Source organism: Pelecanus crispus, chromosome 2 (genome assembly GCF_030463565.1).
Source record: "Pelecanus crispus isolate bPelCri1 chromosome 2, bPelCri1.pri, whole genome shotgun sequence".
Lineage (NCBI taxonomy): Eukaryota > Metazoa > Chordata > Aves > Pelecaniformes > Pelecanidae > Pelecanus > Pelecanus crispus.
This window is the reverse complement of record NC_134644.1, coordinates 107,629,634-107,690,581: the sequence shown is the minus strand read 5'-3', so window position 1 is coordinate 107,690,581 and position 60,948 is coordinate 107,629,634. Positions and strand designations below refer to the sequence as shown.

General features: G+C 43.0%; 2 protein-coding genes across 2 annotated transcripts in view; one reads left to right on the top strand and one right to left on the bottom strand.

Annotated features, from left to right (window-relative positions):
- Positions 1-2,096: 2,096 nt before the first annotated feature.
- Positions 2,097-31,104, top strand: GLIPR2 (GLI pathogenesis related 2). Its single transcript, XM_075705537.1, has 5 exons — positions 2,097-2,139; positions 15,315-15,423; positions 18,893-18,996; positions 27,338-27,415; positions 29,572-31,104. Exons 1-5 carry the CDS (start codon positions 2,127-2,129, stop codon positions 29,730-29,732), a joined length of 465 nt encoding a protein of 154 aa, XP_075561652.1. The 5' UTR covers positions 2,097-2,126; the 3' UTR covers positions 29,733-31,104.
- A 26,667-nt stretch (positions 31,105-57,771) lies between these two features.
- Positions 57,772-60,948, bottom strand: part of LOC104023802 (uncharacterized) — a 5,133-nt gene continuing 1,956 nt past the window's right edge. The window contains exons 2-3 of the mRNA XM_075705406.1: positions 59,735-59,881; positions 57,772-57,943 (exon numbers count right to left, since the gene is read on the bottom strand). Coding sequence (XP_075561521.1) covers positions 57,915-57,943; positions 59,735-59,881 — 176 coding nt within the window. The 3' untranslated portion in view covers positions 57,772-57,914. The remainder of the gene's footprint in view (positions 57,944-59,734; positions 59,882-60,948) is intronic.

Sequence of the window (60,948 nt, the reverse complement as noted above, 5' to 3'; positions counted from 1 at the left end):
TTAGTATGGAGATTTCAGCAGGTAACGTTAAAATGCTAAAAAAGCCCAGCTTCCCCCTTCCTCTTTGTTTTTGTGTATCTCATCTTACATTGCTTTCCAGTCTCTGATGACTCATTGCATTTATTTTGTACTGATACTTTTCACATTTCATGCCTGAGCAGTGATTTTTATTTCCTTGTTTTCTGATCAGAAAAAGCACCAATTTTTTCCTGTAGGTAAGACTGGATTTTTCCCAGATCAGAGAAACCCTCTTTTCAAGTTATGATTGCACAGGATGTTGTGAAAATGGCACGCAGGTGTGGCTTGTCACTTTTGAAGATCGTGGTGCTGTTTTCTTAGTAGCAGTCCGGGTCCCAAGGGGATGTTGCTTTATAATGCAGCTGAATATTACAAAGATCTAAAACATGAGCAGTATAAAATAGAACAATCAACTATGAGGATACAAATGAACATTTCAAATACCAGAGACTCCCAGCTATGAAAATTTCAATTCCCTTCTACTTACCACAGCCGTAGGGTGGCACGGGGTATTGCTGAGCACTGATGTATGTCCTAGGAGTAGCACAACCCAGTATTTCAAGTTTAGCAGAGCATTTTTAGAGGCTAGGGTTCATAGATTAGCCCATGGTTTGTTCACTCCTGCAATCAAATAAAACAGCGGCTTTCGCCTCCAGATAAAGGGCTCTGATTGTACCAGCTCCAGCTCTCCACCCTGCTCCTCAGCCAACTACTGCCACTCACGGCAGAGGGAGCGGGAAGAGATTTTCTTCCGCACGGTCTCTGACCTCTTCCTCCTGCTCTGCTGCCTGCCGTGCTACCAGCAAAGGGAAGTGTCAGGCAGCTGTGAAGATGAGTGTGATCTCACGCCCCGCAGTTTCCTTCTCTGGGTGGTGATCGGTTGCGCCGATACCTCTTCTTAGTGATCCCATCAGCTATCAGATAGTGACACCCCTTCGGCCTCTGTTTCAGCCTTGCCAGTGAAGCAACCTCAGGAGGAGTAGTGTGTTGGTGAAGGGATGTTGTCTTTCCCCACCTGCTGCTGTTACTTCTTTAAAAAGGAAAAAAAAAAAAAACCAACCCTACATCCTTTTATTTCTGAGTTTTCTTTTCTCATCATGGAGCTCAGCCTCCAGAGGTAGGTAAAGGATAATTAAAACCTGCTGAGCCAGCAGGCTTGGCACAAAACCAAGTAGAACCTCGAAATTTTGAAAGGCGTGGCCAAAAATTGGGAAACATTAACCTCAGATGATTTTTCGTGATGATGAAAAGATGAAAGTTGGAAACACGTAACTGAATTATTGCTTGGAGACATGCAGCACTTCTGAAGTTAAATCAAAGTATCGTGTTCGCCCTAGTTGAAGTAGTTAATATTTGCCAGATCAGCTTGAGGTATTTTGATGTCGTGTCAAGATAACAGTGGCACAGTGTGCTTGCACAGATAAAATGAGGCATATGCACATCCAGCTCTTTTTACAGAAATACACGATCAGCACGGTTCCTGTTTAACCTGCAAAATCTTATGCTGCATTTTACTAATACCTTCTACAGATTATGTTGTAACAGCGCAAAAAGTGATTTTAGACATAAAACGTAGTTATACTTTGACCTGTCTTACCAATTGCCTGCTTCAACTTTACGCACAGTAACTGATAACAAGTATTTAGATGTATGAATTAACCTCATGGATTATACCCGCTGTGGCAGCAGAATTATTTGTCAGCAGAATTTCTTTTCACAGCCCCCTCTTAGCAGAAGACAGCCGCGATTACTAAGCTAACTCGGTATGTGAAACCATATGGTGTTTTGGAGCTGCTTGGTTACTGTGGAGGATAAATAACTCCTGACCCTAAACAGGATTTTTTTTTTGAAAAAAAAAAAAAAAAAAAAAAAAAAAAAGCGGTGTCCCTATGCCTTATAAGGCGTGGGCAGGCTTACTCCAGTGCTGAAGAAGGGGCGGTAACGGGTTCACGCTGCTGAATGCTCTTGGGCAGCGGTCGCAGGCGACTGAAGAAGTTGCACCGAAATTGCAAACGCTTCGTCGCCGGTACTTAGCAGCGGAACTCAGTGAAGAAAGGAGGCAGCAGGTGAAATTTAAAAAAAAAAAAAACCAAACCCACCACTTGATCATGGGAAAATCAGGTGAGCGAATGCCTTCGTGCAGTTGGCTGTGTGTTCTTACAATGTCCGTGCCTGGTTTTGTGCTCGGAAAGCATTGCTGAAGCGTTAGTGGTTTTCCTCGGAGAGAGCTGCTTTCATTTGTGCATGGTACAGCCTGGGAGGAGCTTTCTCTCTGACACAGGGTTAGATTAAAAAAAAGCAAGAAAAACGACACCCCCCCCCAACCTGAACAATGTAGGGGTAGTTGTATTATATACGGTTTACATTTTGTAACTGATAATAATTTTGCTGTATGAAATAATTATAAGCCCTATAGCTTTAGAATTATCTTGTGTAATTATAAGCCCTATAGCTTTAGAATTATCTTGTGTCTAGCTGACAAAACTTAACCTGCGTTGCAGATAGGCAGCAGGATGCTTTTTGTCAGCCTTCCTGTCGGGAAGGTTTAGATTTAAGATTTGTTTACCTTTTAATCAAGGATAGCCTTGCTCAGCTCCTAAGTCTCTCCCCAGCTGTGCAGGTATTTGTGCAGCCTCTCCCTGCTGTTGGCTGCCTTGTTGGTCCTTTCCCCACTGCCGCCGGCTCTCTGCGTGCCCTGCCCTGACAGTCTCGGCTGGGGGAGCCTCCTCCGAAGCTGCCAAGGAGCTGGAGACCTTAAGGAGAGAGAGCTCATGTCCAGGGCTATCTCCATCTTGGTCCTGTTAAGAGTCAGGAGTGAAAATCTGTGCCATTCTTCTGAAACGGCTGCGAAACTGGATGGTTTATTGCTGTTCTTGTGGTTAGGATGTTACTTCTCTGACAAATCAGAGCCTGGTGGCGTATCGTCTGTCTGTCCTGTATGTAAACAGCACGTATGGGACATGCACAGCAAAACCTAGTACTTGATTCACTCAGAACTGTAGGCTTCTTCCAGAGAAACTTGAGGAAAATCTTTGTGCGGGTAACACTTTAATGGGCCTCAGCATGGGTGTGTTGAGTTTTTTTCCTTTTTCGTTTTTTAAAGGTCAGCATCCTCGATGAGATCAGAGCCGTCTGCAGATGTGACTGTAAAGGGCTTACTGGTGTGACACCCATTCCAGGCGAAGCACCATATAGCTGCCAGTGGGTGGTTTTGGCCCCATGTCCTGGAAGCTGCATGGGTTTTCAAGTGGATTGGGATTTAGTAAATAACCTTACAACAATTTAAATAACTGTAGTCACCCAGAACTATCCAGTTCAGCACTTTCTTGCTAATAGCATAAAAAAGTACAAATACCAGAAAAATCTAGCGGCTGCACGTTACATTAGCAAAGTTAATTGGGCAAAAGCAGTAGAGATATTCCAGTGTGCACCTCCCAGTCCCAAAATGATGATGATCTCCTCTTGTTTTAATATATGCAAATTGCTAGTACGGTCATAAGGCAATTACTGTCTTTGTTATTTCCTGCACATTTATTACTCCACATTCGTTGGTTGTTCCAAGCCTAGGAGCAACAACAGACCAGAAACTGCTTTTGCCAAGGCTTGGGTATTGTTTGCATCCCTAAGTAGTTATACAAGTAGAGCTTGAGGTCAAAGTACCTGTTAAAAATGTTTTCACTTGTGTCATGCTTTTCAAATCAGTGGTGAACTGGGTCCAGGTTACTGTCTTTGAGCTGCGTGCTGTATTTTTAGATGAATCATAAAACTGAGATCCTGTCCTGACAATGGGTTTATTGACTAAATCCCATCTGCCCTTTCCAATGCACTGAAATCTTTAAATTCCTGTCTGAGATCATTCAGTGTGGTTTGCCTTTGAATGGGTCACAGCAGCTATTTTTTTTTGAGTACCACTTCCTCCGTGTTTTGTGTAAAATATCTCTGTTCCTGCTGTAGTACTCGTGAGGACACAATGCGGGCAGGTTTCTCTATACTAGGATGTATGGAAATGTAACAGCTTGGGATCTGTCTGACCTCCAAACCGAGTGCTTGCGCCTCGCCTGGGTCAGAAAGATGAAGGTGGAGATTACCTGGAGGTATAAATTTAAGGGTGCATGTAAAGTGGGGCCACTATTTTAGAATAAATGTCTTCAGTTTCTTTAACTTTTTATCTTCGGTAAATCCCCGGGCAAAGAAACCCTGCTGTTGAAAAATCTCAGTTCTTTAATAAAAGCTCCCTAATAATGTGTTGTTACTAGCTGTTGTATTATATTTGAAACAATGTTCACGGCAAGTGTCAGAGCCAGAGACTTGGCATTGGTTTTGTTTCACTGAATAGAGCTGAGTGTTAGAAGACATCGGTGCCTCTGACTCAGCTTTCTTCCTTGGAAGCTGCAGGCTGCTAAAACCGAATTCATACTGAAACTCCCTCATCAGATTTAGAAAAAAGCCTCCCATGGCCACAACACCTGCAAATACTTAAGCCAAGCACGGGGACCCCCTCTGCCCTCCGCAAAACACGGGGACCCCCTCTGCCCTCCACCAAACAGAGTGACCCCTTCTGCCCTCCCCCTGGTCTTCTCTTTTTGGACAGCATTTGGATTAGAGGGTGGTGCAGGCTCCCCTCCCCACAGATCCCACAGAGCCCAAACCCAAAAGACTGGGAGTAAGTATTTTCGGCAGGAAATGAGGGGACGGTGAGGTGGCTGCTCTTTGTTGCCCCGTTGCCGACTGCTGTGTCGGCAGGGCTGTGACCCCGCTGCAGCTGTGCGGGGTCAGAGGCTGGGGTCCCCTGGGCAGCCCTCGCCCCAAAGGGGAGATCCGTGTGAGCAGCTGCGGGCGATGCTCGGGGAAGCAGCTGGCTGCCAGCTCCACTCCTCCGCTCTGCAGCGTGGGGATTTCTCCTGCGCGGTGGGAGTCTCCAAAAAGGCTGGGATGGTGGCAGAAAAAGGCTGCTAAAAGTCTCATTTCTTCCACTTCCCCTCCAGCCCTGCCTGGTGGGGGAAGGGAGCTCGCCCTGCTCAGTCCCTAAAAAACAGGCAGAGGTGACAGCGGGGGAATCTCCCTGTGTTTTCTGGCTAATGGGTGCAGACGCTATCAGATGAAGACAAGGACAGGCTCAGTAAATATTGGTTATCTTTTACAGTGTTTGGTTTTCTTTTTGGTTTATTTCCTTGGTTTCTTCTTTTCTTCCCCCCCCCCCCCCCCCCCCCCTTCTGCAAACGTGGGTGGGACTCCAGAGAAAAGGCTGGGAGTTACCCACTGTGCTGCTTGTTGAGTCAGTACGAAAATAAGGGCTGAGAAGGGGGTTTTACAAAAAGAAAAAAGATGGGAACCAAACTCGGTGTAGTTTTCTGTGCTGTTTTTAATCTTCCTTAGAAGCATGTGCCGGTTTTAACTCTTAAGATGCACCTTTGGAGCACAGTAAAAAGGACTGTCCTGTTTTCCATAGAGCAAGCTACATCTTCAGCTGATCTAAGTGCAAACTTGTACTCTAGCATCTCGGTAGGAAACAGCTGTAGCAGGTTGTAACAAAAGTACAAGTATACTAGAGAAGCGACCTGTTTGCTTTCTGAGAAATGCGATACTCGCAAGCTGCCAAAATGACAACGTGTTTTGTGCTGGCTGGTTTTACAGGATCCGTGGCGAGAGAGGAAATTAATTCATCTAAACTGCTAGCAACCGAGCATTGGTGTTTGCTAACAGCGGGGCATTTGCAAAACTCATCGTTAATAGAAGTTACTGGCTGTTTCTCTTTACACCGGAACTGAACTGGAGGTGTGGTAGGAAAAGGGATTTTCAAAAATCAAGTTAATTCATTAAAAACCCCACACTTCTCCAGTTTTTGTGGGTACAAGACACTGATTACTTGGTTCAAGTTCAATAAATGGCAAATAGAGAAAAATCTGCCAGGAAGGCATCAGGCTTTGGCAAACAGTATTCTGGGCCCAATTTTTACCTGTCTGTTGAACCATCAGGATTTCGGTGGGGGAGAAGAGAATGCAGCAGCCATCCCGTGCAACAGTGGTTACTCCTGTTGACTGTTAGATTAGTAGCCTTAGCTCCTCATGCTCAAGGCAGATAAATACAAAAACAAGGATGAAGGGCTCACAAAGAATAAGATGGAATGTGATGGTCTGTAGTAACCGAGATACCTACCAAGGTTTCCCATGCCATAGAGTTGCACATCAAAAAACGTCAGCTCTCCCTTCTGAATCCTTCAAGAAATCTTTCTCAAAAAAAAAAAAAAAATTAGTAGGAAGAAAGCTTTTATTACTGGAATTCAGTGAAAACATTCAAACACTTAGTTTTCTGTCTGTGTAGTCGATAGTATCTATCTTGTCTAGATTTGAATTTTCCTTAGCTGCTGCTCTATGTGCAAGAACAAAAAGTATGAGAAAATGAGTCTCTTGCTTGTAACTGCTTTGTTGTTTATTACATATCTCAACAGACCGGAAGGCTATTTCAGATCGCTATTTTGGTAGAGGCCGTGCTGTTCTCCAAAAGATTAGCTGGAGCATATCTATGTTAGGTTTTTACAGGCAGACATAAGCAAGTTCTGCCCAGTCTTTGAAGGTCTGAACAGCAGCTCTGCTGGGGCTGGGCTGGGTGGCCCTGCAGAGGAGGGCGAGGTGAGGCCAGGCGTGTGGCCAACCACTCTTTGCAAGCAGGTATGAGGAGATGGTAGCAGTCTGGGGTGTTGCAGAGGAAGACAAGATGGGCCTGTTTAAGGCCACCACAAACGTTACGTAATATCATTAAATGTTGACCGAACCAAGTTACCAGGGTGAATCTCGGCTTTGAACAGAAATCGCATGGGCTTTGCTTGGTCCTAGCTTTAAGCGTGATAGCTGCAGAGCTGCATGAAATGCTAAGTTAACTGCCCTTCTGAAGCTTTGCCATGCCACCATTGTAGCGGTGGGGTTTGGGAGCCATCTTCTAATTTAGATTGTGAGGGCTGCCCCTGGATATACAGCTGTGCATCACAAAGCTGAAATGGGGTTGCACATGTTGCTGAAGTCTCCACGCCCTGTTGTAAATGCAAATACGGGGAGCAGGGGGGCTCTTTGCCATGCAGCAGATCTAATGATAGTTTGTGATAGGCGGGTGTTAAGAAGTTAATTGCATATGTGCTTAATTAGACCCTATGTGTGTGTCAGTCACACCTGTAAATTCTGTGGGCCACTGGCATGTGTTGGGCGCTTAATAAGTGATACTCAAAAAGTGATTTGGGGTGAACTGTGGTAGGGTATAACCTGTTCTTGAATTTGCCCTTATGGAAGCCCATTACTAAAACAGACTTCTCAGCTTAGAATCACAGAACAGTTGAGGTGGGAAGGGACCTCTGGAAGTCATCTGGTCCAACTCGCCCTGCTCAAGCAGGGCCACCTAGAGCCGGTTGCCCAGGACCACGTCCAGAGGGCTTCTGAATATCTCCAAGGATGGAGACGCCACAACCTCTCTGGGCAACCTGCGCCAGTGCTCTGTCACCTGAACAATGAGAAAGTGTTTCCTGATGTTCAGACTTTGATAGTTCTTCTATAGCTTCTACAGCTGTACTGTATGAGGACTTATGACTGTGAGGAGTATATTCCCCTGAAGTGCTCCTATGGCAGGTCACAGGAGGGGATGCCCATGACACAATGTTGTAGGTGTGGCGCTGGCTTTTTGGAGAGATGCAAAGGGCTTCCCTTTGGAACTGCAGTCCCTGGGTGCAGGCATGTGTGTACATTCCTTGCATATACCACAGGCTCTTTTTTTTTTCCTTGGCTCCCAAATGCTGGACCAGTGCATAAGCCAAAGCAGCTGCAGAAGGAAGATTGAAATCAAGAGGTTTAAAGATTCAGGTATTTAGATGGAATATTACCTTCCAGGGGGCGGTGTAGGGGGCAATATGCCTATTTGATCTTTTAAATATATTATATTCAGACTAGATATAAGGAAGAAACTTTTTATGATGAGGGTGGTGAAACACTGGAACGGTTTTCCCAGAGAGGTTGTAGAGGCCCCATCACTGGAAACATTCAAAGTCAGGCTGGATGGGGCTCTGAGCAACCTGATTGAGTTGAAGATGTCCCTGCTCATTGAAGGGGGATTGGACTGGATGACCTTTAAAGGTCCCTTCCAACCCAAACCATTCTATGATTCTACGATTCTATGAAATAAAGACCATGTTTTTCAAGATTTTGAGTGATGAGAACTGGGGTTTAGCCAGTTGAGCAGGGGGATGAGAATGAGATGATGTAGTTGATAGTAAATACAGGTAAAGAAAGCTTCCTGTGTCTCCCTGCCTGCTCTGGGCTACCGAATAGATGAGTTTACACATCAGTGATCGGAAGAAATGTGCATGTCCGTATTTCCATGCCTCAGGGAGGTGCATAAATAAACATACTTTGAGCATTGCCCCAGCTAGTTTGTATGTCCTTGGAAGAAAAGCAAGGTGGGAAGGTGTTGGAGCTAATGAGTTGAAAGCTAGTTCAGGTATGGCTACTCCAAGCAATGGTAGAACATAAATGGTAGAGGTATAAAATGGCTAAGTATATCCCAGGAGAAGTGGGATAGTTCTTCTACCTTTCTTCAGTTCTTTGCAAAATTCTTCACTTTGCAAAGACTTGGCTTGGCACCAGACAGCTAACAGTGCTATGTAAAATGAACTTGGCACTGGGTACCACAGGGTTCTCTCTGTTGCTGCTCTTAGAAGCACCACATCCACAGAGCACAAGAATATGCAGCATCCAAAATATGAATAAGTGACCAGCAAAAATTACTCAAGTTAGACATGCAAATGACTTACAGAGGGCTTAGAGGAGTTGTTACTTGCTGAAGAGTATAGTATCCTGCTGCCACGCAAACATTGTTATAAGGAGGAATCACAACCTAATGGCTGAAGCTCAGGTTTGGTAGGAGGGAAGTTCTGATTTCTGGTGTTGCTCATTAGTGAATACAATTGCACTTTATTTTCTTCATAAACAACTGTAATTAGAAACTAAGCAGATATGACATTGGGGAGGAAGAGAAGAAATGGAGAAGATTGCTTCGCTTTCTTCTCCTGCATAGTGTGGTCAGTTCTAACACATGGAGGTTGCTTGGGTCTTTGTATTTTGAAGTGTATGCACCCTAGGAATTGCGTGGCAATTACAAAGCCTTACTAATGAGAGGGTATCCTTAGCCTTTTTAAAAGGGTTAGCAGCTTACTCACTAACTGTCTGCCAGGGTTGTCTGTGTGGGTGTGTGGCATGATTACAATATTTAGTTGTCCTCCATGGCAGAATAGTAATGAATACTTTTGATTGTCTCTCATGCACAGCCAACACTGGCTTCTCTAGATATAATAAGCAGTCAGTTCCAGCCTTATGCAGATGACCACTTGAGGGTAGTGACTACTTGTTGACAGGCTTCTTGGTCTGCTTGTTTGGAGGAGAGAGGGGCTGCAAGCAGAGGACTTCTCCCCCCACCCTTGCCTCCAATGAAAGTGAGAACTTGGTTCTGTCAGTGCTCAAGACTGCTGATTAGTGCTGCTTTTTTTTTTTTAATGCTTGTATCACAGAAGGCTCTGCTGCCTCTCAGAGCTGTGCAGTTTCCAGTTTACCAGGTGTTCCTTTTTAATCAGGGCAGTCAATTGCCTAACAGTTTATAAAAGGCCTTAAGTGAGGAAGTAATCAACACTGTCTATTATAGCAAGAATAGGATTTGCAATCAAATAGTGACATGACTAATGTAATTGAAACATTATTACGCTGGCGGATTCATATTCTCAGGCAATATGCCTCAAATTGGGTATGGGTGAAAATAGTGTGTTACGTCATATGGCACAGGTAATGCAAGGTTATTAAGTTGCCAGTTTGCTGTAGAGGAGACCCAGATAATAAAATGAGTGGGGACTTTGTCCATCAGATTCAATTAACTCAGACATCTTTCTGTTGTCCTGAAGCTCACCCCAGCTATAAGCAGGCATGTAAGAAAAGTTCAGGCAAAACTGAATGCTGAAAGACATCAGAGAATCTCCTCCCTGAAGAGGGATCTCCTGAGCTGAAGGGAAAGCTATTTTGAGCAGCCTGATAAACACAAGAACATTCCAGGAAACTGCTCCCATTCAAACTCATGTCTAATTATAACCCCCAATTCCTTTCATTCCTATAAGCAATACTTTCTCTTCTAACTTAGTAGGGTCATAGGGTAATTAATGTTGGAAGGGAAATAGTGTACCAACAGTTACGATATCTCCCATAAATGCCTATTGTATGGGATGGACATGTTACCCCTTTATTGAACTCGTGGTTCAAAGGTGTAAAAGAAGACAAAGAAACCCCACCCAGGATATAATGCCTTCTGAATATAGTATCATTTTATCTTTCCTTCCCTTCAGGATGTATAGGTGATTTAATTTCTTCTGTATGTTTCCAAGCAGTCAGCCAGTTTTGTTAGAGTACAGGGGAATTTAGTACTAAAGGAAGTCAGTTTTTATGGCTGGAAGTGATTCATGAAATGGAGCATCAGGTCCGTGCTCCCAAATGACATATTTAGGAACAGTATTAAGGGCCAGTCTTTGAAGATGTTACTATCCCAAATGGGGAGCAAGAAGGTGCAGTCAAATACATGGAGGAAGACACATGGAATATTCACTCCCGTGGCACTGCAGAGGCCAGCCAGTATAAGACCATCCTGGAGTGTTTGTGACTTCAAAGTACTGAGTCAAAATGCAGTAGAGGCATAACTGTCCTCTTAACATTTCTCATATCAGTTAAGTATCTGTCATTTCTCCATTGAAGGAACATTATTCTCAGAGTGTGAAAGATTCAGCTGGGGCTAAAGATTATTAATAAAGATTATTAATAATAAATACGTCAGGTCTCTTAGAAAGGTCTAGATGAAAATGTGTTCATTAGAAGCTGGGATGTCTTTTACTCAAGAATTTTGTTTGTTTCCAATCTGCTAATACACTTTGAGAAGTTTGTTGAAATAGAGGCATCTTCAGTTATCTGGAACAGTAATAAAGGACTTCTTGATGTAATTACTTTGCAGTTCCCTGAAGCCTCTAATGAATTTTTTCGCAAAGCTGTTGGGCATATTAAAAGTTCTATTTGCTGCATTCTCATTCCACGCCCCATTGCTGCTATCAGAGTAGGGTAGAGCAATTCTGCAGAGTCAAGGGAGACTAAAGGGATTTCAGTATTAAAGCAGAGCTATACTCAGTGTTTAAATAGTTACCCAGTTACCTTTTTATGTGTTTTTTGTCCACTTTGCATTTGTGGCCTCTCCATGTATTCTGGTGCTTGGCTTTCTGCCTGGGTAACTAATGTTCCTCCCTGTGTTCTGGGCAGGAAAGAGTGTGGAAGTAACAAGCAGTATCCTGGGTAATATAAGTCACATTACCAAGGTTGTTGGTATCAGGCTTTTGCGTTTACCTCTTTCCAAAAGGGTGGGTCCTTTGAAGTGTATTTTGTAGCTTTTTTTCAGATATGTTGCTCTAGCCATTATATGATCACATTTCTAATTATTTATTTTGGGGCAGAATTGAAAGGTGAGGTCATTATCTCCACTTACCTGTAATGCACACATTGGGTGAAGAGTTGAGGCCTACGTCATGGTTCAAAGAGGGACTGAGACAAACCTAATGGTACATTTCTGTGTAGGATTCTACATCAGGTCCATTTCTTGTTGGCTGCATTGTTATGTTAACTATCTGAAGGCTAAACAGAAGAAATTAGTATATATGGAAAGTACAAAATTGCCAGTGAAGATTAATCCATAAACAATAGGACAGAGAACACTGAGAAGACAATGATACTTCTAGAAATTGATACTGTGCTCTTTCTTGAATCACTGGGGTGGATACTTAGTTATAAAAAAAGGTATGCCTTTTTTGCTAGTCAAGTGTATGTGTGGTATAATGTTGTGCATCCTGAGTGGTGACATAAGGGCTGCCCACAGCATTTCTGTTGTGTAGGTATTGGGTGGAGAGGTTTCATGTTTGTTTTTTGTGGAATATTTTACTGTTACTCTTTCTGCATATTATCTTGTAGCTCTGCAAGACCAGTGGAGTAGGTTCAGCTGATGGCTGCAAAGATTATGCAGAGCAGCTAGTATTATGGAATACATGTTCAGATAATTTGCTTCTGTTTTGATGTCCAAACTAAGGGAAGAACGGAGCAGGAGAATACAGGGCTCAGAGAAGAGGCAAGAAGGATTCAGGCATGAAGGGCTCTTCACTTGAGAAAGACTGAATAGATTGGCACTGGTTAGAGAGAATAAGAGAATGGAGAAATAGAATACTCAGAAAAACAAATCTGATGGGAAAAGGCAACCTAGACGCCCCTGCCTACTTTTCCATGGTCACACAAAGTTGATCAATGAAACTGAAAGTCCAAAACCACAACGGGACTAAGGTGTGCTCTATACCACATCATAGCCTGGAAATTCGTTGTCACATGTTGTCATTATCTTAGCCAATGTTCCAGAAGAATCCAAAATAGAGGTAAATAATTGAATAATGAGAAGCAAGCAACTGTATCTAATACCTTTAGTTGTTTTATTTATTAAGCTGTGTAATGATTCATGACCAAACCTAACTTCCTGGCAGTAAGAAATAATTTTTTCTAGCAGCTTAAGCAACCTACATGAAGGGAAAAAAAGTATGTCTCCAAAGCTGTTTGCGAAGCTGTTCCCATTTGGGTGGGAGCCTGAAATCTCCTGTTAACTCTCACTTTTAATGTCTGGCTTCTCAGTGTATGGAACATTGGTAAAATGGAAAAACTTAACATGTCTTCCAAAACAAATCTGAAATACATTTGGCAGTTGGGTGTCCCTCTCCACACATCAGCATGCACGGGAGAAGCTGTGCAGAGGGAGGCAGTTAGCACATGAGCTTGAGTCATGGTAGATAAGTGTTTCTATAGCAGCCACCTTTGAGGGAAGGGGAGGATGGAGGTTCTCTAGGGACCACACAGTGGTGTCTGCTGTGGCTAGAAGAAACTCAGTTTTGTCCATGTCTTGTTGGTCTTTATAAGTCAAAATGTTAGGACAGAGTTGAATTATGCAATACTTCTGTTAATGGGTGGACTGACAATTGACAAAGCCTGTGTTTCAGTTGACTTTTTTTTTTTTTTTTTTAGAATTTCAATTTGTTATTGTCATTGAGAGCAAATCATTTGAATACAAACTTCCACACTTGCAGGTTCAGATTGTTTATCTACTATTTAATGCTGAGTGGATAAGATATTAAGCCTAGGTGATAATGGCCACAAGCTTTAAGATGGGCCTGTGCAGAAAATTGCTGCCTGGAGTATGTGATGCATCTTCCAAACCCGTGTATTTCAACTTCTTTGATTTGCAGGCTGCCTTAAAATTTCCCTGCTGGAAGCATGGATCCCTGCATCAGTGAAGTTAAGTGAACTGGCTGTAGGCTTGCTTTCCTCAGTAACCTATGATAGATGCCTTAGAAATAGGCCATGACCTGCCATGATGCAGCAGATGAGAGGTTTAGGATTCTGGCCTGATAGAATCAGTGAGCTGTGAGCAATGGTAATAAGAGTGATGGAACAGGTTTGTTACCAAAAGGGTGTGTAGGTGCGTGAACACCAGAGTGGAGATGCCTGTTTTGTTTGGTGATATGCAACTTGTGACACACAAAGTTGAAGGAAAACCTAAGAGGAGGAAGGTGGTGGGCAGATCTCATCTCACTCTCAACAGGGTTTCTGTTGCTGTCTTATGCCAACAATTTTATACCAAAAAAACCTGAGCCTGAAAGCGTGTTGATGGAGAATATATTAGATGTATGTCCCCAATGACGCTTTGGTTGGAAAAGGTCAACCCAACTTCAGACTGTGTTCAAAAGGTTTAAGGTACTGCGTGAAACAGTAATGGCTTTCTGGGTGCATTGGGTATTGAGATTATCTTAAACTGCTGTGTTATCCTAAAGCTGTTGGGGAAACTGGAAAGAACTCTGAGAACAGCTTAAAGCATGAGCGTGGGTTGGGTAATCACCTTAGGAAAAATTTATGAGAGCAGTATGTGCAAACTGACCGCTCTACTGTGGGAAAATGCATCATTACAAACAGCAGAATAGTGTACATGCTAGTAAAGGAGAGAATGATTAATTATAGTTCTTAGGATTGAGTAGTGAGAGGAAGTTGAGAAAGCTAAGCTTAATAACAGGAAACACTTTCTAGTCATGAGGTCTATTTGGGCTTCAAAAGTGTCTTACAAGGAAAATGATGGTAGTTGTGCTAATTAGGATATTCAGAAATAAAGCTGATGAATTGTTAATAAATGTAGAAACCTGTGTCATGGTAAAAGTGGAGTAAATACTCAAAGATGCCTTGGCCTGTTCAGAAGCTTCAGCAATATAAAGTGAAAACTCTCATTCTGTTTTGAAGATACTATCCATACCTCTCTAACTGCCCCAATACGCTGTTTCAGCTTCCAAATTTCTCTTAAAGCAGCAAATTCCACAGGGTGACTAGTACCAGAGAAGATTTTTTTTCCTGGGATTCTTGGGAAAAAAATCAGCAAAGTTGTAAAAGGAGGTAACATGAAATTGTCATCAAGGTGAATTGTACTGTGACTTGTTGCTTGTCCTCTGCCTTGTGCTGCTGAAAGTCCCAAGTTTATCAGGGCACAAACAGGAGCTTTTTTAAAGCTTTGCAGTAACTTCGGAATTCAGACATTTACCAAATGTGCTCTAGCTCAGGGGAAAAAAATCATCCCCAGCAGTCCTTTCTTTCCTTACCACTTGCTGTTTGTGAACAATTCTTTGTCTTGAGCCAAATGACGGTGCATTTTGAGATTTCTATGAATTTGTACTATATAATGAATAAAAAGAATGGTGTGTGTTTCAAAGTATTTGCATAGTTCTACCCATCTCTGTTTTCTTTAGGTGGTGTCCTGACTAATACAGAAAATTCTTGCATGCAGTGCAAATAATTTGCATTTTTAGTGCATCTCCTCAATGCCACTTACTCTGAGACTTCTTTGCAATGGTGATGCAGTGCACTGAAATCTGAAAATGAAAGTCAGTCAAACTAACCTTAAATCACCTTGCTGTTGAGGAAAGGAAGAAGGTTCACATTTTTCTTCAACCTTTAGTGAGTCTGTGCCATCCCAATGGGAGTGTTTCTTAGAGTTAGTTCCTAGATGGAAAGCATTAACGGTTCATTTCATCCTACTCCCAGGTAATGAGGGTGGTATTCTTCTGTTCTTCAGTCCCGCCTGCACCAGCGTCTTAGCTACAGGGTATGTTTTTTGTCTTCACTAATGTCTGTATTTGACAGACCTTTCCAATTTTTTTGATGTGATTTCAGCTTCCAAACAATTTGCTGAAGAAGTCTTGAAAGCACACAATGACTACAGGAAGAAACACGGAGTCCCCCCATTAAAACTCTGCAAGAAGTTAAACAGAGGAGCCCAACAGTGAGTTCAGTCCTTTCTTTTATCTAATGAGATTTGTGGCACTTTTATCCGTGAGGTTTGACTGTACATACTGCAAAAATATTTGCCTTTTGACGCGCTGATATTCAATGAAGACTTACTGGGTGGAAAGTGAGGGACTCGACTCCTTCTGTCTCCCTGCCCCACCCTCTTCATCCCTTCTTTCTCCATCACATAGCACCAGCTGGCCACATGGACACTTCTGTGGTCATAATTGTATAAATCTTTCTTGCACCCTTTTCCAGACATGGGCTGCATCTGTCTACACTGGTATGTCTCCTCTATAGAGGGTGGTTGCCTAAAACATGCTTGACCACCACTTCTGTCAGATGATGGATTGTCATCTGCAGGAGAATATCCACGGCTGTTGAAATAGTGAGAAATGAACTTTTTCATGGTAGGAAGTGATGCCTGGTCTAAGGTCAATGGAATCAGAAGGAAGTAATTTCAGATCAAACTGTCTGTTTCCCTGCCCCAAAAGCAAAATCAGTATATGTTATTCTCTAGTCTGTCAGGAGGGACACATCTTACTTTTTCTCCAGTGCTGAAGACCAGACAACTTGTTGGTCTAACGTACAGTGGATCCATCTTTCTGCTGTCTGACTTAAGTCTTCCTTACAGAAATTTGAGTCCAATACTGCTTGTCCTCTTTGCTGTAGACACGACAACCAGATTATTTCCTTTCCCTTAACAGCAACCTTTTTCAAAGTGCATTTGAAAATCTTCAATTTTTTCAGGCTGGTCTTCACAGTACAAAGGAGATACCTGAAGGAGTAAATGCTGATTATACTATTCAGAAAATAAATGTCTTTCCATAATAGCTAAATAGTGGCCAGTTTGATCCCTGCAGACATAAGACCTCATCTCCTCTTAGGCTTTCTACCATAACCATGCAGACTTCTCTGTGCTGGCTGGCTGGGAGCCAGAGAGGCTGTAGCCTCTCTAGAACCTGATTTACTGTCCCGGCATGGTGCTGCGCTGTCACACAGATGCACTCCTAGACCAGGGATCTCCACCAGGCATTGTGCTGTACAATGCACCATGTACGTGGCATGTGGACACGCCCTCTGGCAGCAAGCAAAATCTGATTCTGTCTTTATTTTTTCACATTTTTTTTCTCTTGAGACACCATGATAACTGGATACAGTATTTCTAAGAGATGGAATGCCAGTGACTTATCCACATACCTTTGTAATCTGCTGGGGTTTTCATTCTGTTCTTCAAAGGGTTGGGTTTTTTTCTGTTTTACATGATGCCTCACAATGGGGGAGAAATTTTATTGACTTCTCAATAACACTTGCTGGGTCTCCAAAGTGCTACAGTTGGTTTGAACAAGCCAACTTGTATGAATAGTTCAGATTATTCTGTCAAATATGCATTGCTCCACATTTATCTTTAAGTGTGCTATTGCCTTTGCTGAGTATTTTTAGGTCCTTCTGGAATTCCTCACAGTCCTCTCTGGTCTCAGCTGACTTTCCCTGCTGTGATGAAGAACAATAGGAAACCTTTGGTTGCGGTCTGTCACTTAACTTGTAAGAATTAAAAGACACATGTTCAGAGATTGGTGAAACTGGTTGATAGCAAGAACCAGAAATGGTTTGGTCTGAATAGAAAACATGAAATACAAGAAATCTCTTATTTGTCAAGACAGATTTTGCATAATCTGAAATTCAGAGAAGAACTTCACCTTTTCTTTAGGTATATCCAATATCTTTGTTGGTATATATCTGGTGTATCTCTGGGTACTTTTCCATGCTTCTCTATCTGTGTTGAAAATGGTCTTTTTCCTACTATTTTCAGTTCCAATAATTGTGACAGGTTAGATGAACTGACTATTGGATCCTTGCTTTAGCATGAGATGAGTCACCCTCAGCAGGTGTCTGTTTATCTCTGACTGTAATGAAGCATAGGGTGATGATCTCAGATGCAAATCTCATGCTTTCAACTGCCTGAGCTAGAGCAAATTAATCACCCTTTGTCTCAAATCCTTGGCAACTTTGTCTGTGTGCAATGTGTACTTTCTTCCAGTCTTGTCTCTTGCTTGGGATGTGGGAATCCTTGAAGAGAAAAATTTCAGGACTGTAGTGATATTGCGCATGAAGGACCATCTACAGATCCTCTAGTTCAGGAGCTAGCAGTCTGACAACTGACAAGTTTTCAGGATTTCTAAATTAATGGAGGTAATTAAATGCCCTTTTTTTTTTTTTTTCTTTTGAAAGGAGTAGGACAGAAGGAAATGAGAACCTAATGACTGAAGTACTAGCTTGGGCCAAAATGTTCAGCTGGACAAATTTCCTGTCTGGCAGATGCCAGTAATTCATGATTAGGGAAGGAATAGCAGGACAAAACAAATGTGGTGATCCTTCTCCCATTATCTTCTCCTGGCAATTACATCTTTCTTCTGGAAATTATGTTTTTCCTAAGCAATAGGTTGAATCCTCATTTTTTTATTGCTGTTGTTTAATAACTCCTGAAGTTTCGCCACACACACTGTAAATTTGTCTAGATCTTTTTCAAACCCACATGCGCTTTGGTGTCTGCATTGTCCTGTGGCGATGACTTCTGCTGCACAGTGTGGAAAAAGTGCTTTGTCTTACTTGACTTTTAAATCTGTGACCTGATGATTTTGTGTGTTGCCTCCTAGTTCTTGTACCATGAGAAATAACAAATAGTCTTTCCAATTTCACTGTCTCTGTACTGAAGCCTCTCCAATATTGAATAAAGAAAATAATTGTTTTACACATGATGTTCTTCTTAACCCTATTGTTGTAAGACAATAAAATACATCCCACGCTCTCACACATGTCAAGTTTTATAGAAACAGTGCTGCTTGTCCCTATGTTGGTATACACAGTTGTTGCCTCAGATTCTCCATGTGGTCCCCTTCTCTCTACTGTTTGTTGCCTGGCACATCGCTCTTGATTTGCATTTGGCTTTTTTTTTTATTATTATTATTATTTGTAAATGTAGGGTTTTTTACACTTGCTTTGACTGAATCCCCACTTCAGTGTTTTTTTCCATCTCATCGAGAACATTTAAGTTACTTCCATGAGGGGTCTAAAAATGTCAGGAGGTGACACCTGTAACAATTGCTGCAGGTACTTTGCTTTCCCCCAGTAGCTGCAGCTAAGGATGCCCGGTGGATTTCCAGGTGCTGGGCAGAACATGGTGGGGGGGAGATCTGCCCTTTCATTTCTTCTAGACCCTTCTCAGCAGTGACACAGATGCTTATGAAAGACAGGGGAAATGGCCTATAGGCCTTCCCTTTGCCTAACTCCTAGATCTATGTAAGCTTAAAGCATCCCTGGGCTTTGCATCTGAGTAACTTGACTTAAACAGTCATCTTCCAGCAAAACTCCTTGCTTGCATCTCCTCCTCTTCCTCCTGCTCCTCCTCCTCTCTGCTCACTGTGGCTCCGGTCTGTGACTCAATGTATGGATGCCTTTGCTAGGTATGCAGAAGAACTGGCTACCACGAGGGTCCTCAAACACAGCTCCGAGTCTGCTAATGGAAAATGTGGAGAAAACCTAGCATGGGCATCCTATGACCAACCAGGTAAGCTTTCTTCTCTTGTCTCACAGACACTGGATAAATGGCTTGTCTCATGTACTTTGGGCTCAGAGCATCTGATTGCAAGAGTACTGGCATTTCCTCCGCTTCGAAAATGCGTTCACCACATCCCAGCACAGCCTCTTTGGGGACAGTCACCTATATGTACTGAGAGCAAGGAGCACGGGTAGGCATGGAGAGGGTGAGGGACTGTGGTAGTGTGCTCTGTCCCTTTGGAGGTAGGACTTGGCAGCTAGGCTGCTCCATATGTCCCAGCTGTGGAGCTGTCTTGAGTGCTACTCCATAGGAGGAGAGAAGGAAACCATCAATGCCCTGTACTTCACCTTTATCCTTAGTTTGTCCCAGCCAAAGAGAGGGCTGACCACAGGCCAGCTGTGGTGAGGAGGGTGGAAAAATGGCCATTGCATGCTACACAGCAGTTCCTCTTTGTCGGGGCAAAAACGGCGGGGCAGACACCAAAGTGACAGAGGCTGATGTGTTAGACATCTAGTCTCTTCTGCTCTGTCAGCAAACAGGCTTTGAGCCCTTTTACATGCCTTCACTTCTGAAGACAAAAGTACTCCATATATTTTCTAATCATAGATGTAATACATAACTGGCAGCCTTCAGTTTGGATGCCTGAGGAGCTGAATTTTGGCTAGTCTGACAGCCTGCGGTGAGCCTATCATGGTTTAATCCCAGCCAGCAACTAAGCCTTACACAGCCACTCGCTCACTTCCCCCCAGTGGGATGGGGGAGAGAATCAGAAGAGTATAAGTGAGAAAACTCGTGGGTTGAGATAAAAACAGTTTAATAAGTAAAGCAAAAGCCGCATGTGCAAGAAAAGCAAAACAAGGAATTCATTCACTCCTTCCCATCGGCAGGCAGGTGTTCAGCCATCTCCAGGAGAGCAGGGCTCCATCATGTGTTATGGTGACTTGGGAAGACAAATGCCATCACTCTGAACGTCCCCCCCTTCCTTCTTCTTCCCCCAGCTTTATATGTTGAGCATGACATCATATGGCGTGGGATATCCCTGTGGTCAGCTGAGGTCAGCTGTAGCAGTAGCTAAAACATCCCTGTTTACCAACGCTGTTTCCAGCACAAACCCAAAACCTAGCCCCATACTAGCTACTGTGAAGAAAATTAACTCTATCCCAGCCAAAACCAGCACAGAGCCCTCAGTTGGAGCGATGTTCAGCAGGCTCTTCCCTCGTGCCTCCTCCAGCAGGCAGGGCTCATGCCTTAGCCTGCTGAGACAGCAGGTGGGATGTATTAAAAGTGACCACTTGCTTGCTTTTTTCCCACCTACCCCTGGAATTTCCAGCACAGTCTCCGGGAGACAGAAGCTCGTTTCTGCAGGCTGGAGACCCTGTTTGAAGGACCTGGAAATTTTAGTAAGTGAGTTTTAGGCCCAGGGACACTGCTCAGTTCCTCTGCAAGTGCCAGCTCTAGTCCCTGATGGGTACTTTTTCATGCTGAAAAAGAAACCCGGGATGGAAAAATACAATTTGCTCTACTCATATTTGGCATTCTGTCCATTGCAAGAGTCTGAGGCAAGGGTTCAGAACAGCATGGGAAAACACAGATGTACAGCAAAGTTTGCATAGTGGCTATGACTCACTGACTGATCTTACTTCTTCCTTCTTGTTTGTGTTAATGGCCTGTGCTCCTTCCCCCAAAGTTAAAGTCACAGTATCCCCATTTAGAGAGCTGAAAACAAAACACGAATGCCTGTCTTTTTCTGGATCCCATTTGTTGTCTTCAATGCACTGCTGCCATACATAACTTGCCAGATTTGAGCAATTTTGTTGCTATTTTTTTATCCAGAGGATTGAATGTCTTGCTGAGAAAAATAAGCTGCATCCTCTTTTGTTCTGTAAAACACTTCTACAGGATCATTCAGAGTACCAGAATCAGAAAACTAGTTCTTCAAAGAAAGTTATTTTCTCATCTGGGCTTAGTCTTCATCTCTGTGGAGCTGGTTCATTCTTCCTCTTTTTCTCATATAGTTCCCTTTGGATAGTTAATTTGTACCCTGCTCAATGAGGCTGAAATTTGTATTAAAGCATCCATTCAGGGGCTTAACAAAGGCAGGCAGTGTCTTCCGGTTTCTTTCCCAGATAAAGCAAAACTCAATAAACCTCCAGAATACTCTGTATTATCTCTAAAAAAGTGATGCTATTGTTTGTTTTGGCTCTTGCTGAGTTCTGTAATAATGCCGGAAGATGTATTTCATGTTTCAGAGAAGATTTAAGCTTTCAACTATAAGACCCTTCTAGTTTGACCTGTCTCCTGGTACAAGAATACCTTGAATTGTATTCAGGATTTTAGAGTTACATAGCCTAAAGCTGTCGCTGGAAATATGTTTATCCCTATAATCCAAGAAATAGTTGTCAGCTGTTTCCTGCCTCCAGTCCTGCAGGAACTGCTCTGTGGCAGACTTCTCTTTGTCTGTGTTCAAATAAGTGAGCTGTCATCTGCCACTAATGTGAGAGACCGCAGCCTGCCTTGGCAGCTGTAGTATGTCAGGCTTCTCAGGATGCCTCATCTCATTTCTCACATGTCGGGAGGCTGAAGGCAAGCACTGGATGACTAAATTCTGGTTGGGACGGCTGGTGTGGTCGTGAAGAACGTGCCACGTTGCCTGTGCAAACACTGCAGCTTATGAACTCTAGAGAGTTCGTAAGTGAAATTCACTGTATGTTATCACCCAAATCTGTTATGGGAGGAACCTGGGTCCGCCTACAGATCTGGACTAGTGGGCAGAGCGGCACAGACATCCTCTGCCCCAGCCCTGGAGGAGCATGCTCTGACTGAGAGCTTGCCTTGATGCATCTCTTACTGTCTAACACCAGGCTTATACAGTACTGTTAAATAAAATAAAGTAAAATAAAATAAGGACCTGTATGAGGAATACTAGAAGTAGAGGATTACTTCCTAAAACTATTAGTATGACTTCAGTCTAGGGAGATATTTTATTTCTGAGGCAAATTTAAATCTGCCACTACCTTCTTTCCCCTCAGACTGGTAGAAGGAAGGTTGCGATAACAAAAGCTAGAAAAATGTTTGTGGAAAATTCTGATGTTTGGGGTACCTAGTTTTTAAGTAGATCGCCTTGCACAAAAATATGTCCTGTGTGATTTTATTAGAATGTTTTTACCAACTTACTTAGTGGGATTACTTGCAGATTTAAGGATTCTTTAGTATGAAGAGAAACAGTAAGGCTGGGCCCAGAGAAATTAAATGTGAGGGGGAGCCGAATACAGTATTAGGGCTGCCACAGCTTTGTGCCCCCACTAGTGAGGCTGAGAGTGTATTCCCAGGCTTGCACATACAAACACACATATACAGCATGTACATGTGTCTATATGCAGTTGGCCACACAGATCAGCACAGACAGATGCAGTGAGCATTTGTATAAACAGCACCAGTGGCCTCATCCTGTTCCCCTTTCTGGCTGCTCATGATGAAGTCTGTTATTGCAATCGATATAAATAAAATAATACAATATATACATAGAAAAATATTTTTCCAGGAACGTATTCATATATATATATATATATAATATCTGTATTTTTATAACATAAAATAATATATCTAATATAGATATTTCAGTAATGGAAGTAAAATTCCAGTGTGAATCCTTGCAGCATCTGGGCTCAGACACTCAGTCTGCCCAGTAGCTGCCCCTCTATCCCAGTGTCCCCAGCTGCTGGCACCTGGACGTACAAACCCCTGAGGCTGCATTTCCACTCCGGTTGCTGGTACAGCACATCTCATGCACACGCAACTCCCTGGCCATCGGCCAGGACCCCCCCCCCTTGTCCCTGCGGTGGCCATATGCTTCTGTAGTGACTCCTCCCAGACCACTTCACCTGCTTGCCAGCTAGCCCAGCTTGCGCTTTGGTAGCACTCACGCATTCGCGCTACTGCTCCAGTTGCTGGCACCACAGACACCCAGGTCCCTGCAACCCTTGGTCTGATATCAGTTGTTGGCACTCAGCCTCCCCCCACCCCCCATCCACACAGAATAGAGCTCCTCACACAGGAGAATAGTTAGAAATTAAATTTAATGAAACAACAGGACAACTGATGAGATGCAAGGCACAGCCAGGCAAGAGTACTGACACCTGTTTACATGCAGTGGCCCCTTTTTATCTCTCTACCTTTCAGATAGTGGTGTCAGCAGAAGAACTTCACACCAGGACTGTTAGTCCTATGTATGGACTGACTTCATATGGTCAATCCTCTGACCACATGAGGCAGCTTGAGGCACAGTCAGTGTGTCCATGTTACTAGCTCGTGGCTTGGGTAAATAAAATAAAATCACTACGCTGATTCTGGACCTAGTCTTGGCCAGAACTACACATGGGTACTAATTCAAGGATTGTTTTACCAAGCTTTTGTGTAAAGTAGGTACGTCCAGAGAGTCATGGTACTGATGAAACACGTTAGAGCAAGATTCAGCCTGGTCTGAAATGAACATCTAGTAAGTCTAACTGAGCAGGTCATCAGTCAGCTATTGCTAGGAGCAGTGTGGCGTCAAACTGTGTTTCCATAGAGAAGGTGTTGAAACTGTGAATGTGTTTTACAGCAATGCAAACAGGAAGGATATTTTAAAAAAAATAGCAACCTACTAACTGGTTCTGCAAGGGGTGCAACAGAAGAGAAGCTGCAGCACTGACTGTAGGACAGATCCGCATGCTTTTTGATAGGATTAAACTTCAGTCATTTCTGCTGTAATCAGAAATGAAGGGTGAGAGTGAGATTTCTTTCCTTCTGATTGAAATGCATTTTGAACAATAACCAACCCCTGGTTTGCGGGGAGGGAGGCTTTTTGGGGAGTGGGCACTGTTTTCAGTGAAACATTCAAATGCAAGGGAAATGGACACTAAGTATAACTGCATCACTTATTCCGTAATAATTTGAAATTGAAATACTGTGGTCAGTTCTCTGAACCAGCAAGTCTGAGCATGCAAGTCGCAGCCAAAGCAGGTAGGCACAGTGCTCTGCTGACCCCTCTGCTGTTCTCTCTCGGGTTGTTTTCTGTAGGCCCTGGGAAGCCCGGGGTTCACTGGGCTCAAACCAGAATTTTCCCTCAGTCCCCTGTGTATCAGCTGTCACTTTCAACACTGGTTTGGCTTGTGTCCCACCACTGCATTGTTTACGGCTCCCCAAGGGGCAAAGAAGAAAAGTACTTCAGGGGAAAGAGAGCGTGTTGAATCACTAGGTACCTACCTGTCTTCTCGCATGGTAATAACTTCCACGTAGGAGCTGCCTCATCTCCTGCGGCATATGACAGATACAATTTATTCCCTTCACTTCCAGGACACTTCTTCAACATGATTTCAAGACAGAGTCTGTCAAAAGTTGCCTAGGCCATTGGTCACCTTCTCTTTCGCCGGGAATAAGTCAGTCTTTAATTTCTCGCAGCCTATGATGCAATGACTCTTTTCATTCAAGGAGGATGACAGCAATGCCATGTAATGATAACCTGATCCTGCACATGAATGAATGGAGCACAGCTATCAGCTTCTAGGCTTTCACTGCCTGGCTGCAGTAAGTTGCAAGCTTTCACCCCTGAAGGCTGGGAATTAACACATCATAGATTGTGCTACCCAGCTATGCCCGTTGTCTTTCCTGTACAGGTTTGAGGTATTCTTACCTGATGCCATTGCCATCTCCTTTGAACTAAAGTGTTACAAAATTTTCATATGATGGTATTCTTTAAATTAAAAAAAAAAAAGAAAATTATGAAGAGATACTGTGCTTGTCAAAACTTCCATGTGTCTTGCAACATTTCCGTTATGGAGATTTTAAGTTCTTGTCACGTGGAGCCGAGGTACACTTCTTAGAGCTACAGTAAGCAGAGTGGGGATGAGTTTCTCTCAAACTGCTCTTTATCCTATGTCACACTGATATATTCATTGAGGGAATGAAGTGCTGGCAGCAGTGGGAATGCAGTCCTACATCTGTAAAAATATTACTTACATAGTATAGTCACTTAAGCACTTGTACACACAAAATACATGTGCTTCATAAGACCTGACATGTCTGCAGTCACATTCTGTACTTCTGTTCCACCCGGCTTGCCACAAACATATCTAAATCCTTCAGAGCTTTGAAGTCTAGGGTGGGACAGGATGATGTTTGGGTGGTTTTTTTTTTTTACTATGTGCTTTTTCTTTTCCCCTTGAATTGCATAAAGATTGCTCTTTACACGTTTTTCAGTCTTCATTTTAGCTTTAGTGTGAGTAACAATGAACAGATATTTTATTTGCATTACAGACTTCAGCCGTAAAACAGGTCTACACGGTTTGTTCTTTGGTGCAGGAAGAGCAGGGAAAGAAGGAACCTGTTGTTATTCCTGAAATATTTACTTTGGGAAGCAAGAGAGTTTTTGCTACTTTTTTATGTAGAAAATGTAAATTGACTCTACTAAGAGAGCACCATTCCTAACAAGCAGTGTGGCATAGATAAGTTCATAGTAGTTTCAGTTCACAAACCTCTCAAGAGATGACATTTCATTCAATATTTTCTTTTCAGTGACATCTCTGACAGCCAGCTTGCCGGGCTAATGATGCCACCCTTTTAGGCAGACTGCACTCATAAAGCAACTGAAGTTTCAAGGAGTTAACAGTTCAGTGACTGACTTTTAGAACAGTGCAAGTTTAAGACTTTTTTCTGCAAAATAGCAAAACATGAGTCATAGCTGTTCTGCAGCCAAGAGTCCATCAGGGACCAGCGTTCTTCATGATGGTAGGCTTAACAGCATTGGCAGCTTGCTATGAAATCAACTGGCCTTGCGTTATACTTCCTGGAATGCTAAGCAGAAATTTCATTATCATTGTAGCTCAGGGAAAAACCTGCCCCTTTTCTCCCCCAGTGTTTGACACAAGAATTTCCTAACAACCAGTAATGGAAAAGAAGTAACATTTGACTTTTGAGTACATCGCATCTGCAAGTTCTGGTCTGAGCTCCTGCCCTCTGTGCTGCCTGTTCCACTGGATCCACTGCAGATTATCAGAATCTCCGCCTTTTTATCAGGTTCCTTAACTGTTCAACAGAAAACAAGGAAGGATTATTTCTTTGGCAAACATCAACCTTAGAGATCTACAGGCACGTAGTGCTACATCACTGGACATAGTCATAGTCCTTGTTACAGCTGTGATCAGTGAAAGCCTTTGATGAATGTGCTGGACACAAGGACTTCCACACAGAGCAGCTCCTTGGCATGTATATTTGAGGTGTCTGACTCTAGTACCCAAGTTAGAATGCCTCAAAGTGGACATCCACAATGGCTCAAGTGCTAAGTAAGAACCACTAAAATTAAATGCACTCAGAAAATTGAAGTATTAAATGCTGATGAGAACATGGAAAACTAGAGGATGTCAGAAGTGTCATTTTTCTGTGGTTTGCTTGGAGCTGTAAAGGGCTATCTTCATACACCTGCATCCACAGGTGGGAGGCCTCCCTGTAGAAAAGGTCACTGTTCCCTTTGCTCAGAAAATCTGGCAAGGCTCACTTAAGTCTTTTGAAACACATTCCAAGAGGGAGGAGCTGCTGAAAGCTGTATGTAGAAGCCTAATGACAGGAGCACTCATCCAAGGTGCGGGAGATGTGTCTTTACCACCTTCTAGGCTGAAAGTTACAGAAGGTTGTGGGCAGAAAAGAACGTAAACTCAGTGTGTTAAATTGCCAGATGATTTCTTTGAGGACTAAAGGGATTTCTGCCCCAACTCAATCCAAATGCTGTGCCACACAGACCTCTCTTGTCCAAAGTTTTTTCTGACTTCAATGTTTTAATTAAGTTTTAACCACGGGTGAGAATTGGTGGGTGGTCCTGTTTCCTGATCTGTTGGTGATAGTATAGCGCTCTTCATCAGCTTTGTCCTACCAGATGAGCACCTTGCTGCAGAGATCTTCCCTGAACAGGGTGAACTCTATCTGCTCCTACAGCTGTTTCATGGGTTGTGTGCCCAGGCTTTGAGCCAGGCTGTGCTGGCCACGCAGTCCCTGGCACTCCAGTGGAGGAACCGATGGACTGTGTTTGCGTCGAGCAGAACTCAAATCATTGATGGCATGAGATGCTTAACAAAAAGCATCAGGCTAGTTAGTAACTCAGTAGCAACAGCTATTGCAAAACAATAAATATTTGGTCAGTTATACATGTACTACCATGTTAGCTACATTTCAAAAACTCTCTCCAGTAAAAAGACTGTTTCTCCATGTTTCTCGAAGTTCTTGACAGCTATTAACAGAAGATCTTGCTGGCCAGGCTATAAGTTAGCTACACTTCTGTGTTTATGTCATGATTCCACAGCAGATTTCTTTTGTCTTTCAGGAAAGGATGTGGCTGACAGATGGTACAGTGAAATAAAAAATTACAGCTTTCAAAACCCAGGGTTTTCTTCTGGGACAGGTAAGTTCAGACTGGGCACTGTTTCTTCAACAACACAGCTTTTATTTTAAGAAATTGGCTAGCCAACTTGTTCTGGTATTTTTCAAAAAACTGCCTTTATTTCTTAGGAAAAAAATTAGAGGGAAAAACTATTAGAATCTCCTCAAAGTTTTATGTCAGAAACTCACAAAAGGGTAAAAGGAAACTGAGAAATGAGGAAGTAAGCAACATTTGTAGTGTTTTTAAAATACTGGATTTTTCTCTGACTCAATTTTTTTAAAGGCAACTTATTTTTAAGGGAAATTAATTTGTAGAAAATACTAAATTGGAATCATATAGGTGTCTTACTAAATGTATTAAGCTGTTGTTTACATTGACATGTGTCTTCTACCAAGTTATATCACTCCAATCACAGAGATAACTTCAGATATAATTTGGAGATCAGCCACAGGCCATTGACTGCATATAGACAATCTGGTGTTGAATGAACATAAGAACATAGTTCCTTGAATAATGCTTAAGCAAAAGATATACCCAGGCTTGTTTTCAGCTGATGAAAATAATGCTTTTCTCCCATGGGGCCTATCTATGCATAGAGGGTACAACTGATGGAGCAGCACAATGCAGGGGTGACTATTACAACTAGGCAGAAGAAGCCACAAAACCAGTGTTATTTTGAATAGTTGCACATGCAGATACATGGGGGAGTATGTGATGGTCAAAGCAAATGAAAAATTGTCACTGTCAGAACTGCTATTCACACTGCAGGGGGTGAAGACCATCATTTCTTTGTTGAATTTTATCACAGAATCATAGAATTGTTTAGGTTGGAAAAGACCTTTAAGATCATCCAGTCCAACCATTAACCTAACACTACCAAGTCCACCACTAAACCAGTTAAGGGTAGAGCAGCAATTTCATGTTTCCTGGCTTGGTGGCTGGATTATTTTTTAATGAAAGTAAAAACTAGGAATCATTAACGTTGGAAAGGATCTCTAAGATTGTCAGTCCAACCATCAACCCAACACCACCATTCGTACTAAACCATGTCCCAAATCTACATGTTTTGTGAACACCTCCAGGGATGGTGACTCCACCACCTCTCTGGGCAGCCTGTTCCAATGTCTGACCACTCTTTCCGTGAAGAAATTTTTCCTAATTTCCAACCTAAACCTCCCCTGGCGCATCTTGAGGCCATTTCCTCTCGTCCTATTGCTAACTACTTGGGAGAAGAGACCAACACCCACCTCACTACAACCTCCTTTCAGGTAGTTGTAGAGAGCGATAAGGGCTGCCCTCAGCCTCCTCTTCTCTAGGCTAAATAATCCCAGTTCCCTCAGCCGCTCCCCATCAGACTTGTGCTCCAGACCCCTCACCAGCTTCGTTGCCCTTCTCTGGACACGCTCCAGCAACTCAGTGTCCTTCTTGTACTGAAGGGCCCAAAACTGGACACAGTATTCCAGGTGTGGCCTCACCAGTGCCAGGTACAGGGGAACAATCACTTCCCTGGTCCTGCTGGCCACACCATTCCTGATACAGGCCAGGATGCTGTTGGCCTTCTTGGCCACCTGGGCACACTGCTGGCTCATGTTCAGCCGGCTGTTGACCAGCACCCCCAGGTCCTTTTCAGCCAGGCAGCTTTCCAGGCACTCTTCCCCAAGCCTGTAGCATTGCATGGGGTTGTTGTGACCCAAGTGCAGGACCTGGCACTTGGCCTTGTTGAACCTTATACAGTTGGCCTCGGCCCATCGATCCAGCCTGTCCAGGTCCCTCTGCAGGGCCATCCTACCCTCCAGCAGATCGACACTCCCACCCAACTAGGTGTCATCTGCAAACTTACTGAGGGCACACTCAATCCCCTCATCCAAATCATTGATAATCAGATTGTTTATATCAGATACTCATCAAACTACTTCTTTCGTGATTCTTATACTAGGTATTCTTGTTTGGATACAGGACATGGAAATGGGAATAGTAGTGTGGAACCAGATCAGATCAGGCTTTTTCAAGACAAAATGCTAGATGTAGTTTTCTTTTGATGTCCTTACCTTATTCTCCTGTTAGAGAAAGAAACAGTTTTGTACTGTTCTTCCCCGCCCCTGCCCCCGCCATGTGTTAAAGGGAATGTTATAAGTTTAGTACCTAAAATGAATACACGTTTATCTCTCTTTCTTCAGGTCACTTCACAGCAATGGTTTGGAAGAATACAAAAAAGATGGGGGTTGGAAAAGCATCTGCTAGTGATGGCTCAACGTTTGTGGTGGCTAGATACGATCCAGCTGGAAATGTAGTAAATCCAGGCTATTATGAAGAAAATGTCCTTCCTCCAAGAAAATAACTTTTTTTTAAAGGTAGTCTTATTGCTTAATGACAAGTGAACCTGGATTTGGACTTAACAGTGTTTGAAATGAAGTACAATTCAATGAAATTTCCTGTTTGATACTGCAGTTCACTTCTCATTACAGAGGAAGCAATTACATGTTGCTTGAGTCGATCTGCACATTAGGTCCCTGTTGTTTCTGAGGGGGCTTCAGTTTCTTTGAGGATGAAGTATATGCAGCATTTCTGAAGGGTAAAATTTATAAGGTTTTTTTTAATAGTTTGCATGAACTCTGTGTCAGCATGTGAGTAAGCACATGTTGGATGTCTCTTTTTAAACAGGCAAATTTATAGCTTTCTGTAAACTGAAGATACCAGCTTGTAATTATATCACGTACTCCCAGTTTTCCAGTATGTTTTAACAACTGTAACTTCTTTGCTCTATCTATACCTCCTGCTACTGTGGGGCCTGCTCTCTGCAGATGGAACATATGCAAAACTTCCCGTATGAAAGGTACGTGTGTAAAATGTAGTGGAATTCAGACCTGTATGTTTTTATTAAGAGGATCTCACGGAACACTAAAACGCTGCTGGCAAAATTGTATCTGTCAAGCAAGCTATAACTAATGCATGACCTGAAAGCTACTAAAAATTTTTAAATCCTAGTGTTACATTTTAGGTGCTAATATTTAAAATCTATTTGAGATGAGTGTATTTCAAGTTGAACCCCCATTTTACAGTTTACAGTATGTACATTGTCTTATAATCAAATCGTTTACTTCTCTTACAGGAAAGTAGGATACTGCCTTTTCTCTTAGATACTTATGCACAAAGAAAGTTTCTTTGATGGAGCACGTTGGATTTTATTTCTCAATAACTTATTTTTATTTCCTAGGGAATATCTTCTGCAGGTGTCATGCTATACAGACAAGAACATTCCCAAATCATCTCTTATCTCTTTTAATAATGTCACAGTAGGAGGTATTCATATGGTCGTAATTAGGAGATGTTTAGTCTTTGTTCATATCATTCAATAATAGTAAAAATATTTCACGTCCTGGACTGATGCCTTGAAAAAATTTAGATTGAACTTCCTTAAAAGCGAGCAAGCAAAAATTCCGAGGACACTTTTTTCTCTTATGAAATGTGGATTGGTCCATTTTGGCCAGGTTCTTATACTGTGCTTCAGTTTGGGGTTTCCTTTTCTTTGTAAATGTTTCTTTTGACTTCTGCTGAGATTCTGTATGCCAGAATTTGGTTCATGAAGAGTGCCATTACAGAAATACTTATTTTTGTTTACACAGTTGTAATAAACTGCACTGTTATGGCTTGATTATATGTCACTGTGATGCTGTATGTTACAATCTTTTTGCTGTAACCAAGAATTTAACACATATAATGAACATCTGAAAATTAAATATTTTTTAATATGAATTACTCAAGCCTTTGCTATTACGTGAGTCTTTGTTGAATAATCTTCAAGTTTTATTTCCAGGACATTAGTATATGACATTACTACTTTTGCAACACAAAGCAAAAAAATCAGCAAGTATTCTAGTCCGGGAAAGAAAGAAGATACCTTCTAAGAAATGATATGTCATACCCTTTATACAAAGATTGAGCTAACACTTGAATCCGAAGCTGAAGAGGCATACCTCTTTCTCTGTTGAACTCCCGCTTTGTATCTCATTTCATTTCTGCTGCTCCCTCTCTCGGTTGACATGTTCTCAGTAAAGAATACCCATTCCACTCCCACTCAGATGTCTGTGTTTCAGTAACTGCAGTCTTGGGGCCTTCCCCTCTTCAACTGTCAGCTGACTAATGTTGCACCTCCAAATAGGGTAATGTTTTATGTGCAACGCATTATCATCCCTGAGAAGAAAACAGGAATTTCTAAAAAAGTTAAGCTTGCTGCAACTGACGTAAAGGTAAAAGCTGATGTTAAATAAATTAATGGTATTAAAATACTCTGGTTTTTTCCTAATGACGTTGCTGCTATTGGCCCTGTAATTCCTTGAATAGTTGGCGTAAAACTGTATGTATTCTAGTTGAGGGAGTCAAGTCAGAATTTTTCTCTGCTGCCACCTAGGTTTTATTTTAATGTCAGATAGAACTGGGAAGGTAGGTAAAGAGAGGACAAAACAAAACAAAACTTCTTGTTGTCTTTATTTAAAATGATAGTGGCAAGTGAACTTCCAGAGCTTTTCAGATAGAGCATTTTGAGGGGGCGTGAGAGATAATCAGACATGGAAGAAGCACAAAGCCTCTCAAATAGACCCAATGCACACTTCATGCACTCCACAAAGCATCCATGCGGGTAAGTATGATTGTAACAATTAAAAAAACCCTGTCAATTTAGTTCTCTGTGACCCAAGACCATGATGTTGATGCCTTCTGCAAATGAACTCTGGCTGCACAGTAAACCGTGGCGTATGTAGGAGTCCAAATGCAAAGGGAAGGGTAACATTGCTGATGTGACTCACCCAAAAGCGATATGATTTTTGGGAAGTGTACACTGAAACCTGACTTACCAGCCATCTGTATTAAAAGATTCAGTGTAGGTGTATTGCTCCACTCCCCAACACATCCTGGAGAGTTGTGGAGATTGGGAGGTGGCAAAGAAAGGTTATCTCATGTCCTTAGAGCAGAACAAGGTGCTTAAGAGCTTCCTCAGCCAGGCTTGTACACATAGAAGTAACGTTTGCCCTGGGAATAAAGAAAAGGCTGATCCAACAGCTCTGATACGAGAGAAAAATATCTATCTTTAGAGGCCTACAGATGGTTTCTGAGGTCTTTTTTCAGCAGCAGCAGGAGGAGGAGGAATTCTAGCTGGTCTGAGGCTTCATTTCCAGTCTTCTGGGTTAAATAATAATAAAACACTTAGGGAAGAACTGGGACTGGTCTTAAAAAGGTGCTAAAAAGGGAAGCCTGCATTAACACATTTTAATTTGCTAACTTCCGTCCTTTATCTTCCCGAAAGAACAAAACCCAGGCAATTCCTCCTCCAAAGAGTGGACGATGACATTGAGAAGTGGTAGAAGTATTGTTAGAAGACCACAGATCAGACAGAAAGCCACATCACATGAACAATAATAATAATAAGCCCATGGGCAACAAAGATGTGAGCACTTGGCAGAAGTCTTGCAAATTGTACTTGGAAATGCTTCACTTTTTGGGAGCTCAGCCACTCTACTTGTCTCCAGCTTTAATTTTTCAGGTGGATTTGCCTCCAACAAAGTGGTTGATTTGATTGGGTAGACTGCAGAGAAGTCATGTTAGACTGCTGGACTGCTGACCTGCAGGCTTTTGCAGTGTGTCACACGTGCCCTAAGAATGTTTTTAGCTTGTGTGGGTATCTCTGACTTTGACAGCCTTTTTTTTCTCTGTCTTATTCAGTATTTAAAGGCATTTTCCATGTGACTGGTTTTAATGCTAATTTGAGCTGCCTTTTCAGCATCTACTTTCTTACCTTCCTATGATATCCAAGCAGCCAACTGCAAAAAAGCCAGGTATGACTTCAGCTGAGGTATTGGACATCTTACGCTTAAGAAAATAAAGCTTTTACAAGGGCGAAGTGCTCACTGGCATTTCATTTGCTCCAGGATGTGATAGTTGTTTTGACCTGTATTAGAAAGCCCAGAACATGGTAATGTGAACAAAGACACAGACCGTCCCACTCTGTTGATTACAAACACCAATGCCACTGGCCTTGTGGTCGCAGTACATGCCAGTGCCACGTCTTCTCAATCCCAGAGGCTTTGTGAGGGAAGGACTATCTGTAAGATGGCAACTGGAGTCTGTTTGACCCCAAGCAGAGTGGAAAAGGGGCTTGCGATGGCACAAAGAAAGCCAGTGAGCCAAAGCCACCTCCCTCCCTTTGAACCTGGCACTAGAAATCTCAGAAAACTGCATTTCTAGGGAGAATGCAGGAAGAAGTCAGGGGTTAGGCTGCTCCAGTTATTACGTGGTAGGAAAGTGAAATTTGAAAATGACATCGTTATTTCTGTCTCCTTCACCCAACCTAAAGACCAAAAAACCTTTCTACATGTCCAGCTCCACAGGGAGGTGTTGCATCCTTGTATCACCTTTCCAAAACCACAGCAGAAGGAGATGGCAGGACTGAGTTTTAGTGCCTTTCAGCTCTCTCTTTGCCTCTCTGGGGGACATCACAGGTTAATTGCTGCTCCCCAAAGTTCTGCTCACCAGACTGTGGGTGAAGATTCCACTTCTTGGTGAAACACAGAACATGAGTTGCACTTGGCCTCGCTTTCCTGTACGATCAGCCCAAAGCAACTCACAAGCCAGAAAATAATCCACTGCTTTAAGCTGCTAAGGAAGCCCTTTGTGAAATGTATTAAATGCTGAAAGCCAAGGAGGGCCTGAGAGTCTCCAGCAGTGCCTGGGTTTAGCCTTCCCCCTTCCACCTCTCCAGAGGCATGCTCTGATGGTGGGTGCCCCTGCCACCCTCCTGGGAGGAGTGCCACCCCTGCGTACCCACATGCCCCAAAAGCGGTCTGGGGGCCGATGGACCCCCCCCCCGCTGTGCTCCTCCCCATACACTTCATAGTTCCTCTGCTCTGTCGCAGGGAGTAGCATCTTCTAGGTGAGTTTAACTTTGTACGACCTATCAGCCACTGTAAATCTACCTGACAAGGCTCCTCTTCTGAGCTGGTTTACTTTCTTAAGCAGTGCTGTCAGGGTCCTCCACATCCTCTAATAAGAAGTTTTAAGTTCTCTCCTTTTGCTCAGAAATTAATTCCTGTGGCTCTCCTGTCTAGGACGATGCTGAGCAAGACATAGGATTGCAAGAATCATAGAATCATTTAGGTTGGAAAAGACTTTTAAGATCATCCAGTCCAACCGTTAACCTAACACTACCAAGTCCACCACTAAGCCAATTCAGGGTAGAGTAATAATTTCATGTTTCCTGGCTTGGTGGCTGGATATTTTTTTTTAATGAAAGTAAAAACTAGGAATCGTTAAGGTTGGAAAAGATCTCTAAAATCATCAGTCCAACCATCAATCTTGTTATCAATGCAATGAAATGCAGTTGGCTTTTGGTTATACCAGGTGAACTGTAAAGAAATAACACAGAAAAAGCAGACATGGCTTGCGTGGACAACATGCAGACTAGAATCTGAGACCTTATTTAACAGCTACCTAGGAAAAGCTGTAAAAAGGTCTGTGGAGAGCAAGAGTACATTAAAGCATGGCCAGGATGCAGAGCCTGCTAATCTGCAATGGCTGGGGGCAGCTTGCCTGGGCAAAGCTGTGCTGAGGGCTATCAAAATCCAGACTAGGGTTCATATCCCGAAGGGCTCTGCACTTTCAACACAACTCCTCCCCTGCCCATCAGCTCTGGGGTGCTCACTGATGTGTCAGGAAGGAGGTCTAGCTGGGTGTCCATTTTTTGGAGACAATCACGAGGGCCTCTTTTGCCCTCAGCTGTCTCTGTAGGGCTGCAGTCTCCCCTTTCTTCCTCACCCTCTGGTGTTAAGTTGGCAGGGAGGCTGCAGGGAGAGCTGGCGCGCTTGGGAAGCCCAGGCTCCAGTCCAGCTGCAAGGCCCAGTAAGGCCCGTAAAGCCCAGCGGCAGGATAGCGCAGGCTCACAGCAGTAAATGCCGAGGCATTAAATATCCCCGCTCTCCCTTAAGGCAGGCACAGTGTAAAATACGGTTAATGCAGTGTGTGCTGGAAAAGAACTAGTGTGTGGCTGCTCCACCATCTTGGCGTGTGGAAAGATGCAGGCAGCGACGGGGCAGTGGTGTGCGCCTGTCTCTGACAGCTATGGGTCAGGGTCTTTCCTCCACTTCTGCTTCACGTTTCTTCAGAGACCCCATCTGGGTTTTTTGATGATTGCCTGCCAAAACCTTTTGAAAGGAGGGCCGCTTACAATCCCCCCCCCACCCCCGCCCTAACTTTGGCTTGCACACAGGCCTGGGGCAGGCGGCCTTGCTTCAGGCGCCGCGGCGGGCGGCAGGGGGCAGCCTCGCCCCGCCGTTCCCGCCCGCCTCGGCCCCGCCGCCTCCCTGAGCCCTCCCTGCCCCCCCCCCCCCGCCCCGGTTTCGGCGCTGCCCGGCCACCTGCGCCACCTCAGCTTCTGCTCTGAGCGTAGTTTTTAATGTTCTTAATCCCGCCGCTCGATTGTTGAGGATATTTTTATCATTTAATCAATATCCTGTTCTTTGCTTTGTATATAGAAAAGTGGTGAAGTGTCTGGAGAACAAGTCCTGTGAGGAGCGGCTGAGGGAACTGGGGTTGTTTAGCCTGGAGAAGAGGAGGCTGAGGGGAGACCTTATCGCTCTCTACAACTCCCTGAAAGGAGGTTGTAGTGAGGTGGGTGTTGGGCTCTTCTCCCATGTAGTTAGCGACAGGACGAGAGGAAATGGGCTCAAGATGCGCCAGGGGAGGTTTAGGTTGGAAATTAGGAAAAATTTCTTCACGGAAAGGGTGGTCAAGCATTGTAAGAGGCTGCCCAGAGAGGTGGTGGAGTCACCATCCCTGGAGGTATTTAAAAGATGTGTAGATGTGGCACTTAGGGACATGGTTGGTGGACTTGGCAGTGTTACGTTAACAGCTGGACTTGATGATCTTAAAGGTCTTTTCCAACCTAAATGATTCTATGATTCTATATTGAAAATACTCACAGCATCAAGTGGAGTAAAGACAGGCTGGGTTGGGATTTTGGTTTGTGGTTTAGGGTTTGTTTTTTTTTTTTCTGCATGAATTTAAATGAAAAAGTAATTTGGAAGGGATTTAGCTGACCCCACACAAATACAGAGTCAGGTAAAGTGATGGGAACAGTGAGTGGATTTATATTCTGTCCTGTCCTTTTTCTGTGAGCCCAGGGTCTCCACCTACCACCTCCTCAAAGGCTGCAGCTCCGCAGCTGCTGCTCTCTCCATACCTGCATCCAAAGTTCACATTAAACGTTGACTCCAGAAAACAAAGTAATAACAAGGAAATTTGTGATGTGAAAAAGTGTCCTGGCTGATACAGTTCTCTGTTTATTTTGTAGTACTGGCTCAATAGTTAAGTATTCTCACTGGCCTTGGGCACAGAGAAGGTGCCAGGTACCTGTAAGTGTACTGACTGGTGCGTATGAATGTGTTGGGAGTGGGAGAAGACAGACGAGGGGATCTGTGGCCACAGCTCCTGGGGGAATCGGGGCTGGAAGGCTGCTTCAGTGTGACTTGGCTGTGTGCAGTCTGGATCTGTAGCGCTTGCTCCCATCTGAGAGGAAGAACTGTCCTGCCTGGCCACACAGGGGAGGTAGATGGCTTCCCCTCTCCTTCTGCCCCCACTTTTCTTCATTCCCCCACATTTACTTAGGCTTTCTGCAAAATACATAAGAAAACCCCTGCAATGGTGAGTTGGCTATTAGTGGGGTATTGCCAAGAAGGGGCTCATCTGCCTCATGACTGTGGCAAATCACTGCATACAGCTATCTATCCCATATGTTTCTTCCAAGAAACAAATAGCTTCCAGTGCCTTGCATTCTTTGTGCACGGGCTGTCTCCTCTTAGAAGTGTCAGTACAAAAGTATGGGAGGGGATTTCCCCCTCCCCCATCCTTCCATCATAGGTACATTACCAAATGCCTCACTCCAAACAGAGTTACGCTGTGGAAAATGTGCTTTTACTGAATGCTGCCAATGTTACGGCATCTACACTAGAAAGTATAGAGAAAGCTTTACATGAATTGTTTCTCCAACAAGCAGGCTATTTCTCTACTATATTTGAAAATTAGTGATATATTGTGTCCCCTTTGGCTGCTTGCCCACTTCCCTTGGCAAGTGCAGAGCTTGCATATAAAGCTCAAAGAGCCTTATTCAATTATTTCAGTTTGTCGTCTCTCTCCCTTTCTTGGTTGGGAATTGCTAGTGAACACAGTGCCTTCAGGCTGTAATTTCTTGTTGCATATTTTCTGAAACCATGTGAGGGATTGTTCTTAATGAGCTTTCCAGGAGCCTGCTGCAACCGAACTTGTCTTGTTACCAGCCAGATATAGCCTTCAGCTTCTTGCCATCCTTTTTCTCTTGCAGTTCAGGATTGTTTTATTTTCCCCTCCTGGCATTTGAATGCTAGTATGGGTCATGGTGTTTCCAAAGGTAGGCAGCACAAGTTCATCTGGGCTAGCACAGAAGAGAGAGCACGAAGAGAGGGCTCTGAGCACTATGGATGCTTCGTAAAGGCTTTATACAGTGCTTACATCCTAGACCAGGGCCTACCAAGTGATTGTCTAGGAGGCAGCGATGACTGTTTGTGAGTGTGTACCACCCTTACGCTACTCTCAGGGAAGAGATTATTTGGTAGACAGAAGTTACTGAGAAATTCCTGGGGCTGAAGGTGGCCCAATGAATATAGGAGGATTGAAAAAAAGGTCAGCAAAACTGCAAAGGATCATTCTGTGCATGTCTGGCTCATGCAGCAGAGCAGACTGAGGAGATTGCCAAGCTGTACCTGAACTGAGTCGAGGACTCTAACTTAGGGCCAGAAAGAGTGTTCAGCAACACAGAGTTGATTTTGGCAGACCTGTGTACCGATACGCCCTGCCTACCACACAGGCAGCTGAAAGGTACATCATTTCAGGGAACGTACTTTCATACTTTCCGGAGTCTGCCTTATACCTGACCGAAGCAGTGTTCACTGCAGAGTATGCGGGTGTGTTTCTGTGGGCTGCTTTCTTAGTGAGCTCAGCTCCTTATTCCCCCAGCCTCCTGGGTGCGGTGCTTCAGGTGTTTGTGGGGCCATGCTCTAGCCTGCAGAAGCCTCACTCGGAACAGTCAGGCCGATGGTGATGCCTTCCTTCTTTTCTGAGGACTAGGTTAGAAAAAGGCTATTTATGACCGTGTCTGTGGAGCTGGGCAGCTCTCCGAAGGCTGACGGTGAGATCCTTGCCCTGGTTTCATGTGGTGTAAATGGCCTGGAGTGGTCTATAAGAGCTTTGAAATCCCCTCTTTGACCACTGAGAGATCCCCTCCCTGAAACTGCAATAAGCACTGTAGTATCGTCAGGGTCTGCAGTCAGCCCTGGTAAGAAGAGGTATTGTCACGAATTCCCACGAGCACCGTGGTCTCCTGGATGCTCTGAGGGAGGCTATGGTATTCAGAGCTTTGAAAGATCAGAGGCAGCTTTAAAGCTCATCATTCTTTTCTTCAGCCCCTGGACTGCAAGCTTTGTGCTGTCACAAGGGCACAGCTTAATACTGCTGTGCCTCTACGAGATAAAACGGGGTCTGTTTGCCGGCATGCTACCTTTCACGCAGCATCTCTGTCCCTCTCCACTTTCAAAGAACAGGATTAATGAGCAGAACTGAGTATATGTGTTTATGTATAAAATCTCCCATGCATTTATCAAAGATGTGTCCAAAAGCTTTAGAAAAAGAAGAAGAAAAAAAGAAATTCTTTCCTCTCTTTGCCTTGTAAACTTCTATAAAACCAAATGCAAGAAAAACTCAGTGATTGTTTCTGCCTCACTGTAACTTGCATTTCAGCATGCCACTGTACTCAGTGAAATGTATTATAAATGTTAGTAATTGTTTCTCTATGCCCATCACAATAGCTGAAGAGTTAAAATTGCTAATGATCTTTCCAACAGCCTAGCTGTTTTTCAGCTGCTCACTGAGGCCATTAATCAACATACCCAAGACTGCTTGAGCAACATTTACTAGCAATTAACCTATGGTTATGGGAATATTCTAGGCTGCACATCAGATAAAAGATGTATCCTAACACTGCTTTTGCTAATTGAAAAGGCTGGAAAACAAAAGTTCTCAGACCTACATGAACCAGCTTGATATGAGAAAAAAGGGTATCCAATATGCTGGAAATATGTTACATTAAATCCTCTCCCAGACTGCTGAACATTAACTGAGCTCTTCCTTTCCACTTGCTCTTCCTAAAACTGTATAGATGATAGAACAGACATCTGAGGTGTGTTGCAGTGGGTGAATGTTTATTTTAAAAGACTTATTGGAAGACTCCCTTGGGAAGAAAAGGAAATGTTTATGTGTTCTCCTGACCTTTACCCTACCCCACTTTTTCTCTATTCTCATTCCTCAAGCACTGAATGGTTGTATCACCTCAATGTTCACCAGCAAGATGCAGGACCAAAATATCTCTAATGTTATTTTAGTGGTGTCAGTGAAGTTACATCTGGGGTAATCTTCACGTTTAATATATTCTACTGTCTACAAAGTTTATCTGGCTAGTAAATATTACTGTATGGTTTAATAGATCTTCTTTATGCCACAGAAGAAAGGAAACAGGAAAGTGAGTGAGAAATGGAAGAAACAGTTTGCCTCCAAAATTATTGCAGGGGACTTTTCTGGTTTGTAGGACTTGGCAAGATGGCAAATTAAAAATGTTAAAAGGAGTGAACGTACACCGTAAGCAGTATTGGTACAGTATCCTAGGTATGACTGCATAGGACAGGTAGCTCCCATCCCAGCAGCCAGATGGCAGCTCTCTATGAAGATGGTCTAGAAGCCTTAGTGTTGCCTAAAGCTAGAGGAATGCCAAGTCCTGTAACTGCGATCAGAAGCAGCTTAGATAAAGCAGGATGTGCACCAATGGCCAGTTTGCACCAGCACGCCCACCGCTATTAGCCTTAGTGAAAAGGCTGAGGCCGGAGCAATGAAGGGAGACTTGTCTATGTGGAAAGGAGCTGTTTTCATGTGTGCATCCTTCTGCTGGCTATATTAGGAGTGCGAGAGGAAATAGTGAGGTCCTCTAGTACAGCTAGTAGTAGCTTTGGATCCTAGAAGTAGAGGAATTGCTTGTAAAAGCAATTGATTACCTGTCATGCTTTACAGCCTCTTTGCTTCACTAATATCTACTTCTGTTTGATATTGAAGATAGGAAGATAGTAATAAACTTAGTACTAAAGTATCAACAACAGAATTATTTTCTTTTCTCGGGAACCCAAAGTTGCATGTTTGCTGTCCATTTTCCTTCACCCCAGACTCTGCAGTGAATGTCTTTATGCTCTGTCTCAGGTTAGACCAAAATTTGGCATTGCCAATTTTTGCAGCAGTTGTCATTCAGCTGTGCAACTCTAATAGGCAGGACTGTAGGAGAAGCCTAAATATAGCTATTGTCTTGGCCCTCATTTATGTAGGAGATAATGCCAGTTTCTAGCCCACGTCGTTGTGGGGGAAGGAAACTTCAACATGTGACACAAAAGCAAACAAAAAAAGATGTCTCCAAACACCCTTCACATAACTCTCTTGCTTTCTTTTGGAGTATGACTCATGAGTTTTAAGTGATTAGTAGAGCCTTGGCTTCATTAAACCCCTATTCACAATAGTGCTGTTACCTCTGATAAGAAAGGAGGATTTCACTTTATATATTATATATATACAGAGCGTGGTGGCCCTTCTCATCTAGACTGGAGTGAAAAAGCAGGCAAAAAGTGGGCAGGCCCCATGCATTGAAAAGGGGCAGTTTAGTTCCCCTGTTACATTTGCTGAGCTCATTTAATATCTCTTTCTGGCAAGTGTAATCTTCAAAAGCATTTGTAACATGGCTGGAGATTTCGGGCTGAGGGGCAGACCTTTCCGAGAGAGTGTTGCAAGCTGAGTTACAAGCTGAGTTACAGAAACAGAAGCTGACACCAGGTCTGAGTGTAATGCAACCTAATTAAAATTAAGAATGGTTGGAAACGTGCTTGGTTATATTCTGCAGGCAATGAAAGGCCATTTTCCTAAAAATGCTATCTTGATGATTTGCCCCATTTATATTCTTGTCTTTTCATTTATTAGTTACCTAAACCTTATAAAGCAGAGCTTTCTCCATCCTCATGAGGCAGGTATGTATACAAATGGCAGGTACTGATGAAATGTTTACTGAAAAGATTAGCTTGTCAATGAGGCAAAGGATGGATATTGATCCCCCTTCTATGTTTGTCAACCTGTAACCTGTTTAAGAAATGGCCTACAGCAATGAAATCCAATCAAGCACTCTCTGCAGCTCCAGTTTTCTTGTAATATAGGGAGGGGATTCAATCACAATAAAGGAAATGAACCACTTATCATATAAATGAGGGTAAGGCAATTAACAGGTTACAGGTTCTAAGTGACAAGAGTTCTGACTGCAATACAGGATTAAAAGATGGATAGTCTGTACACCTGAGCTTTTCTGCGGTCTTTCTATGGGGAGAGGTTGTTATGTGGCAAAATGCATTGCAACACTGAGTTAACAGGGTTAACAGAATCGAGTGCAATATGTGCCTCCCCTAACTAAACCCCTGCTTGATAACTTTGTAATGGAAATGTTTTCAAAGAGGTGGCCAAAATAGTTTTCTAAGTAATTAATACCACTTGTCAGTCCCTAGGGCCACCTGAAAAACAATTTTTTTTAGTTTTATGAGAGATGTGAGAGATTGTAGAATTTTTATTTGATTCAACATCACAAGAAAATTGAACGTTTTCTAATATGATCCTCCTACCAGTAATATAAGTCTCAGCTCCAAGCTGTGTTTAAGACAAGTGCTGCAATGGCCAGGCTGTAGATACAGTCTTCAACTGCTTGTCGTCAAAAAGTTTTTGTTTGCATCAACAAGTAAGAGGGCAGTTGGACTTACAGGTAGGCTGAGTGGTATTCTCTCAAGCAGAGTGGATACCCATGTACAACGTCCAATTTGTAGGTTCAGATCCCTGCCCTAAAACAGAAAAAACAGCAGCTGATATTGAAGAATCTGCCATCTGAGTGATCGAGCCATTTGCCTTCTTAGCTATGGGTTTCCTTCTCCAGAAATACAACCCTGGACCCTGTTGGGAAAATATGAAATCAAGTAATTTTTCCATTAAAGGTTTAGGTCTTGGTACTTGTGGTGGATTGACCATGGCTGGCTGCCAGGTGCCCGCCAAGCCACTCTCTCAGTCTTCCTCCTCAGCAAGACAGGGGGAGAAAATAGGATGAAAAGCTCAATGGTCAAGGTGAGGACAGGGAGAGCACTCACCAATTACTGTCTCAGGCAAAACAGACTTTATTTGAAGAAATTAATTTAATTTATTGCCAATTAATAACAGAGAAGGATAGTGAGAAGTAAAAGCAAAACTAAAACCACCTTCTTCCCAGGCTCAACTTCACTCTCAACTCCTCTACCTCCCCTCCCCGAGCAGTGCAGGGGGATGGGGAATGGGGGTTGCGGTCAGTCCATAACACTTTGTCTCTGCTGCTCCTTCCTCATCACGCTGTTGCCCTGCTCCAATGTGGGTCCTTCCCACAGGCTGCAGTTTTTCATGAACAGCTCCAGCGTGGGTCCTTCCCACAGATCACAGGCACAGACTGCTCCTGCGCAGGTCCCCCATGGAGCCACAGGTCCTGCCAGAAAACCTGTTCCTGCATGGGCTCCTCTGCAGGCTGCAGCTTCCTTCAGGGCACATTCACCTGCTCCGGCGTGGGGTCCTCCCCGGGTGCAGGTGGATCTCTGCTCCTCCGTGGGCCTCCATGGGTGCAGGGGCACAGCTGCCTCACCATGGGCTGCACCAGGGGCTGCAGCGGAATCTGCGCTCTGGTGCCTGGAGCACCTCCTGCCCTCCTTCTTCACTGACCTGGGCATCTGCAGAGTTGTTTCTCTCATATATTCTCACCCCTCTCTCACAGCTGCTACCCAGCATTTTTAACCTTTTCTTAAATATGTTATTACAGAGGCACCACCAGCGTGATGGTGATGGGCTAGTGGGCTCAGCTTTGACCAGCGTTGGAGCTGTCTTGGAGCTGGCTGGAACTGGCTCTGTGCAACACGGTGGCAGCTCCTGGTGTCTGCTCACAGAAGCCACCCTGTAGCCCCGCCACTGCCAGAACCTTGCCACGTAAACCCAATACAGTACTTCAGTGTTTTCCAGCTAAAATAATGTGTCACTGCAAACACCTGATCAGCGCTTAACCTAGAGAAGGGAGTTTTCTTTTTAATCTTGCATCTCTGGTGCATTTTTTTTCCTTTTCTAAATACTATTCTTCCTAATGCATGCCTTTATTGTTTCAGATGTGCATTAAAATACACTTCATTAGACAAGCAGCCTTCAGAGCAGAGATCATTGCAAGATTATGCATGACAGTCAGTAAAAAGTTAGAATTCAGTGAACTCCTTGACTTGGAGTAGGCAAGGAGATACACAGCCCTCCGTCCCCGCTCCCAGTGTGAGCTAGACCACCAGTGAACATGGCAGCCTGTCCTGTCTGATGTCTGTCTCAGGTATCCGACGCAAGTCTCCAAGTCCAAGCCAACAGTCTGTACCCATGTTGACCCAAACTCCTCATTTGGGATAGTGATTTTGGTGCTCAGCTGAGCACCCAAGAACCAAATGAGCATGGAGGCTCCTCTCTCCCCTCAGCTGAAGGTGCAGAGAGACCGCAGCTGATCTAAAAGTCTTTCTGAAAATGTGGCTTGCATTGACCTGCCTGGGCAACCCCTGGCCAGGGAGCAGAACATGCTCTTGTGGAGGGTTAGTGGTTTACCTTGCTCAGGTAAATTGTGTTTTAAGTGTTAGGAGCTGTTGTAGGTGTACAGGTACTGTGCCTCTTAGCCTCATCCACCCTTCCAGTGATGGCTACTGCCACATTTACCCTCTTCCAGGTCCAACCTCATCCATCTCTTTCCAGTGGAGTTAAAAGTCCTGGAACGTTGTCTCTTCTTTCAATGCAATTAAAAGTAAAATAATAATTTAATTATTAAAATGAGTAAAATAAATGACTGGAGCTATTTCTTATGCACTTGAAACCTTAGTTTTGTGACTTGGACTGACTCAGACAACAGGAATGGGATCTGAATTAGAAGTAAATTTGAGAAGTTTGAAGTAAAGGAAGGAGCTACGTCTATCATATGCAATGATGCTAAGTCTTTCATAAGTAATATGATTAATGTGAAATAAAATGCTGAAATAAAGCTGTGACATGATGGTTCATCTTCCAGAAACCCTAAGTACAATAACTATGCACAAAAATTAGTATAGACATTGAAATACTCAGGACAGAGCCGAACCCTTGAAGGGTGTTACGGCATCATCTTGCTATGCAGATACCTTGCTGGTACCAGTACCATCTGGTCCAGTGTTCCCAGTAGGAAGTGGCTGCCACTCATTTGTAGGAGACAGGAGAATCCTACAGCTGGTTCCTTCTCTTCTCCCAATACCACGTCCCCCAGAGACTTACTGTCTGCTTTGTTAATGATTAAGAACTAACTACAGAAGGACATGTATCAAGTATGGACATATTATATTGTGTCAGAATTGAGGAGGAAACCTCAGGCTTGTGTCCCCTGTGCCCCTCTCCAGTATTAATCTTCTCAGTACATGAAACATTTTTCACCAATACATAACCTCACTTATTACTTCCTGCCATTAAGTGCAGCAAATACTCAGACACTCTTCTGGAACATTTCCAACTGAAATCTCAGAGTCATTACATTAACCTTTTCCATTATAGAGCAGAAGGAAATTAGCTATTGGCACACACAGAAATACATAGAAAGTGGTACGATGTGTCGCATAATTGTATTTTTATACTTTTCCACAAGGCAAAGAGTTAAACAAAAATGTTAAAAATCCTGCATGCTTCATTAAAAACTCTCTATTTCTCTATTTTCACCAAAATAAGCCATCAGTGTTAGATTCTATAATTGACACCATTGCTTAGGGAACAAACCTATGAATCTTATTAGAGACAAATTCATTACTTTAAGTCCACCCTTAGGATGCAGAGCTCATAAAAGAAACCTCTGGAGGGTTCAGCTTCGGGGATGAGATGATTTCAGGCTGCAAATCTACAGATTTGCTGTAATTAACCTGAACTAATTATTGTCAGGCGATGGGTCAGACATCCTGGATAAAAGCCCCTGACTGGTTTTGTGGTCTACTGGGTTTTCAGTAAGAGAGCTTCTTGTTAAACAAAGAAAAAGTACTGAAAGCACAGCCCTATATATTCTTAAAGTAAAATAAATCTTTCCACTGGGAGAGTATAGTAGAGTCTATTTAAAATGCACAATCAATAGGCACAACTGAAGTATATTAATATTTAATACTTTTGCTAGCTAGTTCACTACAGGTAACGATCAGTAGCAATGGTTAAAACAATTTCTGGGAGGGCTAAGCTGGTCACTGTATGTAGTGAACAACTGCTTGCCTGCTTTTGCAAATATCACAAGAAGGGATCCATTTAAACACTTCTTTATGCACTGCAGATACACTGCTATAGTCCTGCGATGGATGCTGTCCTGTCACTACTCTTCCACTGCTTACGAGGGCTAAGACAGTTGCACAGGTGCACCTACAGAACCTTCTATGGCTCACATAGGGAAGGAGGAGTAAGCTAGCCTGTACAAGACATGCTGATACCCCTATAACTCAGCTTACATAAATTTAATTATCACAGGTTCAAAAAGCAGTTACTTTTTTGTTACCACTAGGGGAAGAACTGTTTAGCTTTATGGTTTTACACACAGCTTTTTGTGTGTGTTTAAATTTCTAGATTCTGTTGAAATCAGTGGCAATGACATGCATGAAAACATTTCAAGATATGTCCATCCTTTGAGGTCTTCAAGATTCAGCTAGGCAAAGTTGACATGATCTAGTGCAGGCAGCAGTCCCACTTTGAGTGGGGGATGACCTCCAGAGGTCCTTTCTGGCCAGCATTTCTATGACCCGTCATTGTTAAGAAGTGGTCACAAGGAGAATTGTGTGCTAAGGTGTTGTCCTTAACCCTCTCAGCTAGAGATGCTTCTGGCTGCTCCTTATTTAGGTTTTTTTCCTTCAGTCCAGAGGTTCGCTGCCATTGCTTTTATCCTTGTAAACGTGCATCCTACCTGTCCTTTCATCTCTTCTCCTCTTTATTCTACTGGTGTTTGTTTGCAGGTGGTTACATATTTTTACTGTATGATTCACTGGTATTGGGCAATTTGTTCTCCATTTCCTCTGTGTGCCTCTGACATTGTGGGACGGAGTTTCTCACAGAGGCCTCCGAACAAGGGAAGCCCGTGTATGAGTGGAAGGGAACTGCAGCACAGCTAGAGCTGGTTTTGGCAGGGATCACATATGGACCCTGGCATAGACCAGTGGGGGGGCAGAGGGTCATGGGTCAGTGACAGTGGCTCTTGTCGTGTGAGTGGCTTAAAAGGTGTAGTTTGAGCCTCTGTGACTCCCTGGAGGAGGGGAAGAAAGGTCTGTACCAGTGTCATCTAGGAAGTCCCAGGTTCCCTCCTCTGCTGCATGACTGTGGACAGCTTCTTCAGGTTCCTCATGCCTTCAGTTGCTCCCAGACAACATTTTCTGCCTCAGGGTACTGCCACAGGTCTACTGCAGCCACCACAACACCCATCGCCTCTGGCCACCCTGGGTACAACAGGCTCTCCTAAAGAGACCGTGCAATATCACCAGTCCTGGAGTGTAGTACATGTGAGAGCAGATAATTTTTGCAATTCTGCCATCTGGGAGAAAACCAAGCAAACCTTTCCTTGTGCATTTGGATCAGTATTTGACCCTTTGAGAACTGGTCTCTCCCTGATCCGCATCAGCTTAGGGCAAGAGCAGTGCAAGCTTGCTCTGTGCCTGTTTATGACAGGTATGACAAATAAAAACTAGTTACCAGTGAATGGAAAGCCCGAAGTGTAGAAGGAAAAAGCTGCAGTTACCATGCATCACCACTGCATGCCACTACAGACTAATTACTCTAGTGTATCCCAGAGATGAGACACTGCCACAGCAGACCCCCAAGAAACACTTAGTTAACATTAAATTGTAATGCTATTACCTTTAGATGTTCTCAGTGCTATTAATCTCACAGTTTCCAAGTCAGCAGTTTAAAAACAGATTATCTAAAAATCATAATGCCATTAACCTCTTTGTGTGTATACCCTTTTTAAGCACAGGAGCCAACAGGGGTCAAACTAATAATAAATTTATATTTTCAGTATGTCTCTTAAGAATATTCCATATGTAATTTAAAATTCATCAGAAAAGTACCAGCCATGGAACAGAGTATTTTCATAATCTATTTACGCTAAAGATAAAATAAACATGAATAATCAGAAATTAATTATCTCATCCACTGTCTTCTATAAGTCCTCTATTGGACTGGTGCAAAAAATTACTGTCAGATTTATATACTTGCATCAAAAAGAATAAAGAAAGTGCACTACAGAGGAATTATCAGTTTTATATCGTGAAATAGATTTCTAGAGTTAATTTACATCCTAATAAAATTTTTGTTGGAATTTTACTAGTGATGCTGCAAAAAGCCTCTGCAACACAAAATAACAGGCCCAAGCAAAAAATAAATTCATGATGGCAAAACATGAAGAACTTCACAATCATTTGTGTATAAAAGCTTAAGTAAGCTTATAAGTGTTTAAGTAAGCATTTACATGCTTTTTGAACCATAACCTGAATTAGGTCTCCATTTCTATTGCTTTCTCCTACAGGGATGAATTCTGCAAGAATATTTTCCTTTTTGGTCTCTTCAATTTTCTGATCATTTTCGTTCGTTGTTTCTATATCTGGTTATTAACAGATTTAAGCAACTGCTCATTTCTGTCTCTTTATACTTCTGTTCTGCTTGCTTTGTTTTTTTTCTGTCTGCAGTTTAAACTATTATTTGCTCTAGAAAAATCCTTATAAAATGGGTGGGAGAGGGAGGATGGCGGGGGCAAGGACTCCCAATGAGTAATTATAGAAATTATGGACAAGCTGGAGAGGTGGGCCTATGTGAACCTCATGAGGATCAACAAGGCCAAGTGCAAGGTCCTGCACCTGGGATGGGGCAACCCCCGATATCAGTACAGGCTGGGGGATGAAGGGATTGAGAGCAGCCCTGCGGAGAAGGACTTGGGGGTACTGGTGGATGAAAAGCTGGACATGAGCCGGCAATGTGTGCTTGCAGCCCAGAAAGCCAACCGTATCCTGGGCTGCATCAAAAGCAGCGTGGCCAGCAGGTCGAGGGAGGTGATTCTGCCCCTCTCCTCTGCTCTGGTGAGACCCCACCTGGAGCACTGCGTCCAGCTCTGGGGCCCTCAGCACAGGGAAGACATGGACCTGTTGGAGAGGGTCCAGAAGAGGGCCACCAAAATGATCCGAGGGCTGGAGCACCTCTCCTACAAGGACAGGCTGAGAAAGTTCGGGTTGTTCAGCCTGGAGAAGAGAAGGCTGCAGGGAGACCTTATTGCGACCTTCCAGGACTTAAAGGGGGCCTACAGGAAAGATGGGGACAATCTTTTTAACAAGGCCTGTTGTGACAGGACAAGGAATAATGGATTTAAACTAAAGAAGAATAGATTTAGACCGGATATAAGAAAGAAATTTTTTACAATGAGGGTGGTGAAGCACTGGAACAGGTTGCCCAGAGAGGTGGTAGAGGCCCCATCCCTGGCAACATTGCAGGTCAGGTTGGACGGGGCTCTGAGCAACCTGATCTGGTTAAAGCTGTCCCTGCTCCCTGCAGGAGGTTTGGGCTGGATGACCTCTAAAGGTTCCTTCCAACCCAAAGCATTCTATGATTCTATGATTCTATGATTATTACTTTGACAAAATCATTTATTCACAGAATATTTAGCATCTCTTATAGAAATTGTAGGGAATGTCTCCTCCATCTCCAGGGCAAAAGCCAAGTAACCCGGAATTGTAGTCTCACAACGAGCAGGCACTGGGATGTTTAAATTAAAAACTTCACAACAAATTACTCTTGTACAGGCTGCACCATCACGTAGCCCAGGGAAATTACAGACCCTTTTGGACTGCTTCCTTTCCATTCCCCAGTCAGTGAGGAAGATGGGTCATGGTACACGTGGAGCGTGTTTCCTTTTATTGCTGGGGTGCCTGCTCGTCTTTGAGAAGTGGTAACAATAAGATAAAAAGAGAGCAACCTAGAGCTGTCTTTCCTTTTCCTTGGAGCTGTGTGCCATTAAATTACCTATGTACAAAATAGATTAATATGGAAAGCTGCATTAAAGACTGAAATGGCTGGGGAAAAAAAAAAAAAAAAGAAGGCTTCTCCCTTGAAAGCATATCCTTAGAAGGCTGAGAGCTGTACTTTGTCACTAAAGTAGCATCTGTGAATTGCTGGAGATCTTTTTAGCTGATTTTAAAAGAGCTACTGGTAGAGCTTGATAGAATCATAGAATCATAGAATCATTTAGGTTGGAAAAGACCTTTAAAGGTCTTAAGATCATCCAGTCCAACCATTAACCTAACATTACCAAGTCCACCACTAAACCAACTAAGGGAAGAGTAGCAACCCCACGCCTCCTGGCTTGGTGGCTGGATCATTTATAATGAAAGTAAAAACTAGGAATCATTAAGATTGGAAAGGACCTCTAAGATCATAATTCCAATCATCAACCCAACACCACCATGCCCATTTGATGATGCTACTTCTGCAGTAATGCAACAGCAGTTGCATGGAGATGGTACAACTTGATGTATTTTTGCCAAGAACCCTTCCTTGTCCTCTGGGGTTTCTCTAGGCAATGTGACCCATGATTGCTACCAGCAAACTGGATCAAATCCAAATATTTAGATCTAGGTGTGACTTCAATCATCTACTGAGCTATGTCTCTCTAGTAATTAGTAACTATGTGTACATTTGACATTGTGTTTTACACACCTGTAACAATTCCTATATCTGACTGCAGTGTGATGGTTGAGCTCTGTAAGGGGTTATTCCAATCCCTTAAGTGAATGAATCCCTTCCACAAGAGTTACTCTCTTAAAATAATTATTGGGAAAAATGAAACTGTAATCATTATTCCAATAATGGCGCTAGTGGAAGGAAACCTAAATTAAGTGATATTGGATGTCTGAAAAATTATATTAGGCAAATTAGGCATTTTAGTTTTCTTTAAAAACCTAAGTCTGTAGTAGGAATAAAACAGTGCCGTGCTGGGTGTGAAAGGGAAATAACTATCAGCTGTGAAATATCTTTGGATTGTTTAGTAACATTACCATTCACAGCCACGGAATACATTATATTTTATTGTAAACTTTGTTCCTTAGAGAAGTATAAATCTTGAAAGTGTGTCAATACTTGGCAAAGTAAATAGTCTCTGGAGGCAAAAAATGTTTAAGACCATCTATCAAGTATAAGAAGTTGATAGCAATTAAAATCAGAGCTGTTTATGTATAAACATAAATTGCAGAGGTAGCTTAAAACTGGCCAGTAAAAATCTTGGCTGGGTGGAAATTCCAATTGTAAAAGACTGCAAAAAAGCAACATCTGAATTTTAAGAACTGTTTTTGTACCATACACTTTTTTTCCTTAGGGACAATATTTTCTATGAAATTTTATGACATTGAAGGAAATCTATCTATTTATTTATTTCCACATTCAGGCATTCTTTAAAAAAAAAAAACAACACACCAAACAATGAGTAAAACCAAGATAGCTTAGATAAAATATTGCTTGTATTAGATGAGCACTAAATCAAATTATATTTTGATGCTCACTTTTCCCCCAAAGTGATACAGAGAAGGGTGGGGAACTACTTTAAGTTTATTACTGTAATCATTAATGATGAATATTTTTATAAGGGTATGTACTTACAATGTTTTGTATTACTGTGTGTTTGAATGAAATTATTAAATATGTCTCTTTAATGTGTGAGGCCCTAAGGAAATGGACCGCTGTGGGCAGCCTGTGCAATTTCATTGTTTTTCAGTATGGTTACAACACTCAGAACTTCAGCGGACTGAAAGCCCAGAGAAGGAGCACTGCGGTCTCCTCTCCAGAAGAGGAAACGGGCTAACCTGCCTAACCCAGCTCCTGGGTACCTAGTTGCTGGTTTGAAAGGAATGTGCTGGTCTTGTTCCAGGTAGACTATCAGATCTTCTCAGATGTGGAGATCTGCCTTGACTTATCCTCTCACTGTGTCCGGCAGATTAGGTCCGCCACTGGCTGTCCTGCATAGTGTTCAGTGCAACTACAAATAAGCACTCTATCAACAAGAAGATGTGCGTGTTTCCTGGTTTTGGTCTAGTGGACACTCTCAGATTGTTGTGATTTGGTCAGTCCTTGGGGAGAAGCAAAGAGTGCAGCTAGAGCGCTGGTTAATGTGGTGGTGGAGAGGATGTTGTGCTGGGCTGTTGGCGGACCCTGCCTCTTCTACCAAGGCTTCCATGACTTCAGGGATCTGTTAATAGACACCCTGCAACACCACATTATATGCTAAATGGAGTCACAGAGGCTACCTCCTTCCTTAAATATGGGGAGGTATGAAGAGGACACCAACTTCAAATGTGACAGTCCTGAAGAAGCTTGAAGCGTAGGGGTGCCCTGCCCACAGTGATTTTCGCTGGAGCAGGCAATGAGGAGTGCCCCTTCCAGCCAGTGCCACAGACACAGGGAACCTTGCCTCGCAGCAGGAACGGCTGCTGGGTGGAAGGGAGAGGCTGTGTCTGGGAATCTTTGAAAGGAAGGAATCAAAAGCCATGCCTGAAAGTGGAACAAAGCTACAAAAAGTGAGATTGGATGCTGTTAAACAGAGCATAATGTACAATGTTTATTTGAAATTAATGATGCTTGCATGCCTTCAAACTGCATTTTAATATTTAAATTGCTGCAGATGTAAATTATTAAAATAAGGTGTCTATGAATTATTGCCCCCAATCTTCCAAGTTACAGTGCTAGAAAATGAGAGGGAAAGAGTGCCTAGGTCAGCTAAGCAAAGGAAAGACTCACCCCTTTTCATGCTGAATTTCTTCCACTGTAAGAAAACCTCTTTTCCCTCCTGTTCAGCTGTGGGAAAGATATCTCAGGGAAGGAAATCTTAGAGTGGGATCCAAATGAGGAGCTGGTATATGAGAGATTTTGGTGTTCTAGACACGAATACCCACCACTGAGGGGACTGAGTGAATCCACTCATGAGTGGATTAATTCTGGCATTAGGCAGAGAAGAAACACCCATGTCAGGAGTTTCCTCTCTTCTTCCTTACCTACAGAGGAAGATCTGTCCAGCAACTATTTCTACATTTCCTTCAGAAGAGTGGAAGAGAAGAGGGCTTTGTTAAGTGCTCCCAGCTTTCTAGGGGAAGAGAGAGACTGGACTTCCTCCCAGAGTCGCAGCACTCCTGCTGTGTGCACGCACTGTGATGAAACCATAACACAAGTTAGATGGTGAGATACCATTTCATTGCAGATAGCTGCTATACCTTGGGTCTCTCCTCTGCTTTCTTGGAGGAGTCCTTGGGCAAGGGAATAGTCTTCATTCTTTGGCTTCCAAGGGCAGGGCTACTGATGGGTCCCTTAGTAACACAAGAGGTAAAGGGGAGCCATAGGAAATAAAAGTATTCTGGTGTTTTTAAACTTAGACTTTGTCTTACAGTCTCTCCACCAAGAATTTTTGAGAATTTCACAAAATAAGACACAAATGAATCAATAGAAGAGACAGCATCTGAACCACAATGCAGGCATTTATTGTCTCCTTGTGCATTAAATTACCCAATTAATGTTTCCTGTTGCCTTAGCCTGTTCTAATAAGGCTTGACTGTCGCTTATCAGCCCCTAATCTTCTAAATGATGAGCAAGAACTGCAGCTGGATTTACAAGAGCCTTTGGGGCACAATACCAAACTCCCATAGCACCAAAGATCCATCCTTGGAATTATGCTTATTAGGGGTTCTCATTCATTACCATTTACTTCACACAGATATCCACTAATAAGATCAGCTCAGCTTTATTATTTATTACTTATTAAGTACTATTAAAATAGATACACTGGACAACCAATCTCTGTGTATAATACATTCCTCAAAAAATAAGCTTTTTCTTGCATAAAAATGTCATTTCAGATATCAATACTCCTTCAAGTCAACTGAATTTTCCTGCTTTGTGGGCTTATTTTTATTGAAAGGGTGGCCTACAGTTTAAAATGTTTTGGGGTAAGAAAAATGTTTCCAGAGTAACTGAAAGTGATTTTTATGGGCTGCGTGCATGAGTTAACTAATTCGAATAACAATGTTGGGAAAGAGTGACGGGTAATGAGCAACTAACAGGGATAAATGATTTTTAATAGACAATGGTAGTGTCTTCAGATTGATAAATATTTTCCTGTTGTATGATAAAATAAACAAATCTATTTTACAAAGAGAGCCTTCTTATGAACTCTGAGGCCAGTGGGGGGGAGGATTAGATTCATTTAGATAAAATGCTATTATATTGCCTGTACGCTGTCCTGTCAGACAACTATCGACCCCATCCCATGGGAGAAATTGATTTCTGTGCAGAGAGCTATGTGCTTTCTGCAGTGTATTGCTTCAGTGCTATTGCTCTGGTAATCACACACAGCTGCCTTTTTTCCTTTCTCTCTGTCTATTTGTTGGGGAAAGATTGATTGAGAGACATGAGGGATTTAGATTGCCATATTTGTTGTTATTTGACCTTTTCAATTATATTCTGTTAAAAATGTAAATACTTCATTTGTAATACTGTACACGTGGATTTGCTTAAGTGGTCTGCAAGTAAGGCTTTCAGGAGGAAGCATTTACCTTTGTTCTCCTGTAGACCTATTAGAGCTGACTCAGTGAAGTGAATTCACATGCAGCTGAGGATGTTTCCTGCCTCTGTAAAGCTATCTAGGATAATTCTCAACACAACAAGATCTAAAGATGGGACAAATAATCCAAACTAGTAACACCAGAATCACATAAGTGCTGAAAAGTGAAATGATACATGATTAAGCATCCTTTCTTTGGTTTGGATTGGTTTTCCTTCTTTTAGGCATAAATACCTTTTGTCAGCTCTCACTAATGATAGTAATTTTTTAACAAGACAAAAGCACTTGAGGTCAAGAAAAGCCAACATTAAAGTTGAAACTCAGTTTTAAATCTCCCCCTTCTGCAAGGAAATAAGAAACCAGGTCTTTAATTGTCATGAAATGGTCACACATTGTTTCTCGGATAATATAGCTTCAGTTTACAAAACTGTTTCTCTGACAAGTTATGTACGTGTTTGACTTTTTCTGCTCTTTCTTGTCATTCTCACATTAGTTTCATTGTTGCGACTCACTTTAGCATGATTATAGCTAAAGCAGGTGTTAGAATGTCGGCTTGTGGGAATCTAGGTCCTTGCTGCTCTTTGGCAGCGTACCTTGGCATTTGCACATGGGGGAATCTCTGAATGGGAAACAGCCAGATGGACCTTCTTGCTATACCTCATGCCAGTGGTAAGAGCATAGAAGGGAATAAAGATCTGCTGGTAGATCACAGCTACATTTCAGTAGTCACAGGCTGCTGCATTAGGCCTTGGGAGGAAAGTGTAGGATGGCTTAATTAGAGCCATGTATTAGCCCAGAGTTGAAGACCAGCAAACTGCTGAGTCCGTCTTTGCCCATATGCACCCAGGCTATGCCAAATATCCAGAGTTTCAGTGCTTTTATTTTTATTGCACTGGATGGACAAGACTGCAAAAGCAGAATCACAGGTGATCTGTGAAAATCAATAAAGACAGGATGCAGCTTCTCCTTTGCCTTTTACTCGCCCACATCCTTTAATCTGTAGTAAATAGACATAAAATGTTGTTCAGTCAAAATCACATTGCCTTACACTGACCTTATGCTCCCTCCCTCCTGTGTAAAGAGATGGCAGAACTGTGATGAAGCAGCCGCAAGCAGAGAACGTTAAGTGCTTTTAGGAAAACTCAGCTGTGCTCTTGGCCACGTAGCCAGCTTTCTCTACCTATACCCCAGTAGCTGTTTGACAAAGTTGCTGTAGCCTTTTTTAGAGGTGACATGAGGTCAGGGGGGCAGAGTCCAAGCCAGCAAAGGGCTCCAACACAGCTCTTGCAGAGGGTGAGCCAAGACAGGAGAGGAAGCACCCTGCAGCACCCTGCTCATGTCCTGCAGCAGTTGTGAGGTTGCTGCCATAAAACGGGTTGAGGATGACTATGGAACAGGTTTAAAAGTGAGAGGGAAAGGGGATTACTTAATTGGAGGCTGGTTTTGTGGGCCCAGTGGGAAAGCCAGGCCTATTACAAGCAGGGACAAGCAGAACAGAAGAACCAGACACAAACTTCGTCAGAGTAAACCCAGCAGCCTCCCCATCCCCTCCCTCTTCAGGGACTGGTGACACTGGTTTCCAGATCCTCTTGTTTATGTCTGGCCAAACTTTTTGCCTTGTGCTTAATGGTGACTGGAGCACGTGTGAAAATCATTGTTGCAGAGAGGTGGCTGAGATCTGTAGAGATGCTAGAGAAGAATAGAGATGAGCTAGGAGAAAGGCTGAAAATGACACCTAAAATACCATTCCAGAAAGCATGCCCCGCATTTCTCAGTCAGAGTTGCAGGCTGGTTGCTGTCTGTGAGTCCTGAATACTTCATTTTTTTTCTCCATAACAGCTTTTTTTTTTTTTCCCATTTCACCTGGTCATGGTGTTCTTCATTCCTTGCCTTTATTTGTTACAGACTGCAACAGCAATATTACAATTAGATATTTATGGCAGTGGTAACAATTTAACAATAGATACACAGCATGCAAGCAATGAGCAGGGAAGCTTTCACACACATGTCAGCATGTAAACTACCACTCAAGTCAAGTTAAAAGGTATCTATGTTGCTGCATTTCCTTTGCAGTGAACAAAACAGTTCGGGATCCTTAAATATGAAAGCTAACATACAAATATAAGCTACTACTATTGTGTGAAGAAATCTGTAAATTTGTAATTGTACAGAAAGTATGGGGAGAGAGAAAACATCCATTCCTGTTGATGTGACAGTGCGTGATTTGCAAATAGTCTGTTCTCAGCAATGGCACTGCGAGGCACTGAGATCTGCAAAGGATGTTTCTAGTCCCATCTTCATCACTTTTAAGCTTAGGTGCCAGTTCAGGAAAGCATATTTATTGGTGAATCTCTAAAGTGGAACTCTCTAAAATACATCATTATTAAGTATGTACTTAATGATGCATTGGAGTAAGTACGACTTTGCAACAAAGGAAATTCTATTTTAACATACGGAAAAAAATCTTAACTGTGAGAGTGGTGAAACTTTTGAGCAGGTTGCCTAGAGAGGCTGTGACATCTTTGTTGAAGATTTTCAAAACCTGACTGGACAAAGTCCTGAGAAAAGAAGTTAGCATTAAGGTTAACCCTGCTTCAAGCAGGAGGTTGGTCTAGAGAACTGCCCCCATTCTCCTCATAGCAAGGTCTCTTTGAAACTAAATCTTTCTATGTACAAACATGTCTCCCAGCCATGAAAAGATGCACCACAAACCCAGCGTCTCTCAACTTCTAGCCTGAAGGTGTAGATTTTCTCCCTTCATCTTGGGGTGGGGAGAGGGAAGGAGAAGCTGCTCTGTGTGGTTTTACTAGAAATACAGAAGGAGGGAGGTCATAGGGGAGGGAGGATGAGGGCCCAGAAAGACAGGAGGAAGATGGAACTGCAGGGGAGTATGTGTGTGGGAATTTGTATAGGAAAAGGACAATGTTACCTGGATCTGGGCAAACGTCATTGTAAGAGTATGAATGACAGTAGTCAGGCATGCGGGGAACAGCAAGAGACCTATATCAGAGAAGATGGGCTCCCTTCCTTACCTGTTCTCAGGTATCACATGAAGTTTACAGGAGTAGTTTTGGTTCAAATGTGACAAAGCTGACACCTCCCAGTAAACAAACAGGGACTTCAGATATTAAGGTGTAAGAATTAATATCTAAGGGCCTTAGAAATAGTAGAGGGATACAAATATCACTTGCCTCTCTGAGGTATGAAATTTCTTGGGATCTGTTCTCATTTGCTTATGTGTATTTTTAATGAAGTAGAATTTAATTTGATAGCCCATTAGAAGTACATCCAAAGGGAACTGCTGGATGCCCCTTATCAAGTGTTTCTATGCTTCTCTCTCACAACAGGGTGACTTTTGCACTGTGGTCACTTTTTGTAAAATAAAACAAAGCAAGCTACCTGTAACTGGAGAGTCTAGTGTTGCTAAACCCAGGGGGTTTTTAAGACACCCTTGCGGCCCAAAGTACCTTAGCTTCCATTTATTAGCTTGTGTTTGTATATGCCTGTGCTTCAGAGAATGTTTAACCAAGGAAGAAACTGTCCCTTATCCCCATCCCCACTAATTTCATGCAAGAATCCATCATTTTAATGGAAACTTTATTTGCGCATGTGAAAGAAGCTTTGACAGGGAGAGCAATGAAGGGGAGAAGCTGCCAAATGACTGTGTTGGTAAAGGATGAACTGCTTGCAGAGCTTACTTCTGGACTGATGTTTTTCTTCTATTCAGCGCTTTCCTCCTTTGCCACCCATTGCTAAGGACAAATACAAAGAAACTTGTGAGAACAACTTAAAGCAAAGTTGCAGTACAGGGAAACATACAGAATATTTGAGCATTGGTAACAAATATTCCCAGGTCAGAGACCAAAGGTCTGTGTTACATTTTGAAAGATACTTTTGAAATTAAAAGCTTCAATTCTGTCTCCAGTTCTCTTTCAAACCCTGTAGGATCCCACTACCATAATTAGCATCCTTACCAATGCGTTCGGGTATAAACTAGGCTTCCTCATGCCTTGGTTTGATTTATCTAGGTGTGGGTTGCGTTAACTTGGCAGGGTGATGAGGAAAACTTGTGCTGTTCTCTGCTTTGAGCTGTTAAGTGCAGGTAGATCCCTCTGCTTTTGAGCTAAAGAATTTCCTTTAAAGGAAAGAAAGCTGAGCTGTTCTAGAAGGCCACAAGTAGTGGACTAATGATTCCTGTCTGTCAGCCTGATAACTTCATACTTATGTTTCACTGTTTCCTCCCACTTCATCAGTTTTGTATGTTCAAATATGAAGCTCTTCGTTTGGTCCTGAATTTGTGTTTGAAAAATATTTAATGAACTTCCACTGTGGTGCTGATGAAAGCATAACCTAAACTTCCACTGGCCTTTTTTCTGTCACTATGTGTTTCAGATTTCTGTCTCTTCTATCCATCCATATCTTTGCAAACTTATGGCATAGTTATTTCCACTAATTCCCTAGTTTTGGCTTCCCCAGTATAAAGCAGCAAACAGAAGAAATGTTGCTTCAAGTACAATGCAGCCACTTCTTTTATTTACATTCCTTCATCTAGTAAATCATAGAATCATAGAATGGTTTGGGTTGGAAGGGACCTTTCGAGGTCATCCAGCCCAACCCCCCTGCAGTGAGCAGGGACAGCTTTAACCAGATCAGGCTGCTCAGAGCCCCGTCCAACCTGACCTGCAATGTTGCCAGGGATGGGGCCTCTACCACCTCTCTGGGCAACCTGTTCCAGTGCTTCACCACCCTCATTGTAAAAAATTTCTTTCTTATATCCGGTCTAAATCTATTCTTCTTTAGTTTAAATCCATTATTCCTTGTCCTGTCACAACAGGCCTTGCTAAAAAGATTGCACCTATCCTTCCTGTAGGCCCCTTTTAAGTACTGGAAGGCCGCAATAAGGTCTCCTTGCAGCCTTCTCTTCTCCAGGCTGAACAACCCCAACTCTCTCAGCCTGGCCTCGTAGGAGAGGTGTTCCAGCCCTCGGATCATTTTGGTGACCCTCTTCTGGACCCGCTCCAACAGGTCCATTTCCTTCTTGTGCTGAGGGCCCCAGAGCTGGACGCAGTACTCCAGATGAGGTCTCACCAGAGCAGAGTAGAGGGGCAGAATCACCTCCCTCGACCTGCTGGCCACGCTTCTTTTGATGCAGCCCAGGATACGGTTGGCTTTCTGGGCTGCAAGTGCACATTGCCGGCTCATGTCCAGCTTTTCATCTACCAGTACCCCCAAGTCCTTCTCGGCAGGGCTGCTCTCAATCCCTTCATCCCCCAGCCTGTATTGATATCGGGGGTTGCCCCGTCCCACGTGCAGGACCTTGCACTTGGCCTTGTTGAACCTCATGAGGTTCACATAGGCCCACCTCTCCAGCTTGTCCAGGTCCCTCTGGATAACATCTCATCCTCCTGGTGTGTCAACCACACCACTCAGCTTGGTGTCATCTGCAAACTTGCTGAGGGTGCACTCGATCCCACTGAGCTGAAATATTGCTGATCTGAGAAGTAAATTGTTATTTCATCTTTATTAGGAGGATTGTCACTTACAGACAGACTGGACAGTGGAAGTTGTACCACCCCTGGGAATTCCACCTCCATGGGATCTGGCCTCCTGGGACATCATCTGGGAGGCCTTGGATCCACTGGAGATCCCGCTGCTGGTAAAGCCTGATGAATGGGTTGAGCCTCTGGCGCCTGGAACAGTTACAAAGGAGATGTTACTGTGCTTTCCTGACTGGAAGGAAGCTTATGGGATAATTATAAACTACCGTGTTTAAAAAAAATTCAAGACTAGAAAATGTATCAAAAGACAAGGAGACTGCTGATTACTTGACTTGTTCCATCAGTATATTGCTTTTTAGCTGCCATCTTGGGGAAAGGACATTTGCAGTGTTTTGTGGATGTTCCCATACACAAAGAAAATCTACAACTCTTGTACAGACTGTTTTTGATAAATTTGGATCTCCAAAACAGTTTCAGCACAGTTTGTCTCTGCTGAAATTGCAATTTTCTGAGGAGCTGCCTGAGGACTGTGGAACAAACCCCTGCAGGAGCTAAGGATTGTTGCCGACCTCACCAGTTACTGTTCCAGGTGACGGATGTGTTCCTTTCACTTCACTTTCCATAGCATAAACCTATGCATAATAGGTACCTGTAGAATTCAAACACAGCAAGCTGTGGTAGCCAGTGGCCAATTTATATATATGTCTCCATCTCGTTACCAATAAGCCCCCAGCAAAGTATTCCATTGCGAACCCTTTTTCTCCTGGGAGAGGGGTAATGCATTAGCAATGACAAATGTTAGTGATAATGCTTAAAGCATTCCTGGAGGATGCTCAAATATTTTGGTGATGAGCTTGTTATAACATCTTCTGTAAAGTGATACTGAACAATACTCATGCCCTGCTGCAGAATCAGCCGTTCCTTCGAGCATGTTTGTTCTGGGGGGAAGGGGGGTTACAGTCTGAACGAAAAGGTTAAGAAGATGTGTTTGAAGAGCGAGAGATTTCAGTGAGCACCTGCGGAAATGAAATCAGGCCCTTTTAGCTCTCAATCAGGCAAAGAATGTGTGGCAAGCTCTCCTGCTGCAGGGAGCCAAAGCTCACACCTGCCTTGGCAATGTTACAGAGCTAGCATTTTTCACATGGATAAAAGCTCTTTTGGAGTATCTCCTGTAGGCATGGCTAAGGTTTCATTGAGTCATGTAGATTTCTCTTCGCCAAAACCAGTGGTTTTCATAAAAGTGCATGCTTGACACAGAC

Excerpts from the sequence above, each read along its gene's own strand:
- GLIPR2 (XM_075705537.1), top strand. Across the intron at positions 18,997-27,337 it reads GGCATCCTATGACCAACCAG|GAAAGGATGTGGCTGACAGA; the intron begins GTAAGCTTTCTT and ends TTTGTCTTTCAG. Across the intron at positions 27,416-29,571 it reads AGGGTTTTCTTCTGGGACAG|GTCACTTCACAGCAATGGTT; the intron begins GTAAGTTCAGAC and ends CTCTTTCTTCAG.